The 72,089-nt window shown below is 38.0% G+C and overlaps 4 protein-coding genes and 1 non-coding gene across 6 annotated transcripts; 3 read left to right on the plus strand and 2 right to left on the minus strand.

The window, feature by feature from the left end:
• The first annotated feature begins 7,892 nt into the window (after positions 1–7,892).
• LOC136226459 (actin-97-like) lies at positions 7,893–10,549 on the plus strand. Its single transcript, XM_066014952.1, has 5 exons — positions 7,893–8,066; positions 8,665–8,734; positions 8,938–9,331; positions 9,447–10,060; positions 10,149–10,549. Exons 2-5 carry the CDS (start codon positions 8,675–8,677, stop codon positions 10,212–10,214), a joined length of 1,134 nt encoding a protein of 377 aa, XP_065871024.1. The 5' UTR covers positions 7,893–8,066; positions 8,665–8,674; the 3' UTR covers positions 10,215–10,549.
• Positions 10,550–27,354: 16,805 nt separating this feature from the next.
• On the plus strand, positions 27,355–30,262 carry LOC136226460 (actin). 2 transcript variants are annotated; one of them, XM_066014954.1, is made up of 5 exons: positions 27,355–27,508; positions 28,209–28,278; positions 28,533–28,926; positions 29,094–29,707; positions 29,871–30,262. In XM_066014954.1, the coding sequence occupies exons 2-5, from the start codon at positions 28,219–28,221 to the stop codon at positions 29,934–29,936; spliced, it is 1,134 nt and encodes a 377-aa protein (XP_065871026.1). In that variant the 5' UTR covers positions 27,355–27,508; positions 28,209–28,218; the 3' UTR covers positions 29,937–30,262. The 2 variants fall into 2 exon arrangements, with proteins under 2 accessions (XP_065871026.1, XP_065871027.1); XM_066014955.1 differs by lacking the exon at positions 27,355–27,508 and adding an exon at positions 27,547–27,659.
• Positions 30,263–31,902: 1,640 nt separating this feature from the next.
• On the minus strand, positions 31,903–34,002 carry LOC136227552 (ENTH domain-containing protein C794.11c-like). Its single transcript, XM_066016252.1, has 4 exons — positions 33,828–34,002; positions 33,622–33,747; positions 32,467–32,628; positions 31,903–32,382 (listed from the first exon to the last, which is right to left on the minus strand). The coding sequence occupies exons 1-4, from the start codon at positions 33,932–33,934 to the stop codon at positions 32,049–32,051; spliced, it is 729 nt and encodes a 242-aa protein (XP_065872324.1). The 5' UTR covers positions 33,935–34,002; the 3' UTR covers positions 31,903–32,048.
• A 1,917-nt stretch (positions 34,003–35,919) lies between these two features.
• LOC136226687 (uncharacterized) lies at positions 35,920–41,189 on the minus strand. The gene is made up of 10 exons (XM_066015312.1): positions 41,016–41,189; positions 40,836–40,884; positions 39,764–39,870; positions 39,208–39,253; positions 38,302–38,436; positions 38,086–38,175; positions 37,854–37,985; positions 37,664–37,747; positions 37,454–37,518; positions 35,920–36,516 (listed from the first exon to the last, which is right to left on the minus strand). The coding sequence occupies exons 1-10, from the start codon at positions 41,126–41,128 to the stop codon at positions 36,330–36,332; spliced, it is 1,008 nt and encodes a 335-aa protein (XP_065871384.1). The 5' UTR covers positions 41,129–41,189; the 3' UTR covers positions 35,920–36,329.
• A 77-nt stretch (positions 41,190–41,266) lies between these two features.
• Positions 41,267–41,339, plus strand: TRNAK-CUU (transfer RNA lysine (anticodon CUU)). Its single transcript has one exon. It is a non-coding gene; the product is annotated as a tRNA-Lys (tRNA).
• The last annotated feature ends 30,750 nt before the right edge of the window (positions 41,340–72,089 follow it).

A 72,089-nucleotide genomic window follows, 5' to 3' on the forward strand; every position in this document is an offset into this window, starting at 1 on the left:
TCAAATAGGTCATGGTGAGTTATGTGATATCCATTTGAAGTATTTCTTGATTATTTACCTTCTATTTAGATTTTTTTTATCATCTTTGTCATCTCCTCTAAATCACCAAATTGCAAGCTAGATATTAGCTTATAGTGTCAATCACTAAATCTCAATTCAACTCCCGAAATAGAAAACCATATTTCTCTATGGAGAGATACAACATGCTCAATCTCCCTAATTAACAACGTATGGACAACAAACCCACCAGAGAATGTGACATTATCCAAATCCATAAGATGTCGGAAACATGTACTTTTGAAAGCATTTATTTACGAGGGTGTCAATTTACTTTGTAAGTCCATCATCGTTCCAATATCACATCTTACAGTTATTGTGCCTTTTGAACCCAATCTCCAATGATATTTGAATTTTACACCACTATCCGCTTTTAGCTTGACAACTAAACTCTGTAAAAATGAAAATAGTTTGTATTTCAGACAATATAAGTGAATTTCAAACAACATAATTACATTTCAGACAATATAATTAAATTCAGACAAAACAGAAACTATTCACATTTAACTTATGGTGTCGCATTTATCTAAATGCGAAAGCAAACTATTCGCATTTATCCTAAAAATGCGATTCACGAACTAAATGCGATTTGTGCTCGATATATTGGGTATCATATTTGGCTTTATGTGACTCCATTTGTTGAAAAAGGGTTTGTATATTATCATAGTGATCACATTTGGATATATGTGAATCTCGTTTACTGAAAAGGGATTTGCATATTACCACGATAATCGCATTTGGATATATGCGACTGCTAGTTAAGGGTTTATGGGTTTATCCATTCCATTTTATGAAATGCGACACGAAATCATAATATGTGAACAATCATAAAACAACTTTATCGTTAAGATGACAAGTTCTAAACCATAAATCACACATATACAACCCAAATGAGTTCAAAAAATCATCATTATAACCATTAAACACTAAATAGTAATCCTAACCAAACATAACACATTCAATCCATGCAAAATCCTATAACATATCCGAAATAAACAATAAAAAGCAAATACAAATAGAGGAGACTTACCTTTGATTTTTTTATTCTGAAGTTGTTTCTTTCCAGATTTCCCCATCTTTCGATGTTCATTTTAAGTCTTCGCAAATCACCGAAAATGTGAAATTGAAATGAGAATGGTTTGGAGAGAAATGAGGATGTTGTGGGTATTCTAGAAGTGGAAGAGTCTAGTTTGGTAGTATATATCTAAATGGGTTTCCTCATAGGGCCAATTTTATAAATTTCCCTGTTAATTGAAGATGAACTTTTTTCATTAAGAAAACATGTGTAATTTCAAGTTTTATTGTATAGTCAAAACGACGGAGGTTAGAATGTGATCAGAATATGAAATTATACATGAAAAAACTCATCATTTTCTAATAAGGCTTGAACTTGCATCATATGATAAAATTAGGCTTAATATTGCATTATTTTGTACGTGGAGACTATATCCACTCTCCACTCTCCCCTATTAACTATACTACTAATTTGTACCTTATTCCTTTTGGGTTTTTAACTTGACGTTTTAGTTAAATTCATCCACAATGATATATATATGCATTATTGAAATTGACATGCATCATTAGAGATGTAAACGGGGTGGGCGAGGATTATACATTCTCCATTCCCGTTATCTGATCTATCGATGATTCTCCATCCCCGAATTCTAAATGGAAAACTTTTTGTCACCGCAGAAATTCCCCATTTCATTTTGTTTTTAAGGGTTAATTACAAATAGATACCATATGGTTATACGGATTTGCAGATGGGTATCTATGTTATTTTTCTTTACAAACGCAACCATGTGGTTGCAAAATTTTACATTTTTTTTCACTTTGCCAAATTTGACCGATAACAACCTCAAAATAAATTTTTTTAAGAATTAAAGTTGTTTAGCATCATATTTACTATGGAACCATATTTTAAATTTTTCAAAATCATCATTTTTTCGAGTTTTCTCTCTTTAAACATTAACATTATCTCTCATAAAAACATCACATAATGACCTTAAACCTAAAAAGTTGAAGAATTAAAATTATTTAAAATATCATTTAACGTTTGAAAATTTTCATTTCAAGGTCGTTATCGATCAAATTCTGACAAAGTGAACCAAAATGCATAATTTTGCAAACCACAAGGTTGTGTTTGCAAAATTCTACAAACTACAGGGTTGCGTTTGCAAAAAAAAAAAAACCCCTCATAAATACCCATATGCAAATCGGTGAAACCACATGACATCTGTATGTAATTACACTCTTTTTTTAATTTATATAAAAAAATTGTTCTATTTTTTAGCACTTGACATATTATAACAACAAAGAATAACATTGAGTTCGAGTCGAGTGGCGGAAAAAAAAAAAATTAACCTCACTTAATAACTTTAAAAAGAATCACAAAAAAATATATAAAAATAAATAAAAAGTATTAATATGCATTTCTATGGAGGCAATATCAGAGATGAGTATGAGGATCCCCACTAGACTGGGTGCGGGGACAGGGAATTTCCGCCCCGTTTGTAACCCTATGTATCATAAATTCAATTACATATTGATATGTATAATTTCTGAATTAGTTTGATTAAAAAAGGTTTAATACATTAGGTGTCCTTGAACTTGGTTTAAAGAGTTAATTGTTCTTTTGAACTTATAGAGTGTCTTGTTAGCCACTAAATCTGTTTAAAGTGATTTATTTGCTACCTGAATTTATTTAAAATGACCTATTAACCCTTTGAACTTGCTTATAGTGGTCTATTGATGTCTTAAACTGATTTAAAATGATATACATTTCAATATGTTCAAATCTTCATTTGTTTTGCCACATAAATTTAAAGAGTTAATCATGTCACTTTAAACAAATTCAGAGTCAATTTTTTTACAAGTTTAAGTGCTCTTAACATATTAAGTCATTTAAGAAACAGTAAATTACAAATTAATGGAGACGTGGATGCCAGTTGTCTGGATGCTAAAGAGGTGTTTCTTGAGCCTTGTGAGCGCAATGATGACCCGTAATTCATTATTGCGCTTTAAGCTTCTTCAGTTATGTATGGATAAGTCTAATGTTTGAGGGGTTCAAATGGCGTTCCTTTAGCTAGAGCGCCGTGCGCAACCTTCAGGTTGAGGCACTTGACTTGGGAGGCCAAGTGATGGAGCCTTGATAGGAAATTTTTTAGTGGTTCTGTCGATCTCTCCTGCAGGCTGTTTAGGTCCGAGCTGATTTTTCTTACCTTAGCTGTTGTTGCTGCTGTTGTGAAGCGGAATAGAAAGAGGTATTGGAGCATGTCAAAAGAGTCGATGGACTCTGGGGCTAAACCTCTGTACCATTCCTACACCCTTGCGGACAGAGTGGTGAGAAAAATTTTACACATGATATCCTCGTCTTTGGAATACAAGTTCATGGTACTCATAAATGAAGCCATATGATCGTTGGGTCTTCTGTGCCAGGATAGAAAAGCTTGGCCTGAGAGTTTTCTAATCTTTTGGAAAATGGATGTCAATGATGCGGTGCACTAGGGAGGTTTTGTTTGATGTTACATCCCCTAATTACCCCGCCTAAAGCTTTGAATATTTGATTCTAATAACCTCCACTTCATGTGGAGCCATAGTTATCATTGTTGGGGTCATTAGAGACAATGTGTGTTGCTGGATAGGAGCCGAAGGTTGCGGGACCGCTATGAGAGGGACCATGGAGTGTCACTAAGAGAGTGACTTCCACATGGAGTATTGAGGTCGGTTCCATCAATACTTGGGACGTTGAGGTCGGGTCTGTTGTTGTGGAGTCGCTTGTGCTTTGAGGAAATCCTAAATCCTGACATTTTCCTCTTGTGAGGCTCGCTGCTGCTTTATGATTTTCATCTGTGTCGCAGTTTGGACCGTCTGGGTAGCCTAGAAACTATTGATTACATTGATGAGTTGTGTGAACGTACCAATTGCCTCTTTGTCAGATTCGACTTCCATGAACAAAGGGGTGAGATTCTGGGGCATTCCGATAGGACTTAATAAGGTTTCTTCACATTCAGAGCCAGATGCCCCACCGGGTGTGGCCAACATTTTCTTTACAAAGGTGGGAGTTTCTTGACGATCTCTCATAATTTGTTTCCGAATGGATTTTTGTAACAGAAAAAAAAATGAAAATCGTTTGTTAGTACAAGCTTACCCCACTAAATAATGGAGACATGAGATTTCCAAGATTACTCTGTTATCGATCACCCCTCATGTATCGAGAGAGAATATTAAAATTTAAGGAATATAACTAGCAATGTTATAACTAGCAATGAGAGAATATAACTAGCAATGTTATAAAACTCGGACCAGACCATCCGGTTCGACTAGTTGAACTGGAACCCAGCCAAGTCTCCAATCCGAGTTGAACTGGTTTGTTGCATATGCAACAAACCGGACAAAACCGGAATCAAGCCAGAAACCAGTGGTTGAACCGGTAACTAGGATGATCCCGGTTTTTGAAAAAAAACTTTGACACGCTTAAAATGTATAAGGGCCGACTATGGATTCCTTATTATTTTATGTCAATGTTTCACTTCCTGTGAAGCTTTATTTATAAAGCTGACTTTGTATTGGTTTTGCATCTACTTCCGATGTGGGATACTTTTGTATCTCCAATTCTCGAGAGCAAGTGTCATGCACTCTGTCCTCATTAACTTTAATATTTTTTTTTTTTAATTCTTAATTTTTTTATTCTCTAGAACATTATTATATATTAATATTATAAGCAACCATTTTCTTTTTCTTTTTTGAAAAATCAGCAACTCTTTTAAGTGTTAACAAATATCCTATGTTCCTTAAAAAAAAAAACAAATATCCTATGTTACAAAATATTTATTTGAAAAAAATTTAATTTTTTATCTGTGTATGTAATGGATTATATATAATTTAAAAAACAATTGTAAATTAATTATATATATTAATATATATATATATATATATATATATATATATATATATATATATTATTTATTTATTACGTCATCCGGTCCGGTTAATTTGAGTCATCCGATCCGACCAAGTGACTCGTGACCCAGCTATCAATCCGGTTTACTGTCCGGTTCGGTTCTGATAACATTGATAACTAGAGAGAAGTTCTGCACCTTACTAATGGAGTTGGCTGACTTTATATAGAACTTTGAGACAGATTGGGCCTTTATAGTAGGAGCTGCTTGGTTAACGGACCTTGCTTCATGTCTTATAGGTTCGGCCCATATGTCTTATCAAAAATTACATTTTATTTTGAATTAAATTGATTCTGTAAACTAAATTTATGGACAAAATCGACACTGAGTTAGAGGAATTTTGAATGATACAGTGATCCAGCAGAGAGAGTGAAAGACATGATCATGAAAGAAGTATGATCTCTGATCTCTTGATCTGTTTTTAATGGTATAAAAGAACATTAATTTGTAAAGCTTACAAGGTCAATGGATGTGATAATTGAATTTAATTATCATCATTAAGGTAACTTATAGCCATATAAATAAATATAATAAGTAAAGGACAGCTATGGATTACAATTTAGAATTATATTACTCTGGAAGGAATATTATGCTCCAGCTACTTCTAATTCCAGAAAAAGTGCATGTTTAATTAGATTTATTTATTTTCATTCTTTCAGTTGCCAATCCATATTAAAATTTAATATATATATATATATATATATAAAACAAGTTTAAGAGGCCAGTTTATCACCGTAGGTAAATTTAAGAGGTCAATAAATCATTTTAAACAAACTAAGCCGACTAATAGATCACTTTAACCCAATTTAATGAGCTAACAAAATACCATTTAAATTTAAGGAACCAACCGATTTTTTTTACCAACTTCAGGGGTTTTTAATATATTAATTAGGGCTGTAAATGAGTTGAGCCGCTCATGAACAGTTCGGTGGTCGACTCGATAAAAGCTCGGTTCGACTCGGCTTGATTTGTAAACGAGCCCCTCGTGAGCATGATTTACTGGCTCGATTCGTAAACGAGCCGAGGTTGAGCGGACCAAAGCTCGGCTCAAAAACTCGCAAGCAGCTCGATTAGAACATTTATAAACAAATTTTAGTTTTGTAGAAAACTATATAGTTTTGTGTATTTCATTTGTTATTTTTTTTTTTGGTAAAAAAGGAAACACAAAGAACAGCAGCAAAGGAAAAAAAACATTATTTTATTTGTTATTAGATGAGTTCGTTCACAAATATAATGAATGAGTAATAGATGAACTATTTGTAAGTATCTTATGTATTTATTCACAAACTTTGCTTATGATCATGTTTATGTACACAATTAAAAAGTTATTTGCGAGTAAACTTCATAAATATAATTAACGATTTACTCACAAACAATTCATGGTTAGATAATTTTCTTAATGAACCAAATTCAAATTGGATTTTGGACTCGAAACAAGCTCAAAGCTCGGCTCGAACTCGTTTATTTTCTAATGAGCTGAGTCGAGCTTGAGCAAGTCAAAGCTCGGCTCGGGCTCGAGCTCGTTAATTTTATAGCGAGCAGAGCTTGAGCATGCCAAAGCTTGACTCGGCTCGGCTCGATTACAGGATAAGAATCATACTTAACCCCTAACATTTTTGGCGGATTGCAGATTTGACCGTAACCTACGAAATGATCCAAATTTAACCCTAAGATCAGTTTTGGTCATACATTACTGAAAATTTGAAAATGTTGGTTTGCCCGTTCTTAATTGACACATTAGATCTTCCAACTAAATTTGTGATTAACTTGTATGTGACATACTTAGTTGTTAGCTTTTTAAGATTTTTTTTAACAGTGTTAGTGACGCATTAAATATCTTACACCTAATTGAAGTTTGGTATAAAAAAAAAGACGTGAAAAGAGAGAAAAATAAAACGGTAAAAATGTAAAAAACCGCGAGAATGATAAAAATGTGAAAAAAGGGAAAAGTAAAACAGTAAAATGTAAAAAATGTAAAAACGAAAAACATAAAAAAAAAAAAGTAAAAATTGAAAAAGAAGTGAAAAAAATATTTTTTTTTGTTTTTATCGTATTCATTTGTTTCATTTATCGTTTTTCTATTTTAACAATTTTTTCTTTCATATATTTTTTTGTTTTGAAAGTTTTTTAATATTTTTTTTTATCGTTTTTATGTTTTTTTTCGTTTTCTTTTTTTCTGTTTTTATTTTTTTTTTCTATTTTCTTCCATTTCACGTTATCTCATTTTTACATTTTTTTCCATATGATATAAACAAACATCATAAAATGTTTCCTTATCGTAGCTAAAGATCGGAAAATATTTTTCAATAAATTTTTTCCTTTACCTAATATTTTTCCAGCAAACAAACGATGTAACTGTTTTTTTGTTGTTGCTAATTTGAATTATTTATGATATTTTGTGTATGTTTAAATTTGCGATTTATTTGTTGATTCTTAATGGGTCCAGATACCCACAAATTACATGAGATCCATTTTCTCGAAGAGATGGCTCGTGATTGAAGCTCTTTATCGTGCTTGCATGAAGGAAAGTACCTAGCTTGGCCAGTTGAGAGTGTGATTCGATATTCGTTAGAGAGACGATACATGTAATATAAAAAAATAAACAAGTAAAATTACGAGAATAATATTACCTTGTAATCTAAATTACTAGATAGAGTTTATTATATATAAATTAACATTTATCCTTGAATTTTGTTTTTATTCTATTTTTTTTTAATTTCCTTTCGTAAAAGAAAGTAATATTATTTTATAAATAGTAAAAAGGAAAATAAAATAGATATTGATAGAAAATAATTGAAAGGGAAAAAGGAAATCTAAAAAAGGAAGAAACAATGCTAAAAAGGTGGGAATGAAGTTTGAAAACCAAGTGTTGAAGCTAATGACGCGTTCCTCAGTGTTGCCTATTTTATTAATCTAACTGCCCTCCCATTCCATTCCATATAATCACTCTTTCTATTTTCCTTTTACGAAGGAAAGCTCCCCATTTCACATTCCCTGCGGATCAGCTCTCTTTCTCTCCATTGCTATTTCTTCCCATTATTAATCAAGGTATTTCTTTCTCTCTTTCTCTTTGCTCGTCATTCGATCTCATTCGACAAGGAAATTCTCCTCAAGGCATTGTTTATTCAAACTTCCTCTTTATTTCAATTGCAATTTCAATTTCGATCGTATCCGTGCAACATCCTTGCATGATCATCGCAAAATAACATATAAACAGAAATTTACAGCCCCGCTTTTGATTTCTGGTTTTTGTCGATAGGATAGGTTTTAGTTTGGTTGAGGAGAATGTGAACATCAAAACTGATTGTTCTAGATAAATGATTGGCTAAATTGCATGATCAGTCTAATTTCCGTTGCATTTGGATAGATTTTTCTCTTTTTTCTTTTTCTGTTTTCACTTGATGTTAATTGTAGCAGTCTAACCGGATTAAATTTTTACTTAATGCGTGATCTGTATGTGGAAAATTTGTTATTATACCTTTGTGGTCTAGGGAATTTGATTTTTCTTTTGAGGAGCCATTAATTTTACGTCTTAATGTTCCAACTGTGGAGATTAATATGGAGAAAATTATGTAGCGAGCTTTGTTCTGCTCTATGGAAATTTTATGAACTCTTTAGATTGATGACCTCAGTTCGCTATTTGCAGGCAGTAAAAAATGGCTGATGGTGAGGACATTCAACCACTCGTCTGTGACAATGGAACTGGAATGGTCAAGGTATGTAATTAATGTGTTCTAATATGGTTGGCAAATTTTAAAACATTAATTAAAACCTTGGAGGATCCAAGGAGAGGGTTGATGTTTTCTAAGAGCAACAAAATCCTCCTTTTAGAAAATGGATCTAACTCAGATTTAGTTTTACATGGGATTACATTTCATTTTAAATTTCTATACGATTTTAAAGGAAGTCAATTTGTTAGGCTGGATTTGCTGGAGATGATGCTCCTCGTGCTGTATTTCCCAGCATTGTTGGTCGTCCCCGTCATACTGGTGTGATGGTTGGCATGGGCCAGAAAGATGCATATGTTGGTGATGAGGCTCAGTCTAAGAGAGGTATCTTGACTCTGAAATACCCGATTGAGCATGGTATTGTGAGCAACTGGGATGACATGGAAAAGATTTGGCATCATACATTCTATAATGAGCTTCGTGTGGCCCCTGAAGAGCACCCTATACTTCTAACTGAGGCTCCTCTGAATCCTAAGGCTAATCGTGAGAAGATGACCCAAATTATGTTTGAAACTTTCAACACCCCTGCTATGTATGTTGCTATTCAGGCTGTGCTATCCTTGTATGCCAGCGGTCGTACTACTGGTAAGCAGCCAAATGATCACTTGAGGATGTAATTTGGAAAATATGTTGTTTGATGTAAAAACAGTATATAATTCTTTGATATATGTCATTTAGCATGAGTATTGTTGTGGTGCAGGTATTGTGTTGGATTCTGGTGATGGTGTCAGCCACACAGTCCCCATCTACGAAGGGTATGCCCTTCCACACGCCATCCTTCGTCTTGACTTGGCTGGTCGTGACCTGACTGACCACTTGATGAAGATCCTTACTGAGCGTGGATATTCTTTCACCACATCAGCTGAACGGGAAATTGTCAGGGACATGAAGGAAAAGTTGGCTTACATTGCTCTTGACTTCGAGCAGGAGCTAGAGACCTCCAAAACCAACTCTTCTGTTGAGAAGAGCTTTGAATTGCCTGATGGTCAGGTGATCACCATTGGAGCTGAGAGGTTCCGCTGCCCAGAGGTCCTCTTCCAGCCATCCATGATAGGAATGGAAGCTGCAGGTATTCATGAGACTACATACAACTCCATCATGAAGTGTGATGTGGATATCAGGAAAGACTTGTACGGTAACATTGTACTTAGTGGTGGAACAACCATGTTCCCTGGTATTGCTGACAGAATGAGCAAGGAAATCTCTGCTCTAGCCCCAAGCAGCATGAAGATCAAGGTGGTTGCACCACCGGAGAGGAAGTACAGTGTCTGGATTGGTGGCTCCATTTTAGCCTCTCTCAGCACTTTCCAGCAGGTTGGTTCAATTTAATTTATAGAACACAATGTTTATTAGTAGGAGTTGAGTTTCCTTTTAACACTGAATTAATTCTCTGTTGATGCAGATGTGGATTGCTAAGGCGGAATACGACGAATCTGGACCATCAATTGTGCATAGGAAGTGCTTCTAAAAATTTTGAACAACGCAATTCTATCAACGAAATAGAGGGGGGATATTATTTCATGGAATTAGGTGGTTAGCTTGTCATAACCCTTTTGTTTCTTCTTTTTCTTTTTGTTTCTTTTTGCTGTTTATTATGTTATTGGAGTGAATGATTTTGAGAGGGTGAGAGGTTAATTGCCAATTGTTTCTTTCATTGTCATTATTCCGAGAAGTTTTTGAATTTTAAACATTTGGATCTTCAGCTACATGCCTTGTTGCTTAATAATTTAGCAGTAGCAGGATCAGATATGTATCTTTTTTCCTGTTATGTTTATACATTCTTTTATTTTCTTTCCATCAAAATTCATTCAAGAAGCATCCTAATCATGCCCGTTTCAAATTCACTATATCATTTTCCCAAAACATCAATCGAAGTACTATAAATCGTACAATTTTCTTAAGGAAATCCATGAGTTCGAAACCTAGGATTCCGAGTAACAAAATTTAAATTTACGTAGAAAAGCCATCTAAACATGTAACTCCGTTTTTTATGGTATTTGTTTTAAATTTGACACTACAAGCAGAATTGATCACGAATACTTCCATTTCTGATACTTAATTCCAAAAAAAATAAATATGTATTTCTCATTAAAAATTTTGTTTTATCCATTGACCCCGGATATTTGGTTCTGATTCCGCTAATGAGTGATGTGCTCTTATTCTTCGACTAATTGCTAAAAGGCAACTTGTTTAGATTACAATATTCAAACTGTAACCACTAAAGAAATAAAGATATCTTCAACAAATTTGAATTTCTTTGACTTTCAAATTTAAACAATTTGTAAGGAAAGACAGCTTTTTAAAGATTCAAACTCATATCTATATATTTTGTGAAACTAAGAGCAACTCTAACGGGTGTTGCAAGTTGTTGCTTGCAACACCCAACTACTAGAGTGCATGTAATCTTTTTGTTGCCAATTTAGGAAAGTTGTTTACAGAGGTAACTTAAAGTTGGTTTTGAAATAAATTGGAGAAAAAAGAATTTGATTTTCACGCATGCATTGAAGAGCCACAAAAGGGCGCGTGCACTATATTCTTTGTATGTGGCGTGTGTAAAATTTATGAAGTGGTAGACAACCACTTTTATTTGCAGCAGGATATAGTTTTTGTTTATTTTTTTTCCATTTTGTTAAATGGTGGACCCTACCAAATAGTTTAAGAACAAAGAAATATACTGGGTATTTTCTTTTTGTGTTTCCAGAGGTGATGTGGCACTCAGTTATAACATATGAGTTATAACCACTACACCTGCTCTAAGGGGCTAGCCAAGGTTGGAGTTCCAACTGGCCCTCAAAATTCAGTTCAAAATAATGTTTGAATTCGGATAATGAGTGAGAGAAAGAGAGGCTAATATAGGAGCGAAAGTTATCAGGCTAGTGTTGTATTCGTATTGTGTCAATTATCAAATTAGCATCAAATGAGTCAACCTAATCCAATTAAAAAAAAAAATTATATATCATATATGTATCAACCTAATCGGGTTAGTGTTAATTTCATGTTTTCGACTCCGATATAATTTTACTATATCTATGTTAATAGTGATATTTAAAAATATAGGAGGATATGGTAATTTTTCTCAATATTTTATTTCGCTTTGGATTACCAAGTTAACAATGATCATTTAAAAGTCCATTAATATCATGAAGTCATATGTAATTTTAGTATCTCTATAACGATTACATTTAAAAATATAGAAGGTTCGAGCCATGTTTTGTAAATAACAAATATAATTTTATTACTATTATTAATTAAGCTAACAAGTAAAAACATGAGAGAATATGACAATAATTTTAAATATTCGTGTTATTTTTGTGTTAGCAGGTCAATCATAATCCAACCCTTTGTTTTATCATTTCATGTCAATCCAAAAATGACCACATTATCATGGGCTTGTTTCAACTAATATCACCTACTTTTAACTAATTTCCATTTACAGTCCACAATTCAATTCATACTTCAACAATCAACATAATTATGAGCACATACTTTTTCCGACCCTTATCATGAGACTATATTACCTACGCATAGTTATTGTACGTAGTTTTCTACATCACGTCTTACGAGAGTACGAGTCAGGATCCGAACCACGACTTCGAGCTATAAAATTGTATTTTTTTCAAAGTGGTAGTCAATCGGCTACACCTGTCGCCGACCGGCGATCAGTCTTTTATTCCAAAACTCTATCGTTTTTACACGAATAAACAGTTGAAATTTCCTCTGCCATGTCAGTAGCTGATCGGCTACAGGCGTCGTCGGTCGGCTACAAGAATGGTTTCCAGCAGTTTAATTTCGAATCTTGGGCAGTTTTTTTTAATATATTTTGGCTTGACAAGAGGAAAAAAAATGAGAGAGGAGAGGATTGATAATTGTTTTATAGTAATCAAACACAAAATCAAACACCAGAAGTGTGTTGATCAGCGAAATTGCACTTTGAGAACTTCATCTTTGTTCTTCAGTCATTTTCTAAATACTGTAATTATCAAAACATAGTTTTCTGGTTCTTATTTTGTAACAATAGTTACAAACTCCATTCCAAATATATTTGGAGTGAGTTACTTGTATTTCAGGTTGTATTTCAACCTGCTGAAGTCAGGTTCGGACTGATGTTCGGGTATTCTGTTCGTCCGTGCACGGAATTCTACTGTATCACAAACTGGATAACAACCCAAAACGTAATTTCTAAAGGGTTTTAGAAGCCTTCCTGTTATTTGCAATTTGTATATTTTGATTCTACATCATTATGGTTTCTGAGTAAAAAAAGTTGGACCCACTTCTTATTTTATTACTACAATATTTTTATCCCTAAAATAAAATGTGATTGTCTTCTTCCTTTCTTAATTTTTTTTCTCCAACTCCTCTCTCTTTCTATCCCTTTCTCTCTCTGTTGATTATCAATGTATACAACTACACCAACTCTTTCTATCCCTTTCTCAACATCCACTCTTTCTATCCCTTTCTCTCTCTTGATTATCAATGTATATAACTACACCCACGTAACAACAATGTCTATTTTCTGCTGCTGTTGTTACTACTCTGCTGCTACTATTTCTACTTAGGGAATTTCGAGCTTTAAGATCTTGCAATTCAATCTCCGCAGTATGGACTAAACCTAATCTGAAAAATTCCCAAACTTTTGATTTTCTATTTCGGTTATTCCCATTGAGGAATTTGGAATTCTGATTTGAGTCTTAGGGCTTGAGTGTGTCAATAATTGATTTTGAATTATTGGGTTTGAGACTGCTGCTTCTGCTGCATCGTTCTACAGATTTTGACCTTGACAAAGATATGCTTTTCCGGTTTGAATTATCTGAACTGATGGAGTATCCTAACCGGAGAATTTGGCCTTTGAAGAAAATATCATTGGCGGAACAATTTCTGATGTTGATGATACATGTTAACATATCAGTCCAGCTCTTTTCACAGTTTCACATCAGCAAGTTACAGTTTCACTTCTTAGTAATTTCTGTTACAACAAACTCTGGTATTGATAGTTGTAGTTTGTTAGCAATTGGTTATTTTTCTTTGTAACTGTTTTACAGATTAATAGCCTAGGTTAGTTAGATATAAAAGGCAAACACCCATGTACATGGTCGTTCAATGATTTTCTATGAATCATATTATTCTTCTTAAGATTTCCGCTTAAAGTTCATATGGTATCAGAGCTTTCAGGTTGAAAATTAAATCTGGTTAAGTTCATTCTAATGGCAAGAGGAAGGAGAACCAACAGATATCGTGAATTACGATCGTCTTCTTCATCTGAAGAAGAAAATGAAGCCCCAAGAAGACATTCAAACTCCAATTCAGAGAATCCAGGATTGGTATTGATCAACATCGCTCTGACAAGCAACAATTATCTGTCATGGAGCAATGCGATGACTAGGGTTCTAACTGCAAAAGGAAAACTCTCGTATGTTCTTGAAGATGGGGAAATTCCAATTTCTGGCACAGTTGCTTACCAGAAATGGCAAAAGAATGACTGTCTGGTATCATCTTGGATCGTGAATACAATATCCAAAGATATAGCAGACAGTTTCTTATACATTGCTTCTGCAAGGGAGCTTTGGAAAGACCTGGAAAGGCGTTTTGGGGATAGCAATGGCCCTATGCTTTACAAGATCAAAAGAGAAATAAGTGCTTTCAATCAAGGTAATTACTCTCTGATGATTTACTTTAACAAATTGAAAAGATACTGGGATGAATTATCATTGTTGAGACCCTTGCCAAGATGTCATTGTGAAGCTGGTAGACAATGTGCTTGTAATGCATTTCAAAGACTTGCAGATCTGGCAGAGGAAGACAAATTAATTCAGTTCTTGATGGGTTTAACTGACCATTATGAGCATGTGCGTAGTCAAATTCTTTTAATGGATCCCCTACCTGATATTAATAAGGCTTACTCAATGGTTTTACGCATTGAAAAACAGAATGAAGTGGTGGTTGATCAACAGATTGAAATTGCTAATTTTAGCAAAAATGGAAGCAAGAATACTGAGAATAAGGGCAAAGGGAAGAAGGATGAGTTCTGCGATCATTGTGAACAACAAGGTCACACCAAAGCAACTTGTTTCAAACTTGTAGGATATCCAGAATGGTGGAAAGATTCTAAGGCTAAAAACAAGAAAGTAACTGGTAGAGCCTACAATGCTCAAACCTCTGTTTCAGGAGGATCTGGAAAGAATGACAAAGGCAATGAGTCTGAAGATGAAATAGATCATGGCCAGTTCAAACAAATGGCTAAAATGGTGCAAGAAATGTACAAGCAGATGAGAGGAAAAGACTGTCTAAACAACATGGACACAACACCTTTCAGTAATACTGATTTCACTGCTTTTGCTGGTTTTTCAGGTAAACAACTCTCTTGTTTAACCAAAGATAGCATTGTGACAAATTATTGGATAATTGATAGTGGGGCTACTTCCCACATGTGTCCAGATAAAAAATACTTTTCTACCTTGAATAAAGTCACAAAGTGTCAAAGTGTGACTTTGCCAGATGGATCTTCACAAAATATAAGTCATACTGGAGATATTTTCCTCCATGAATCCTTAATACTCACCAATGTGTTGCACATTCCAGGATTCCAATACAATTTGTTGTCAGTGGGGCAGTTATTGTCACAATCAAAGATTGAAATCATTTTTCATAGTGATTGTTGTTGTTTGCAGGAATCTGATACGCAAAAATTAATTGTTGTTGCTTGGTTGATTGATGGACTATTTTTACTGGACAGTTCTTCTTTTACTTCGCAAATGTTAGACAAATTCTCACAAACACATATTAGTAGAGCTTTAGCTGTAACTCAATTGTCAAACTCTGTGGATATATGGCATTTACGTCTTGGACATGCCTCTTTTGATTCTTTAAGTCATATTGAGTCCATAGATTTGCAATGTAATTCAGAGAAGTGTGAAACTTGCCCTTGTGCAAGACTCCATAGATTTCCTTTTTCTCGAAGTGAAATAAAAACTACTTCTAAATTTCATCTGTTACACATTGATGTTTGGGGACCATACAGAGTTCAGGCAATTTCAGGTGCTCAATTTTTTCTCACATTGGTTGATGATTACACTAGAGTAACTTGGGTCATTTTGTTAAAACATAAAAGTCAAGTTTTCAAGGCCATAGAGACTTTTCTGTTAATGGTTCAGACTCAATATAATGTCTCTGTCAAGATTATTAAGAGTGATAACGGAGCAGAATTTGTGAACAACCAATGTTATGAACTTTTCCGATCAAAAGGCATCGTTCATCAAAGAAGCTGTAGTTATACACCACAACAAAATGGCATTGTGGAAAGAAAACATAGGCATCTTCTAGAAGTGGCAAGAGCAATTTCAATTCATGCTGGCTTACCAGATACTTTTTGGGGAGAGGCAGTCTTGATGGCTGCATCAATTATTAATGCACTACCTAGTAGAAAATTGGGTTGGGAAAGTCCTTACTACAGGTTTCATGGTATTCAGCCAGACTATGACACTTATCACATTTTTGGAAGTTTATGTTATTACAAAGATCACACAGTTTCTAATAAACTTCATTCAAGAGCTGAGAAAGGTATTTTTCGTGGATTTACTCCAGGAAAGAAAGGTTTCAAGATTTACAATCTGAGTTCTCACACTATACACACCTCAAGGGATGTTCAATTCTTTGAGGATCATTTCCCTTATAAAGACTCCAATGAAGACTTATTGAACATGAATCTTTCACCGGAACAAAATCTTTTCTCCAGTCCCTCTCATATTGAATCCAGTCCCTCTCATATTGAAGAACCAAGCTTAATCCCTACACAACCTGCATTGCGCCAATCCACTAGACAAAGACAAACTCCCTTTTGGATGCAGGATTTCACCAACTCCTGTTCTCTGACCCCTAGTACAAATTTAGCAGTAATGACGGCTGTGATTACAGACTTCTCACCTGATCATAAAGCATTTGTTGCCAATCTCCTACAGCATAAAGAGCCTAAGAACTATGTTGAAGCAGCAGCTCAGCCAGCATGGGTGGATGCAATGCAAATAGAGCTGGATGCTCTAGAAAGAAACAATACCTGGATCATCACTGAACTACCACAAGGAAAAAAACCATTAGCTTCTATGTGGGTATTTAGAATCAAATACAAACCTGACGGTCAAGTTGACAGATTCAAGGCCCGTCTAGTAGCAAAAGGTTTTAACCAGGTGCACGGGATCGATTTTCATGAATCTTTCAGTCCTGTTGCAAGAACTGTGACTGTAAGATTGTTTCTTGCTATTGGTGTTATGCAGGGGTGGAATATCCACCAAATAGATGTGAACAATGCCTACTTACATGGCAAGGTAGATGAGGAATTATACTTGCTTCCACCACAGGGCTACACAAAAACAAAACCAGGACAAGTCTGCAAACTTGTTAAATCCCTATATGGATTAAAACAAGCAGGTAGGCAGTGGCATATTGAGTTTTTTAACTCCGCCTGTGAGGGTCACTTGGTGGCCTTTACAGCCGGTCCCAAGCCCGGACAAAGAAGGAGGGTTGCGGTAGGTTTGTGGCGGCCAGCGTAAAACTTAGTCACATCTTATGACATGAACCATAATATAAATACTGTTGGGGCGTTCCCTACTCAGCGACGCGCTGCACTTCCTAGACCCGGGTTTAGTGATAAATGTGCAAGGGTTGCTAGGTCGTCGCCCCGAAGCGGCGCACCACCCCAGGACCCGGGGGTGGTGTCAAATATGCAAGGGTTGCGGGTAAATAAGCTAGTCCACGGTAATGGTAGGGGTAGGGGTAAGGGTAGTAGGTTACGCTTTGGGACATGGAACATAGGTTCTTTGACAGGAAGATTAGCTGAAATTGTAGATGTTATGAAGAGGAGGAGAATAAATATATTATGCCTACAAGAAACCAAGTGGGTTGGAGCTAAGGCTAGAGAGATAGCTCCTTGGGGTTATAAGCTTTGGTACTCAGGAAAGGATAAGGGTAGAAATGGAGTAGGTATTCTTATTGATAGGGAGTATATTGATGAGGTAGTAGCGGTGTCTAGGAAGAGCGATAGAATTATGAGTGTTAAGCTAGTGATAGGGGATGAGGTTGTGAATGTCATTAGTGCATATGCGCCACAAATAGGATTAGATGTGTCTATAAGACAAGCTTTTTGGGATGACTTAGAGGAAGTGGTGCAACAGGTTCCTAGGGATGAAAAAATAGTACTAGGGGGTGATCTCAATGGACACGTGGGTTCTAGGCGAGATGGGTTTGAGAGTGTTCATGGAGGGTATGGTTTTGGAGATAAGAATGAAGCAGGAAATGATATTTTGGAATTCGCATCAGCCTATGACTTGAGTATCATGAACACATGGTTTATGAAGAGAACATCCCACTTAGTGACTTATCGGAGTGGCGGTAATGCGAGCCAAATTGACTTCTTCTTAGTAAGGAGTGCTTGGAGAAAGAGTTATATTGATTGTAAGGTGATCCCTGGTGCGAGTACGACAACCCAACATAGAGTAGTGGTGCTAGATTTTCGAAGTAGGAAATGTATAAGAAAACAAACACCTCAAGTAGAGACTAAGATTAAGTGGTGGAAATTGCAAGGGGAGAATCAACAAAAATTTGTGGATGAGATGACCAAAAAAGATATTTGGACTTGCAATATGGATTCAGATATAGATTCGATATGGAATAAGATGGAGCATAGTATAAGGGAAGTAGCGAAGGAAGTTCTAGGGGAATCTAAAGGTAGCATGCCACCGAGTAAGGACACATCTTGGTGGACAGAAGAAGTACGACAAGCAGTAAAGAGTAAGAGAGAATCCTATAAACTATTGGGGAAATGTAGGAGTGACGAGAACTACGAAAAATACAAAGAGGCTAAAAGGGAAGTAAAGAAGGTCATACGAGATGCTAGAGCAAAGGTGAATCGGGATCTGTATACAAGATTGGATACGAAAGAAGGGGAAAGAGACATATATAGAATTGCTCGGATGAGAGATAGGAAGACGCGAGATCTCGGAAAAGTTAAATGTGTGAAGGATGTGGACCGGAAAGTCCTAGTTGGAGATAAGGATATCAAGGAACGATGGAGGTCCTATTTTGATGACTTATTTAATGGAGATCGCCAACAAGATGTTGGAGATATAAGTATCCATCACGATATGATAAATCATGAATGCCTGCGGAGAATTCAAAAGGGTGAAGTCAAAATGGCATTAAGTAAGATGAAGTTGAAGAAAGCAGTAGGACCTGATGGCATCCCTATTGAGATTTGGAGATGTTTGGGAGAAAGAGGAATCGAATGGTTGACGACGTTCTTCAACAAAATTTGGAGAAACAATAAGATGCCATCAGAATGGAGGAAAAGTACCTTAATCCCTTTGTATAAGAACAAAGGCAATGTCCAAGATTGTGCCAACTATCGGGGAATCAAATTAATGAGTCACACTATGAAACTTTGGGAGCGAGTGATTGAACAAAGGCTAAGGAGGACGGTGAAGATCTCGGAAAACCAGTTTGGCTTTATGCCGGGAAGATCAACTATGGAAGCCATCCATCTAATGAGACAATTAATGGAGCACTATCGAAATAAGAAGAAAGACTTGCATATGGTTTTCATTGACTTGGAGAAAGCATATGATAAGGTACCAAGGGAAGTACTTTGGTGGGCCTTGATAAGGAAAGGCATTTTGCGGAAATATATTGACATCATAAAGGACATGTATAAGGGAGTATGCACGAGTGTACGTACTAGTGTTGGGAAGACTGAAGAGTTTCCTATTACGATTGGAGTGCATCAAGGTTCCGCACTAAGCCCATTTCTTTTTGCCATCGTTATGGATGAACTAACAAGTTCACTTCAAGATGGTATACCATGGTGCATGCTGTTTGCAGATGATATTGTGTTGGTTGAGGAGACGAAAGAAGGAGTGGAGATGAAGTTGGAACTATGGAGGCAAACTCTAGAATCTAGAGGCTTTAAGTTGAGTCGAAGTAAGACAGAATATTTGGAGTGTAAGTTTAGCGGCCGTAGGAGTAGGGAGGCAGGGACAATCATCCTAGATGGGAGAGTTGTTCAGGCCTCGGATTGCTTCCGGTATTTAGGATCTATTATCCAAACGGATGGAGAAGTAGATGGAGATGTTGCTCATAGGATTAAAGCTGGTTGGTCGAAGTGGAAGAGTGCTACGGGTTTCCTTTGTGATCCCGGCATGCCTAATAGATTGAAGGGAAAATTCTACCGGACGGCAATTAGACCAGCATTGTTATATGGTACGGAGTGTTGGGCAGTGAAACACTGCCACATCCATAAGATGTCGGTGATGGAGATGCGTATGTTGAGATGGATGTGTGGTCACACGAGAAAGGACCGAGTGCGTAATGAAATAATTAGGACAAAAGTAGGGGTCACATCTATTGAGAATAAAATGAGAGAAAACCGACTAAGGTGGTTTGGCCATGTGAGACGTAGAGCGCTTGATGCACCGGTTAGGAGAACCGAAGAGTGGCAAAGAGATGTAGTGGTGAGGGGTAGGGGAAGACCTAAGCAAACTTGGAGGAGGGTGATCGAGAGTGATATGAGTTTATTGGGAATTGAGGAAAATATGGTAGTGGATAGGACGGAGTGGAGGGAGCGAATCTGTGTCACTGACACGACTTGATTTTCACGGTTTTATATGATGGTTCATGTTAGCCGACCCCGAATCATTTCGGGACTAAGGCTTTGTTGTTGTTGTTGTTGTAGATCTAGTTTTGATCATTGCATGTTCATCAAGAAGAATCAAGATATTTTCACAGCACTGATCATCTATGTTGACGACATCCTAATCACAAGCTCATGTGATGAACATATTGAAGCTGTTAAGAACCATCTGCATAGCTTGTTCACTATCAAAGACATGGGAACTGTTAAATACTTTCTTGGCATTGAAATTTCTAGATCATCTGAGGGTCTTCTATTGTCCCAAGTGAAATACATAAGTGATATGTTGAAGATGCTGGCTTACAAAATGCAAAAATTGCACAAAGTCCTTTCCCATCAGGAGTAATCCTAACAGAACCTGGAGAAATTTTAACTGACCCTGAGAAGTATAGAAGAATCATAGGCAGACTACTATATCTAGGCTTTTCAATGCCTGACCTTGCATATTATACACAACAACTCAGTCAATTCATGCAGAAACCTTGCGTGCATCACTTTGAAACTGCAGCACATGTACTGAGGTACCTCAAAGGGACCCTACACTATGGTCTTCTTTATCCTCACAAAAACAATTCACAAATTATGGCTTATTGCGACTCAGATTGGGGAGGTTGCAAGACAATAAGAAAATCCTTGACAGGTTACTGCGTTTTTCTAGGGTCTTCCCTCATTTCATGAAAGACTAAGAAACAAACAGTTGTCAGTCGATCCTCTGCGGAGGCAGAATATAGAAGCTTAGCATCCACTTGTTGCGAGCTCAAGTGGATCACATATCTGCTGAAAGATTTTGATCTATTCTACAAATTGCCGATTACAGTCTCTTGTGACAGTCAAGCTGCAATTGCAATAGCTAAAAATCCTGTTTTCCATGAAACCACAAAACATGTTGAGATAGATTGTCACTATGCAAGGCAATGTGTTGAACAAGGACTTATCTCTTTGAAACATGTATCAACCCATCACCAATTGGCTGACATTTTCACAAAATCCCTCAGTCATACCCAAATGGCCACTTCCTTATCCAAGATGAATCTTCTTCCATTACCACTTGCTTCATCTTGAGGGGGAATGTTAACATATCAGTCCAGCTCTTTTCACAGTTTCACATCAGCAAGTTACAGTTTCACTTCTTAGTAATTTCTGTTACAACAAACTCTGGTATTGATAGTTGTAGTTTGTTAGCAATTGGTTATTTTTCTTTGTAACTGTTTTACAGATTAATAGCCTAGGTTAGTTAGATATAAAAGACAAACACCCATGTACATGGTCGTTCAATGATTTTCTATGAATCATATTATTCTTCTTAAGATTTCCGCTTAAAGTTCATAATACAGGCGCACCAGAGAGGAAATCTTCTTGGCGGGTTTCATTTTGTTGAAATCTGGTTTCTCGTCTTTATTCAAGTGGGCTGGTAAATCGTAAAGTGATAATGCTTCTTCTTTTTCGAAGTCGTTGGCGGCTCCCAAATCAGGAGATGTAGATCGTTTTTGGAGTTTGTGTTCAGTGGAAACTGTCTTATTTTCATTTCTGCTATGTGAGATGTAGAAGAAGATGAAGATATTTAAATAAGAGAAGGAGACGTAAATTTGAAAACAAAAAAAAAAGAATAGAAGTTCCTAAATTTGGTGTGATTATAAAAACTAGAGAGAGAAAGGGAAAGTGAGAAAGTGAAAGAGAAAAGTCTTGGAAAATGAAAGAAGAAGGTGAGGACATTTTAGTAATTTTATAAGAATAAGGGTATTTTAGTAATTAAATAAAATGTGGGTCCCACTTTTTAAAATGTGTAGTTTGAAATATGGTGATGTAGCGCGTTGATTTTGAGTTGACCGGTCACAATTATCGGTTGTACACTTTAGTGGGAGGTCACCAAAAGGTTGTACACTTTTATGTGCAAAATTGAAGATTGTACACCAAAGTGTGAAAGAAGATAAACATTGTACACCACATATGTAATTTACCCCTCAATGTTCCGTAGCTAATGTTTATTTATATTGCAGGTTTAATAGTTTTATTTGGGTTATATTTGATGTATAGGGCTATTTGTGTCATTTGATTAAAATGTAATCTATTTTATATTTCTGTTTTTATTTATTTATTGCTTTCCCACGATAACGATAATATAAACAGATATTGATTTAGATTATAAATGGCATTCTAACAAAAGATAATTCTACGGGTCTATTAATCAAATCCTTGGACCGTTTTAATTCATGGACGAGAATCTGAAGAGATGACATAGTGTGATCCCGTATGTCATCTAATATATGTTCTCGGAAATTAATCATGGGTGGCGACTCTCAATATGATAAATTAGTTCGAAAACATGATAAAAACAGACTTATAAGCAATAAAGACATACACCAGAAGGAACACATCACATGTCGCCCTCAAAAACGTTAAGTGATGGTGTAATGTCAGACACGAAACCCCTTTTGCTGAAATTAAACTCTAAAAATGGATAGTTGGGTTCGGCGAAAGCTTACAATGGCACACAAAAGTTAAGGTATTATTCATTATAGAGAATCATTTCACTTCCATCAAGAAGCTAGTTTTCTATTAGAGTATCCCTAGTGGGTGCAATCTTCTCGTTACTTTCTTCCATTTAGTAATAACCACCCACTAGAGACTTTGTAACTTTCTTTGGTTTGTTAATATAATTGGTAACAAACTTTTTGCAAGACATTTAAAAATATAAAAGCCTCATATGAGGAGGTGAGATACACACACCAAATTTATTTACATACATATAAAGGTGGGACACACGGAACAAAAATGTATCACAATAAAAAAAAGGGTAAATTCCAAAAAAAACCCTTGTGGTTTGATGTTGTTCCAAAAAAACCCTTGTGGTTTGTTATTACAAAAAAAAAGACTGTGGTTTGCGCCGTTACCCGAAAAACGGAAATGGGCTTAACACCGTTAATTTGCTGACGTGGCACAGGGGTAGAGTTGGAAATTCGAATTTTTTTTAATTTTTTTTCTCTCTCCTCTTCTCCTCCTCCTTCTTCTTCTTCCTTCTTCTTCCCCCTCCTTCTTCCTTCTTCTTCCTCTCCTCCTCTTCTTCCTCATCCTTCTTCTTTTTTTTCTTCCATTCTTTTTTTTTAATTTCCGATTTCCGAAGAAATCTGGAAATTTTCGAAATCTGGAATCCAGATTTCGGAAATTTCCAGATTTCAGAGAAATCTGGAAATCCGAAAGCAAGAACATATTCTGAAGCGAAGAACATATTCTGAAGCGAATACGAACATACTGCGGAATTAGAATCCACGTCGGCTCCGGTTAGTCAACGGAAAACGAAATGGCGCCAACAGGTAACCATTAGTACGGCTGTGGACACGAAATAACATACGCTTCAAACTAAAACAAAATATCTTTAAGTAAATGGTTACTGATAAATGCTTAATCACACAAACCATTTTTGTTTTGGTTTTCAATCTAGACGATAATCACAATTTTGCGCACTAAGTTTTTCTTCTTTCCCTCTGCTTCCATGGCCTCTGCACCTCTCTCCTCTCTCTGCTTCTATCGAATAGATTTTGCTTCTCTCAGTTTCAGCTATGGTGTTTCAGAATCTTTGGGGTTTGCTTCCGGTTCCCTTGGATTTAGCTCATTAAAGAAGAACCGAGGAGTCAGGGTTTCTATTTGTAGAGCTGCTTCTGTTATGTTTCGTGATCTTGATGCTGATGATTTCAGGCATCCTCTTGATAAACAGGTGAGATTTGATTAACTTTGCACTTTGCTTTTTGCGTTTATGATTATGATTGATTAAGCTTCTTTTAGTTCAAGATATTGTAAGTAGATATGGTAAGTATTATTACTTCTTTTCTCGCAAATTACCTATTCTTGCTGCATTTCTGAATTACTCACTTTTTGAAATTTATTAAGATTTACTTTCTGTTTTGCCAGAACACACTGCTGCTGAGGGCAATTCCGGAAATCTTCCAAGAACACGCTCGAAGAAATCTTCCAGATTTCCGGAAATCTGGAAAAATTCCAGATTTCTGGAAAATTTCTGAAACTTAAAAAAAAAAAGAAAAAAAAAGGTAGAAGAAGAAGGAAGAAGAAGAAGGAGAGAAGAAGAAGAATGAGGGGGAAGAAGAATAAGGAAGAAGGAGAAGAAGAAGGAAGAAGGAGGAGGAGGAGGAGGAGAAGAAGGAGGAGGAAGGAGAAGAAGAGAAGAGAGAAAAAATAAAAATAAAAAAAAATAAAAAAAATTTGAATTTCCAACTCTACCCCTGTGCCACGTCAGCAAATTAACACCGTTAAGTCCATTTTCGTTTTTCGGGTAACGGCGCAAACCACATTCCTTTTTTTTTTGTAATAACAAACCACAAGGGTTTTTTTTTGGAATTTACCCTAAAAAAACATGTAGGACCCTGATCAAGTTTTACTATTTGTGTCGGACAAATTTCATTTTCAACTCTTTTTGTTTAATTTAATTTTTTATTTTACCCTCTCAAAATTACTAAGTGACAAACACTCTAATGGAATATAATTTTAAGAGTAATCTATATCTAGATGGTATAAAGAGTTTGTAACTAGCATTAGACATGATAATACAAAGGTTGGTAGCTAAGAGGTTCAATCAAGTCTATGTCATATTTTTTTGGGAAAATTATAAAAATGGGTCAAATGTGAGGCCCATTTACATATTTAACACATTTACTCATCCTACTACATATCTAGACTGATTTTGTGTGACTTTCCCATAATACCCTCAATATTTACGCGCGTCTGTCTTCATCCCGTCTGACTTCGCATATTCGACCATATGCGAAGCTTGCGATGCTAATGTTTGGATTTACTTAATGAATTTAGTTCGCATATGCGAAACCTGCGAAGTTGAAGTTTGGTTTGCTTGATGAATTTAGTTCGCATATTCGAAGCCTGCGAAGCTGAAGTTTGGTTTGCTTGATGAATTTAGTTCGCATATGCGAAGCCTAGATATGTTTTGAAGCTAATTCGCGAAGTGGTATATAACAAAAAATGGCAAACAACAACGGATTCTAACATTAAAATCATAACATTATCAAAATTTACAACAAGATTGCCACAATAACAACATTCAAATCATAACATTATCAAAATTTACAACAAGATTGCCACAATGAACTCTACTAACGAATCATTTCAAAGTGAACCTAACTAATCCGGTACCAATCTTGAAACGGATGAGTAATCTTGGTGTGCACCATGTGACACATCCATCCCAAAAGGTCTGGACTTCCATTTCTCATCCCAGAAGGTCTGTACTTCCAGACCTTTTGGGATGGACGTGTCCCACGGTGCACACCAAGATTACTCATCCGATTTAAAATTGGTATCGGATTAGTTAGGTTCACTTTGAAGATTGGCACCATGGGATGGACGTGTCCCATGGTGCACCCCAAGATTGACACAACCTCTCCTAACCAACCACTTTAGGAGTGAATGTGTCAATCTTGGGGAAGTTCATCCCTATACAGGAAGGAAAATCATCTCCCATGCAGCCCATTACGCCGCTTTCCAGAAAGGGATGTTACGTATTCAACCATCTACAGAAAAATTTAATCGTGTTAGGCAGGGAAAAAGACGATTTTGGCTTCGCGAAATGAAGATTAGTGAAGCATGCGAATGTAAATGTGCAGGGAAAGAGGTGATTTTACTTCGCATATCGATGCTTTCGCGAAGTCTGCGAGGTCTGAAACGTGAGGATCTATTCGCAGACTTCGCGAACTAATCGATTCGCGAGGTAGATCCATACGTTTCAGACTCTTTCTCTTTGCAGATCTTCGCGAAATCATCGATTCACGAAGTAGATCATCACTTTCCCAGGCTCGTTCTCTTCGCAAAGTTTCGCGAAACCATAGATTGCGAAGTGAGTTCATGAAAAAACGCAGAAAAAAACAGATACTTACATTTTTCACCCCTTTCACCCCCAAAAGCGACAATAACAATATGATAACATGAGAAGAACGAAGGAAATAACGTAGAAAAACCATTTCTTTGATGGTAACAAGAAGAAAGAAACCAAGCAACGAACAGGAAGATGAAAAATCATGGCTTCGTTTTTTAGGGTTGGGAAGTTGCAGAATCAAGAGATGAAGAGAGGAAAAAGAGAAATTCATTGTGATTTTGACGAAATGGTGCAGATTTCGTGCAATTTAAAAGAAGAAAGGAAGATCAAAAGTCTTGAAATCATTAATGCAGAAGCAACTTTTCGCGTAACCAAGGAGATAGGGGGAGCGGTCGTTCGCGAGTGGTGGGAAGTGGGAAGGTAGGGGTATTATGGGAAAGTCACACAAAATCAGTCTAGATATGTAGTAGGATGAGTAAATGAGTTAAATATGTAAATGAGCCTCCCATTTGACCCAGTTTTGTAATTTTTCCTATTTTTTTGTTTTTCTTTTTTCAAGTTTTTAATATATCTTATGTTTTCCAAATTTTTTTATATAAATACTGTAAAATATTTTCTTTATCAAAGTTAAACACCGAAAAATAATTTATTTTTCAACAATATTTTTCCTTCACCTGTTAATTTTTAAATGACCATATTTTTTCATGCAGAAAATAATGTGACTGTTTTTTTTTTTTTTTTTTGCTAATTTGAGTTATTCAGCTTTTAAATTTTGATTTTTTTGTTAAATTTATGAAAAATTTATTGTAGGTTTAAATTTGCTATTCATTTGTTGATTCTCAACGGGTGAAGATACTTACAAATTAAATGAGATGAGAGTGTGATTCAGAATACATATATTCATTGTTATTCTTATCTACCCACCCACGTAGAGTTACATTTATCTTTAAATTTTGTTTTTATTCTATTTTTAATAAGTAATATTATTCCTTTAAAAAAGAAAGTAATATTATTTTATACATAATTAATAAATAGTAAAAGAAAAATAAAATAATTTTGAAAGAAAATAATTGAAAGAGAAAAAGGAAATCTAAAAAAGGAAGAAAGAAAGCGAAAATGTGGGAATGAAGTGTTGAAGCCAATGACGCGTTCCTCTCCTGCTTCCATATAATCACTCTTTCTGTTTTCCTTTTACAAAGGAAGGCTCCCCATTTCACAACCCCTCTCTTTCTCTCCATTCCCATTATTAATCAAGGTATTTCTTTCTCTCTTTCTCTTTGCTCGCGATTCGATCTCATTCCGTTAGGAAATTCTCCTCAAGGCATTGTTAATTCAAACTTCCTCTGTATTTCAATTGCAATTTCAATTTCGATTGCATTACTTGCATGATCATCGCAAAAGGATAAGTACGTTGTAGAAACATTAATTTGGCACGACTGCTGCATTTTAAATTGAGAGATTTTCTTAATTTAATTTGATTGTTCTACATAATTGGTTAGCTGAATTACGTGATCAGTGAAATTTCCGTTTTAGTTCGATAGAACAGCCCCGCTTTTGATTTCTGGTTTTTGTCGATAGGATAGGTTTTAGATTGGTTGAGGAAAATGTGAAGATCAAAACTGATTGTTCTAGATAAATGATTGGCTAAATTGCATGATCAGTGAAATTTCCATTGCATTTGGATAGATTTTTCTCTTTTTTTTTCACTTGATGTTAATTGTAGCAGTCTAACCGGATTTAATTTTTACTTAATGCGTGATTTGTATGTGGAAAACTTGTTATTATACCTTTGTGGTCTAGGGAATTTAATTTTTCTTTTGAGGAGCCATTAATTTTACGTCTTAATTTTCCAATTGTGGAGATTAATCTGGAGAAAATTATGTAGCGAGCTTTGTTTTGCTCTATGGAAATTTTATGAACTCTTTAGATTGATGACCTCAGTTCGCTATTTGCAGGCAGTAAAAAATGGCTGATGGTGAGGACATTCAACCACTCGTCTGTGATAATGGAACTGGAATGGTCAAGGTATGTAATTAAATGTGTTCTATTATGGTTGACAAAATTTTAAAACATTAATTAAAACGTTGGAGGATCCAAGGAGGAGGTTGATGTTTTCTAAGAGCAACAAAATCCTCCTTTTAGAAAATGGATCTAACTCAGATTTAGTTTTACATGGGATTGCTCTGTACGTGATAGTTTATAGATAGTGCTGGTAGTTGGGTGGCTTCTTTATTTCATTTTAAATTTCTATACGATTTTAAAGGAAGTCAATTTGTTAGGCTGGATTTGCTGGAGATGATGCTCCTCGTGCTGTATTCCCTAGCATTGTCGGTCGTCCCCGTCACACTGGTGTGATGGTTGGCATGGGCCAAAAAGATGCATATGTTGGTGATGAGGCTCAGTCCAAGAGAGGTATTTTGACTCTGAAATACCCAATAGAGCACGGCATTGTGAGCAATTGGGATGACATGGAAAAAATTTGGCATCATACATTCTACAATGAGCTTCGTGTTGCCCCAGAAGAACACCCTATACTTCTAACTGAGGCTCCTCTGAACCCTAAGGCTAATCGTGAGAAGATGACCCAAATCATGTTTGAAACCTTCAATACTCCTGCTATGTATGTTGCTATTCAAGCTGTTCTCTCCTTGTATGCCAGTGGTCGTACAACTGGTAAGCAGTCATATTAATTACTCGCTTTAGTGAGGATGTGTTTTGAAAACAAAAGCGTTGTTCAATGTGCAAAAGATATCAAAATTCTCATCCTTTGATATCTGCCCGAGATGACTTAATGTCTGCTTAGTTGCTTGATTATCTTATCAATGTTTTCTGGTGTGCAGGTATTGTGTTGGACTCTGGTGATGGTGTCAGCCACACAGTCCCCATCTATGAAGGGTATGCCCTTCCACACGCCATCCTCCGTCTTGACCTGGCTGGCCGTGACCTTACTGACCACTTGATGAAGATCCTTACTGAGCGTGGATATTCTTTCACCACATCAGCTGAACGAGAAATTGTAAGAGACATGAAGGAAAAGCTGTCTTATATTGCTCTGGACTTCGAGCAGGAGCTAGAGACCTCCAAAACAAGCTCATCTGTTGAGAAGAGCTTTGAATTGCCTGATGGTCAGGTGATCACCATTGGAGCTGAGCGGTTCCGTTGCCCAGAGGTCCTCTTCCAACCGTCCATGATCGGAATGGAAGCTGCAGGCATTCATGAGACCACATACAACTCCATCATGAAGTGTGATGTGGATATCAGGAAAGACTTGTACGGTAATATTGTACTTAGTGGTGGAACAACCATGTTCCCTGGTATTGCTGACAGAATGAGCAAGGAAATCTCTGCTCTAGCCCCAAGCAGCATGAAGATCAAGGTGGTTGCACCACCGGAGAGGAAGTACAGTGTCTGGATTGGTGGCTCCATTCTAGCATCTCTCAGCACTTTCCAGCAGGTTGGTTACAACATGTTTGCCATGATATTAGTTTCTTGCATTTATATCATATATAATCTTATAGAACATACAAATAACATAACACGATTTTGACATGGTAACCGAAATTGTCACCCTTACTTTTAATGCTGAATTCTTAGTGGGATTTGTCTTTTGAATGCAGATGTGGATTGCAAAGGCAGAATATGATGAATCTGGGCCATCAATTGTGCATAGGAAATGCTTCTAAATGTTTGAACATTAGGTTTTTGTCATCGAAAGGAGGAGGGAAAGGTTTATATATTTTTTTGAATTCTTGGAAGGAAGTTGTTAGCTTGTTAACCCTTTTCATTATTCTATTTTTGTTTGAGTGATGATTTTGAAATGGCGAGGAGTTAATTGCCAAATATGGTCCAATTCTTTCATTACTATTTTTCCGAGAAGTTTTGATTATTAAAATGTATTTTTCATCTTTAACTGTTTACCCTTGTTGCTTTATAATTTACCATTATGATTCGATTACTATGTACAATAAATCAAGAAAATCAATGAATTTAGGTTTATATGTTTGATAAATGTTCATATTTCATAATGAGCTTTCTTTTCTACTTCTGTTTCCTGTAATCCTTGTGAAGAAAATATACTGATTTGTTGCAATTTCAAGCGGGTGATGAGGAGGAACTGGTTTCTTCCTAAAAAACCTTCAGATTCACAGAGAAATTGGAAGTGAGTAGCACCCACGACGAGTTCCTCTCTGGAAGTTCTGCCTCACACCTATATTTAATCACAACTAATCCAACGGCTCGCATTGCTTCTAGATAGGGATGTAAACGTGGCGGGGATTACATTACATTCCCCATCCCTATTGGAGATTTCCCATCTCCGAATTCTAAATGGGAAGTTTTTTCTCGTCTCCACCCCGCAGGGAAAAGCATTATGTACCTTTGGAACTCTCAGGACCCAGACTAATGTCTTTAGTATTTGAAACCAACTCTGCTAATGACTTTGCATTTATATCAACAATGACTGTTTGCACGATCTCATATCATAAGCACCTATTGTTGAATAGGATAAATTCCTCTACTCCGAAATCCTTCATCACAAACTAGAATTCTATGTGTTCACAATATGAAAACCATCTATTTAATAAAATTTATTACCTTGAAGTATGAACTATTTAGGTTTTGCTTTAAATGCAGTGTCTTTCTTACTATAATGATGGTATATCTTGAGATAATGTTTGCGTTTGAAGCTCCTTAGTTGTTGGTCTGGCTTGGTACTACATCTAGACTACTAGTAAGGGCGGCCCGGTGCACTACGCGTCCCCGCTGAGTGAGGGTCCAGGGAGGGGTCCCACCACAAGAGTAAAAAAAAAGGGCGGCCCGGTCGCACTACGCGTCCCCACTGAGCGAGGGTCCGGGGAGGGGTCCCACCACAAGAGTAAATACTAAAAATTAGCAGTCTCGATTTCTTGCTCAAAGATACCTAGATTTTTCAAGGAAGTGTTTTTTAAGTTTGTTGCCGAGGAAGCTGAAGTTGGGGTTCCTCTGCTTGGAAGGAAGTGTTGTTGAAGTTTGTTGCTCAGGCTCTTCCAATTTTCTCTATGAGTACTGAGATCTACTTGTCATGAACTCCAGAAGATGACGATCTCTTTCTGGTGGGGGGCACAAAATACTCTGTCTTAGGGAGGATCAAAGAGGTTAGGGTTTTGGGGATCTCCATGATTATAATGTTTCTCTTTTAGGGTTGAAAATTTATCACTAAACCACATAGTTTAGTTAGTCGGATGTTTAAAGTTACATAGTATCTTATAGATACTTTCTTATCTTCTGACTTGGGCACTAATCCTAGTTATTCTTGGAGGAGTTTGTGGTGTTATAAGCCTATCCTTTTTAGAGGTTTGCATTGGCGAATTGGAGATGGTTTGAAGGATGTTGGCTAGTGAGCCTAACTTCATAGTTCAGTCACCTTGTGTCACTGGGTATGAAGATATTAAGGTGTTAGATCTCTTGTTATGGGACCGTGGTAAGATTGACTCTATATTATTACAAAATGAAGGTTGTTTTAAAATGATTGTCCGCATTTATAGTCGAGTTGCTCATCATATATGGCATTTCACTCGTGATGGCATTTACACTTCAAAATCTGGTTATAAGGTTTTGGATAGTATCCAATGAGAATAGTTGGAAGGTCTCATGGAGATTATCTCCTAAGTTAAAAAGGTTTCTCTCATTATATATTTTATTTCCAGGTATAATAAGAATCTAGACATTGTCATCTAAGAAAACAAAAATTACAATAACACAGTATTTTAAACTATCAATCAATCATAAAATTAATTAAACTGCGGCTCTTGAAGTAATTAGAAAGAAAGGAGGGCAGATTTAGTATGATTATCAGTGAAGCAGAAGGGATGATCTTCAAGTGCTATATATTCCTCTTCAGGTGCTGAGCTCAACAATTCATACATTTGTGCTGTATATTCCTCTTCATCATTATCATTATCATTAGAGCTTGAACACTTCCAAAACTTATTAGATTCTTGAAAGTTTCCATGATCTGAGAAGCTACCAAATCCTTCAATTCCTCGTGTCAATTTTCGAGCTTTCGCTCTCTCTTCTCTAAGAAACAGCTCGCTTTCAAGCAGTTTTAGTATTCTTGCACACAGGTTTTTAACACTCAACCCCCAGTTGAATCTGTGTATATATATCTGAATTAGTTACATGTATAACGTAGGAATAACAAGTTAATGTAATGTAATAAAGTAGACTACAAATTACCCTGTCTCGTCCACGAATTGAAAGGCTTGTATCTGTTGAATGACTTCTTTATCAGTGAGAAACTCATCAGCAACTCTTAATGGTCCATGGGTCAGGAGGTGTTCTAATAGAATTAGTGATTTGTATGAAACTCTCCATGTTTTTCTTTCAAATTTTGTAAACCTGAATCAAATACCAACAAACACTAAACTTGTAAAATATTTTCTTGCTGAACTGCTAAGCTATATTCATGTAATTCACCCCATCATCTTTCCTATGAAGCTACGACACGGGTACTCATACAGATCCGGTATGGTAAGTACATGCTACAATATAAGTCATTGTAAACTATAAATAACATTCATAATTAATAAGTCACTAATTTATACAAAAGAAACTTTTAATACTTCGTTTCGTTCGAGTTTGATTTTCTTTTAGTATTATAAGGGTTATATATAATTTTTATATAAACCCCTCTGATTTTGTAAATTATCAAAACAATCTTTATATTCTACTTAATTCATTTAGAAAACGTGTTCCCAAAGTGTCTAAATATTTTTAAAAAATGAACACTTATTTTGGAGTGTCAGTTGTGTGTCCCAACTGTTAGAGTTTTTGACACTATTTAACCTCCTATAAGTATATGTGTTTCCTAGATTCTTTCCTTACGAAATAGCATACATTCTAGGTTTAAATCTCAATATATCGATTCGGTCCTAAAAGGTGGCGTTGGATGGAAGGCTTGAGCAAGAATTGACATTAAAGGATAGTGACATCAGAAATAGAGAGGATTCGACTAAGCTATATTCTAGTAAAATGTGTTTCCAATATATATAACCGCATATTAAAATTGTGAGACCTAAGGAATAAAATTAGGACAAAACGAACAATATTTAAATGGTATTCGGTCAAACTTGTTAATTAGTACCAAAACTATGTTCCATGTACGACATGTTGACTTCAAGGGACGAATCAGGTGAAAGTCAATGGTAACAACTTGACCATAAATACTATGAAGATATTGTTCACCTTGACCCGCATCTCATTTCTTAGGCCTCGTGACATTAATTAAAATACATCTACATATACTGAAAATACATGTTACTAATATAGTTGTCACTTTATCTCCCTTTGCAATTTGGGTTATGAATATCCAAAAAGAAAAAGGGTAGGAACCTTTTGTGTAGAATGTCGACAATCCTGCAATAATCATCAACTTCAAAAGCAGCTCTAGAAATGAGAGCCATAGAATTAGGTGTATCTGCTGCCCATAAATCACCATTTGTAGCTTCTTCTGTCAATCTTTAATTAACACCCAAAACAGAATTAGCTAAGTATATATTCAAATTCAACCATAAAATAATGAACAACTTATTACTTACAGTTGAGCTGGTGTAACATCTGTAAGAGCCAACCGAGCAGTCTTGATCTTGTCCTTGAAAAAGAAAGAAGCTTGCCTCTTTAATTCATTCAACAATGGCTTATCCATTTTCCTCTTAACTTCTCTCTAATACTTCCTTTCTAACATGCAATTCTTTCTTATATTTGGACAGCTACTCCATTATACCAACTGCTCTATATAAAGGGCTTCATTTGCTTATGTAATGTCTCCAATATAATATAATATACTGAATATTACTAATTTCGTGGTCTAAGTGGTTAAGATTCTTTATTTATTAGTTTAACAATTCAATCAGAGTTGGAATTCTCGAGATTAAAATACAGCCAACAACTTTACTTTTTTGAAAAAATCTATCAACCTCCAATCTGGATTAATTTGAAAGTAGGACTGTAATCGAGCCGAGCCGAGTTTTGTTCTGCTTAGGCTTAGGCTTGGCTCAGCCGAAAATTGACGGGTTCAAATTCAATATTCTGTTCATGAGCTGCTTACGAGTTTGTTCACAAGTTTTGCTCGCGAACAACTCGTTAATTCAATTCATTAATTTTGCACGCAAACAACTCATTAATTATGTTCGTTAATTATATTGATTTGAAATTTCTTTAACACAAAACTATGTGGTTTTGAAACCTATAAAACTATAGACTTGTTTGGTTTACCTGCTGTTTGATGTTTGCAGGTGGAAAAAACTGCTCTTGTAAAAAGCAGAGATTCTCGTCTTTGGTAAAAAAAAAAATTACTTTTTATATATAAAAGGCAAACAAGACGTGGCTAATTAAACACTTAAAACTCTCATTTTTAAAGTGAAAAGACAAACAGAAGGAGAAAAAGCCGTAAACAAACACCTTCTAAAATTTACATATGATTACGTTGTTTTATATTTTTCTCTTTATAGAAATGTTATTATTAAAAAAAAAATTGAACCAAGCTTGCTCACAAGCGTGTTCATGAATATTATAATTGAACTTGCTTATGAGCTTGTTTATGAACCTATAATTGAGTCTCCTCACGAGCTTACGAGCCGAGTTTCATTGTACTCAAGATCGGCTCATTTATAAATCAAGCCAAATATGATCGAGTTTTTACTGAACGGCTCGGCTCATTTACATCCCCAGATAAGATAGGGGATAAATTAGAAGAAAAACTATTAAACTTTGAGTTGGGAATTTTAGCATTATACAAGTGGAAAAAGCATGGACGTTTTGGTAATCAAAGAATGTTAAAGTGGACTTGATTGCAGTTTTGGACCAAATATTTGATGACATATATTACTTAAAAATTCAGTTTGATGTGCATAATGGGATGCGAATTAGGTAATTGGCAATTCAGTTAGGAGTAGGTAATCTGTGATCCTAACGAAAATAAATAAATAAATTTTAGGATTTTAGGTTCACCTTAATTGATCTATATCTTCTTGGGTGGTGTGTGTTGGATTAAGGGTGACAAATAAGTAGATCTATATCTATATATCATAGACAACGAAGTACAAGGAAAAGGCTATACAAGGAAAAGGCTATAAAAGTTATAAAAAAAAAACTGTTCATTTGAGGTTCCAATTAATATTCCAAAAACTCAAACCAAAAACATAATTTTATTTTCATATACTTTTCAATTTAATATAGGTTTATAATTTCATCCTCTAAATAAATCTCAATTCATTGATCTTCTCTCCAGGTTGTGTTCTCTTTCCTCCATCGTGTTGATAGCAGGTGGTTAACTAAGAATATCAAAATAGATTATCATATCATAATCGTATTATGTGATCTGTATATTTAACATGATTATCATGATACAAAAATGATAACCATATCAAACCGATCATGTCAGAAATTAACAACCCCCAAAAGGAGACTAAGGTAGGGAAACGAGAGGAAATAAGCTCGTCATTTTAGAAACTCATCTATTTCTATAAAAAAAAATCCCTTTTATCTAACACAAGATTAAATGGATATGGAGGCACATGGATATGATCCATATGAGTTTTGCATTAAATGGTTGAAGCCAACTTGAAATGATGCAAATCCAGAGCACAAATGTAATCTTATCTGGCCTAATAGCCTACCAAAAACATTAACTGCAAGTCTGTAAAACTGATATTTTCTTTATATTATAACAAAATAATCAAACACCAAACTTCCATAACACAACAACAAAGCCTTATTGTCATAATAACAATGATTTCTAAAAGTGGCTAATCTTAAAATGGCCTCTAATCTTTCTTGCTCATATTACATAATTCTTGGAAGAGGCCAAACTTTTCCAAGTCAATGAAAGGTGAATTGTAGAAAATCACCACGAGCAATGAAATTGCACTCTAAACTCAATTTCAAGGCTTGCATTTTGATCTTAAAAAATCACAAGTTAGCTCCTTAAAAGGTCCGTATACCTAAAGATTGAAGTCATTAGTAGATTCCTTCATCCAGAGTTGGATGTGTTCAGAAAAGTATCCAGACTTCTCATAAATAACTTTCATCATCATCGCTTTTTATTTCTGGAGTTGCCAGATTCTGGTCCTATATCCCACAGACATGAGCAGAAGCTCCCAAAGCATGTTCGGAATGCTTAATAGATTCACCTTTGATCCAGGAATTTCACACCAGTTCACTGAGATTTCGATCATAGGGATGCCTAACCATTTGCATAGAAAAACAATCTCCACATCGAAGCACCATCTGCGGCGGGGAAAAAGAAGTAGAAACAATTTCATTTTATGATATTGAAATTTGAATTATTAGAAAATCTTTTTTTAAGTTCTGGACTCCATTCAAAATTAAGATAATATTATAATTTATAAATGCATAAAAAAGCATACATTATATGAATAAATAAAATAACTAGCTAAGCATATATGATTATAGAAATGAACTTAAATTAAAGTTCCATGTTTCATGTTTCATGTTTTTTAGATCCACAATCGTCAGTTCATGAACCGTGGTAAGGCCAAGAATTACTCATAAGTTTGCCAGCGTTGCCTCTTGGATTAGTGGCACATTTACAGTTCATATCCACATGCCAAAACCCATTTCTGTATGCATACTTGATTTGATATTTGATAGAGAACGGTCTAGCCATTAGTAGGAATGTTCTGGAAGGGGTGAGCCGTAGGGAATGAGCTGTTTGGCAGATGTTGGTTATTTGGGAGATGAGCTGGAGGGTAGTTTGGGTAATAGGTTGAGTATAAGTAGGGATTAGTTGTTATGTTTTAGGTATGGAATATTTTGGTTAATTTGTGTTTGGCTGCCTTTGAGCAGAGGCTCTGCATCTTTGGATCAGAGAGGGGGTCTGTAGGTTGTTCCTCAGATTCATTTATCGTTTACTGTTCTCCATTTCTATTGTATTGCTTATTCTATCAATACGAATACACATTATCATATCCATTTGGGTTCGTTTCTTATTAATATTGCTAGCCAGAGACATAAAATACTGATGATGTGTACACATACATTTTGGTTATAACTCAATAATTGGCCAAAATTGCTACAAATGTTATAAGTTGGGCTAAAATTAAAAAAGATCGACAAAATTTGAATTTTTTTATTTTAATCATTAGGTCCAATTGAATGAGGAAAGATATCTGATATCAATATTATTAAGAATTTTTAGATTTACCTTTTGAGTCGGATGTTTGTGAAAAGCTTTCTTGCTGCAGCCCTTGTAAACATCTTAAAGCCACACTGTAAGGTGGGAGAGAGGATGGGGTGATGAAGAACAAATGAGAACTTATTCACATCAATTCAGTATATAGATTAAACAAAAGTTGCAAGCACAATCAAGCATATGCTCAGTGCAGGTATCAAAAAATTAAAAGTAGAAACTTACTTGTGTATCACGAATTCCAGGACCACAAGTTAAGAGAACCACGAAATGAAAGCCCTTCATTAGTACATTGCGATGCCACTTTCTCTGACACACAAAGGGCAATGGACCAACCATGAGAAGTAAATAAAATTGACAGGTAAAAAGTGGAAATACATATTAATGAATGAATAAAACAGCAGCAAGACCGAACTGATGCCAAAGCCTTCTCCTCAAGATGAGCACGAGAACCAAATGCAGCAATTGGGATATCAGATATTCTAAAATTTGAATCTGAAGCTGATGAATTTCCTAAGTTATACTTCTCCTTGGCAACTGCATGAATCTGACAGGAAAAGCTCATACAGTCAAAAGTAAATGTGTTAATGTTTGGACTTAAAGTTTTCTCTGAACTATTATTACATCTGTGCTCAATAAGACCAAACCTTATTTTCAAGCTTCTCAAGGTCATTAACCTTTGTTGCACCATCAGCATCCAGCATTAGAAGTAATTCTCCACGAGAATGAAGCATGCCCTGTTTTACAATGCTTTCACAAAGGTAAAGCGCTTCAATGGGACTCATCATGCATGAGAATTAAGGGGGAGGAAGTCTTTTCATTGTAAGTATGTACATCGATTAAACAGTTCGGATTAGACTCACTTTTCGAATAGCTTCTCCCTTTCCATGATTTTTTCCAAGAAGGATAATCCTTACGTTGTCCACTGTATATTTTTTCACATAATTAAATGCTACTCTCTTAGTCCCATCAGAACTTCCATCATCAACAATTACCACCTGATAAAAAAAAAACTCATCCACTTACAATACAAAGGTTTCCAAAATGGCATGCAAAAGTACATCCTTAATTGTAAACAACAGTATACAATGCACCAGAAAAATGAGAATCATTTAACTTTCAGGCTTAGATATTCATATCTACATAAGCACACATCATCTGCTTCCAAATTATAATATCACAGTAATCCTAGATCAATCTTTGGCTGATAATTACTTCAGACATGTCAAGATGTGTTACAAATATGAGCTATGTTTTCAAGGATTTCCAAATAAAACTCAACCACAAAAGAATTATCCAAGGAGGCACAACTTAAAAAGATAAAGCAGGAAGCAAGACCAAATACATGAGGATTCCCCATTCTATGTTAAAGCAAAATAAGAACAAGAGCAAACAGATTCCAACCTTCAAGGGGGCAAAAAATTAAAAGCAAGTCAGAAAGTAATCAATCACCAAAACAAGGTTTTATTGTCAACTATAATCCAATATCATGTTAGAGGGCACTAAAAGTTGCCTATTGAAATAGCCAGATTGAAACCAATTAGACTTTCTGATGAAGCACACAAATTTGCTCTCATCATTTCAAGGTTTTACACACCTCCCTCTCCTCTCTCTCCCCTTCATAACAGTTGAAACAACAGACCAGAAAAAACTATATCAATCAACACACATAAGGACTTTTTTTTGCTTGAAATTTTATTGCAACCATTTATCACTGGGCATAGAAGTTAAAGCAAGTCATCTACGAAATTAGAATAATAAAATTATACCTCATAAGTAAATGATTTATCCTTTGCTGCACGTCGTTGAAGATAACTACAAAGTGAAGACATAAGCATCATCACTATCGTAATTCTTTTTTTTTTTCATCAGACACCTAACAAATTAAAAACTGTAGAGGCAACTATTCCCAGATGCCTCACCCACCATATGCCCCCATCTTCTTTATGTATCATAAATAATAAGTAGACAAGCTTCAAAGTTAGAACAGCATATGAAAGATCTAGTAACAAAAATTTGAGCATGCGCGTTTAAAGCTTGATGCTATAAATTAGGTACCTTGTCAAATTTGATTCTATCTGAGGATTGTGTAGCTTCATATCATTTTATTTCTTGAACATGATATAAATACATGATATGATAATCGGTGAGTAAAATCAAAATATTCACAGCTTTTCATTATTCTTTCTTCTTTCTTTCTCTTCTTTTTATTATTAGGCAATGCAATGTAAGTTGCTATAACACTCCAATATCTTCTACTTGACATACCATAATGGGGAGAAAAGAAAAAAAAAACAACATACTAAATAACATGCTGAAACTTACTTCATGGTTTCATCAAGAGCTCCTGGAAGCCTATTTTCCTCATTAAATGCAGGAATTATCAAAGACATATACTTTTGTGCCGGCTCACTCACATGAGGGCATGGAACCTTGTAAAAGGTAGAAAGATAATAATCAGGTATACTAAAACTCCTTCAAAAATCAGTTTTCTACAATACAAATTAACAGTAGTACTTCATATCAGTAATTGACATCAACATACGTATGGAGGAAATTAATTTATCACTTGTTGACACCAAAAAAGCTATTAACTTCCTCAATACATACGGAGGAAATTACTTTAGCACCTCCTCAAAACCGAAAACTATAATGCAATCCAAGTTGTATGACAACTATCCATTAAATAAAATATAGTAGCAGGCTACTATTATAGTGCAACAGTTGAAACTGTTAGGCAGTAAGTCCAACATAGCCCAAATTAATCTTGTTAGTCAAATTACCTCCCATACTTCTAATTTTTTTGGCTGATTCAGCCAACTTGTCGCTCAACTTAAGATTTTACAATTGTCAAAGTTCTGCTAAATTGGGTAAATGACAAAAGTATAGTCATATTATGCCAAAATGATCGTTTTAGGTTAAATTGGACTTGACTACAAGTTCAGGGTCAAATTTGCAAACAAGAGCCAATTTCATGTAAAATCTTCACTTGAAAGAATCATTGCTCAACATGGGGAACTTAGCTAATTGCGTAATCAGGATGAAGGACCTACTTGACAGTAAAACGTAGTATAAACTGACTGAGGATAGAGAACTACCAAGGCTTAAGGTAGTTGGAGAAAGCTACAATTCAATTCAGTGGTATGCATATTTTAATTAAAGCCAATCTAAACCATAGATTTCCACTTCAATAAATCAGTGAACAGGTGCAATTTCCCCCAAATAATGATATAGATTTTCAAACCAGAAGCTTTTACTACGTGAATTTATTAAACAATTCCAATGCCAAAATTTTGTATTAGACTTTATTATAAATAAGCAATCCAGTACCAATATCTAATGTTAGGTCAAACAAACTCACGTCAATTCATATATGGAGAAAATAAAATCTAATTACTTGTTTGAGTGAATTGGGATCCTCGAAGGTAGCAGGAGCATCAACATGCCTACCAAAAAGAGCAATTGATGAGCATAAATGACACAGCCCGTCGATTGAACAGAAGACGACAATGGTGATCGAATTCGAGGGGAAAAACATTGGAAGTAGTGAATTTGTAAAGAGAAAAAGAACGAATACCTGTTATTGTTTCTTCTCCTGTAGGCTTCAAAGAAGATCGGGGAGAATACTAGAGAAGCCGCAACCGTAGCTAGGCCTACCAAATACGAAGCTACCCTCCAGAAAAGTTCCATATTCTTGGTTTCTGCTCTTGCTTCTGTTTCTGTTGCTTCACCTCTACATCAATATGTTAAACCTCCTATTTGATTTTATACAGTCGAAACCTCTTTTTTATATTTAACAAAGACAAATTAAGTCAGTTGTACAAGTAAGCCCGTCTAGCTCAGTTGGTAGAGCGCAAGGCTCTTAACCTTGTGGTCGTGGGTTCGAGCCCCACGGTGGGCGCATTTTTTTCACTTTGATTAATTCATTTTTCTGATTTTCTTTGCTTTGGTCGAGGGTTCGAACCCACGGTAGGCGCACTTTTTCTCACTTTGATTTGTTCATTTTTCTGATTTTCTTTGCCTTCTTTTTTAACCTTTAAATTGGCAACAAGCTTTCAATATCATATTAGATTTATTTAAAAATAATAATAATAATAATCATAAAGCTATAGGTAGATATTGGTGCCCGCTATGGTTACTTTGTTTTTTACAAAGTACTGTTATTTAGTGCTCATATTCACCATTGGACGATGGAGCATAAAATTAATCCAATGGTGAATATGAGCACCAAGTAACGGTACTTTGTAAAAAACAAAGTAATTATAACGGGCACCGATAGATACTATATACCATTACTTTGTTTATATTTATCATAATTAATAACAAAACCAAATTGAATTATAAATAAAAGTCCTTACAATATTTAGCATTAAGGGTCTCATATATACTCATCCTATTTTTAATAGACTTAAAAAAAAATCATTAAAATATTTTAATCAATTTTATTGTAATCAAATATTAAATGTAATGATAAATTTAATTTGATTTGGTTTTCTTTTAGTAGTTTTTTTATTTTTTCACTCTAAACAATATAATAAAATTATTTGGCTAAAATTGACAAAAAAAAAAAATGCTTACAACTAGTTCGGAAGATCTAGCTACTATAATCAACAGCAAACCATAAACAATTACGAGTAACAGCAACAAATATTACATATAAATAGCGGAAATATAAACTCTTACGGGACGTTTGGTATTCTATTGGGATAGGGATAGGGATAAAGGTTCAGATGGGGATAAGGATAAATGGTTGGGATAAGGATAAAAATATGATAGTCGAGAATTATTATTCAATGTTTGACATGTGGGATAGGGATGAGGATAAAATAGTACATTTTACTATTTTAACCTTATTTAAACTACATAACATTAATTTGAGGGATAAGATGGACTTTTCCATCCTATTAAAATCGCAGGAGCTTATCCCACCTCCTTATACCACCCCCTTCTGGGTATAGGATTTGAGGGATAAGAAGCTTATCCCTCATGCTTTCTTGGTTTACCCAGAATTTGGGTTTGGGTTCTTCCTTCTCTGCGGAGCTCTGGGGCATTCTCTCTGGGATCCAGCTGGCGATTAGGCTGGGTGTTAAGAGGCTTCCTTCTCATGCCATGGGTCTTCATAGCCGCAACTAGACCTGGCAATTATCGTGTTCGAGTCGTGTTCGTGTCGTGTCATTTCGGGTTCGTGTCAAAAAGAGTAAACCCAAACCCAACCCAAAAACTTTCGTGTCAAAGTCGTGTTAACCTGTTCGAGTTAGTGTCGATTTCGTGTCGTGTTTTTGGGTTACATGTAATTTTTTATGCATATATATTAATAATAACTCTTAAAAATATAAGAAAATATGGTACCGTTTTTAAACATTTTATATCATTTTAGATTGGTATGTTAACACTAATTATCGAAAAGTTCGATAATATCATGTTATAGGGTCATATAATGTGTTTATAACAATTTAGGAAATTCAAATTAATATTTACAATTAATAATTATAATTTTATTATCTTTATTAATAAAGTGACATAAAAAAACACGAGAGAATATAACAATAATTTTCAATATTCGTGTCATTTCGTGTCGTTTTCGGGTTCACATATCAACACTAACCCAACCCAAAAATTTGCGTGTCAGTTTCGTGTCAACCCAAAAATGACCTATTACCTGTTAAGCTCAACACTAACACTAAAAATCCGTGTCGTGTTCGTGTCGTGTAATCGGGTCGTGTGTCATTTTGCCACCTCTACCGCAACCTTATTAAAGCTATTAAGAGGCTTAGTCCCTCATTTGATATCCTTGAGCTCATCCACATTTTCCGGGAGCAGAACCGTGTTGCAGATCACTTGGCGGCGGCAGGCCATGAGAAGGTGTTAGGTGTTTCTACCCTTACCATTCCCCCTATCGCTCTTTCTCCTCTTCTTTTAGAGGATAGGATTGGGGTTAGCTTTCCTAGGCTAATCCCGGTGTAGTTGCTTGCTTTGCTTTGCTTTCCTTTCCTTTTCTACCAAAAAAAAAAGAAACTTATCCCTCATCCGTCTCACTCTTCTATCTTCCAAACAAACACGGGATAACTTATCTCGTGTTTTTTATGCCTATCCCACTTCCTATATCCCTCCTAACAAACATCCCGTTAAAAGAATTACTAAATATATTTTTTTTAAAGGATAAGCATTATTTTCGAAAATGTATATTTAGAAAGAAATAATTTACAAACTTTAATATCTTATCCGATATTTAGGTGGGAAATATTTCAACTTTTAAATTAATAAATGTGTATCTCATTTTATTTTTTAACTAATAATAACAATGTATAATAGTCCTTTTATAGGAAAAGGTGATAATTGCTCATTAGTTTCTATTATTTTATTTCTTTTAACCATAACCTAACCTTTAATACAATCTTATTCGGTTATAATTTATTTTATTTTTTTTAAAAAAACCATGCATTAAATAGAATCGGAATACAATGCTTGAACAATGAAATCTGAAGGACTAGTATGTCATTCCATCAATCCTGACATAGAATAGGATACACTTGCAAATTCATGGGCAACACTATTCACAGAACGACTAGCAAAAATGATACTAACATCATTAAAAGAATGAATCAACCTATTACAATTATCAAGAACAATATCGTAATAAGACCTGAAGGTATGTTGATTATGATCTAAAACCACCACCTCAGCATCGGTTTCAACAAGACAGTCGTACATACCCTTTCTGTTGAGCCAACTTAGAGCGTCCCGAATACTCATAGCTTCCTCTATACGAGGCAAGAAACCGCACTGCACAAGTTTGTAAAAAGCTCCACAAAACTTATTTGTTGCAGTCCCATAGCACCGTCCCTAAACCCAACAGACTTGATCCCGAAATAATAGAGGCATCCACATTTAGTTTAAAGCGAGCCGGAGGAGGCTGTAACCCGCGAATCGCACCTCGAGCAGCTCCTTGTTGGTCCCGTATAACGTGACAATGTTAGTTCCAAGGGGGGGATAGGAACTATTTAAAATTTTGTCCGTTAAGGCTGACTTCTTTTCTTTAAGAAAAGGTTTACACAGCAGCGCTAAGTAGTTTTCAGACACAAGCTTAGTCAACTGGTGACTAAGTTTGTTTCTTTCCTTGAGTCAGGAGATAGCACTTAAGTCTATTCCTGAACTCAGCTTCTTAGTGCACTCAACTCAGTGTGAGTTCGTTACTTAGTCAGTTTTATAGCAAGCAATATATATAAAGGAGTTTAAGGTTAGAAATATGTTACTCAGCAGACATATCCTGGTTCGGCCTCTCCGCCTACGTCCAGTCCCCGGAACTCGTTCCGAGCTTTTTGAATCCTCTACTGAGCTCTTTAAAGGCAGAGCACGAAACCTTTTACAATAGAAGCTGAGTATACAAGAGTACCTTCCTCTATAACTCTACTCACTCCTATAACTACCGCTGAGTACTATAACCGAGTACTCAGCTTCTCCTTTCCATTCTTCTAGAAATGATAAAGTGTTTGTCCTAAACAACAATTGCTAAGACACTTTAGATGAATGAAATCACTCTAGACTTTTACACAATGATTGGAAATTGGTGTAAGATTTTGCTTTGCTTTTCTCACAGAACTTCAAGTATGAATTTGGTCAGTGTTTCGACTAATTGAAGATCTACTTCGAATGAAGCAATTGAGAGGCCTTTATATAGTGACACTTCAAGCACCGGTAATTTCGAATTTCGAAATAACCGTTGGAGACTAACGTCTTCCTGTCGTTGTCACTCAGGACGTGCTCAGTGTCGTTGGCCAATGAGATTCTTGCATCTTCTGTCTACGGCAGTGCTCAGCAGCTTTTCGTCAGATAAACAGAATGTTTCGATATTTATGGCAAAGTCTTCCAGATAGCTTCCTGCGCCTTCTGAACTTTACCCAAAGTAGAAATACTTTGTCTATAAGTTGGTTCTGTTCTGCCGCTGACCTGACTGCATTGTCGCTTAACTCGGCAGCTTCCTCTTGAAGCTTTTGTTAGAAGGCTTCTCGATCCTTCTTCATGCTGAGTCGTCGTTTCACTTGATACGACTGCGTTTTATCTTCTTGGGCCGTGAGGTCTTGATCTGTTGACTTGGGCTTGACTTACACGTATTGGCCTTTAGGCTTTTTATCTTAATGTCTTATAAATCAATAAACTCAACATTGAACAAACACATTAGTGTCAGTAAATCAAAGCATTTAAATTTAATGTGTTAGAATATTTTTTATCATTTACTTAAATAATTTTATCAAATCAAAATCGTGTGGAAAGGTGTTTCAACAAACTCCCCCATTTTGATGTTGGCAAAAATATTCAGTGAAGAACTCAGTGTTGAGCTCCCCCATGATAGTTGACCTTATATTACTCAAGATACTCCCCCGTAAGGGTTGAGCTACTGACTTAGTTTTACTTTAAACATTTCAAGGTTTAATCAAGTAAGTCTAAGGTCAGTTTTCAGAAATAGGTCAGCTCATGGAACATGTTCTTTTTAACTCAGTTTATGCGGAAGATTTAGATATCAGAGAGCGCTGAGTATATCTTTGTTCAATGTGTTTTAGTTAAGAAGACATATAAAGGAGATCAACTTATAGATCAACACAGCAGACAATCATAAAGCAATGTAGAAAATTAACATAGTTGATTTAATAAAGATATGTTAACTATTCAGCACAAAACATAAGTAAGCATCACATAAATTTAGTCAGTTTTGAAAAAGGTAGATGCATGCATAGTTTTGTATTAAGGGTCAGCACAACAAAATACATAAGGGAAAGACTACAACTTTAACAAAACTAAATCTAGCAATCCTAGTCAAGCTATTTTTTCTCGTAGTTAATTTGGACATCATGCTCTTTAGCTTTTCCATTTCCCTTGGATTTCTGCTGACTTCCTGATGCTTCTCCTGATTGTTGAGTTCTTTGAGCTTGTTCTTTCTCCCACGTTTTGTCAGCATCGGGAGAAGGAGGAATGATGGTAGCACGAGTTAATCTTGCAGAGAATGCCTTAAGCCTGCGCGTGCTTTCATTTATGCCATAAAAAACAGGAACACCATCATCCAAGACAGAACGTGGAACCCTGATAGCCGAGGCACTGAGCATACTCAGGATGTATTCTCGAGACTTCCCAACCCAGGTTATACTGTCAGTCAGCATGGTATAGGCTTGATGAAACATCTTTAGCAAAGCCGAGTCATAATACTGACGTTGAACATTTGAGTGGCGTACATGGTTGAAAGTGACTTGAGAGTACCTCATAATTTCATTCGTCTTGCGTTGGTCAGTTTCCATCTCTTCTTTACTCAAGTTGAGTGGACGGACAGCCTCACTAATTTGCTCAATGGAGCATTAGGAGGAGGAAGAGAGTTGCTCGTTGGTTCTGGCTTGCTCAGTGTGAAGCTGGTTGAAGAGTTGATGAACTTCAGCAGAAGTTGCATACATTGTGTTCACAGCTGACAGATTATGAAGTTGACCCTGAAGAGAGTTCATGTGATTAACCATTGTCAGCTGGAGTTCGGCCAGCTTTGTTATTGATTCATGTCTGGGCTGTTGAGACTGAAGTGAAGTCATGACACTCAGAAGATCCTTAAGACCTTTGATTTCTATGAGAAGCTGAGTGACAGACGAAAGTTGAGTTAGCTCAACAGGAACTGACCCAGCGGCGTCGGCGTTGGTTTGATGGATGTCCTGGAGTAGAGCTTGAGCTGAGTCAATGATTCTTCGACCAGACTCAGAGGCATTCAGATAAGAGTAGGATCCATCATTATTTGGCTCAGTTGCTGGAGTACGAGTAGAACCGGATGGTGGAGGTGTTTGGTTCTGCTCAATATTAGAAGTGCCAGCATGATCAGCGGCTGGTCTTGAGTTGATATTGCCAGCAAGAGGTGATTGGTTGATATTCTGCACTTGTGTTTGTGGAAGAGGATAATCGGCAGAATTATCTACTTGCTCAGAGTCAGGCTGAAGCTGACTAGTTTGAGGAGGTTGAAGTGTTTCAGCACTGACCTGAGCAGGTATTTCCTTAGCTAGCTCAGTATGTTGAGGAGCAGGAACTTCGAGTACTTGCTCGATATCACCTTGGCTTAGAGGAGCAGTTGAGTCGACATGTTCCTTAGGCTGAGAAACAGAGGCTTGCTTTTCCTGTTGCTCTGGTGGAGACTCAGTGGGATTTGAGAAGAACTTAAACTGCATATCTGAAAGGTCAGTGATCGGATCCCGCAGAGGTGAGTCACCCATAAGGTCAATAACAGGGGATTTATGTGCCTTTTTCTTAAGTCTCCTTAATCTCTTAGTCTTTTGAGGAGAGGGGTCAGCAGGAATGGACTCAATTGAGTCAGTAGGTGAAGTTGCCCCTTGATCAGTGTGATCTTTTACTGTTGGCTCAGCTTCTTCTTCAACCTGCTCAGTGTAGGTTGTTTCATGTTGGTCAACATCTGATGGCTCATGTTGTTCAACATTTGCTGTCTCCTCAGCACTAAACTGACCACCCAATTCTTCTTGATCTTGGTCAGTGGTATTTTTCTCAAGAACAATGCCCTGACTTCTCGCAAAATGAGAGTCTTCAGAGATAACTACTCCAAGTGGGGGTACATCAATGTGACTTAACCCAGAAGAGATTTTCTTCTTCTTCCTAAGTGGTTTCTTCTTCTTCCTCAGGCTCAGCTTGCCTTTTGAGGTTTTCTGCTGACTTAGGCTCAGCCTGTCCTTGTGCCACTTGAGGCTTTGTTCCTCTGGATACAAACCGAACCTTCTTCGGTGGAGAAACATTATCTTTTGAAGAGGTCTGAACAGCTTTCCTCTTTCTGTCCTACTTGTCAGCTTGATCTTTCCTCACTTTCTTTCCCTTTCTGGTCAGCATCCCCTCTGTTTCCTGAACAACAGCCCCTTTTCCTTTCTTGGGCACAATTGGTTGATCATAGACCAGACCAAACAATGCAGCTGCAGTAATTTCTGTACCCCAGGTGTGGATTTCCTCAACCAAGCTCACCCGGTGATCCTTGAGGATTCTGGTAATAATGGAGCCTAACCTAAGGGTTCCAGTACTTCTTTGAAACCCACCGATTATAAAGATTGGCAGTTGAGCGGCTGGTAGGTCAGTATATGCCAAATGAAGCATTGCTCGAAGTTCGACGCTGAGGAAGTAGCGTTGATCTTGAGGAAGAGAAAGTTTGTCAGGATATAATGGGCCATCTTTTGATTCTGACCCATGGAAGTGTTGGATATCTCTCCTATGTGACCGGCTGGCTTACAGAACTCAACGGTGTAGTTAGTTTTATCTTGGTGACCTGATATTCTGAGTTGAGCTCCTTCGTTTTTCAGCTTGAGCAGTAAGGCAAGGTAAGCAAGGTTGATGAAGACATCCTTCCCTCAAACTTTGGTGACCATGTAGTCCCGGTTATCATCAGCGGCTCTTAGGTTAGCGTAGAATTCCTTTACTAACTCAGGATAGGTAGCTTCTGAGTAGTCAGTGTTACGCAAAGGAATAATTCGTATGCTTAGTAGCCCAGCTTAAGATAACCACTCAGCGTGTATATCTACTCAGCATGTAATAGTTATTGATTTAGCACAAATCATTTAGCATGGTAATTCACTCAGCATGCATATATCACATATTATACTTGGAATTTATTGAAGAGGATTAAACATACCAATGGCTTCTTTAAGTATGTTGAATTGCTCACGAGCCAGTGGCTTTGTGAAGATATCAGCAAGCTACTCATCCATTGGGACATAGGTCAGCTTGATCTCTCCCTTGAGTACATGATCTCTGATGAAGTGATGTCTTATGCTGACGTGCTTCATCCTGCTGTGCTGGATTGGGTTCTTTGATAAGTCAATGGCACTTTTGTTGTCATATTTGACTTCAATTGTTTTAGTCTGAACACCATAATCTTCTAGTTGTTGCTTAATCCAAAAGACTTGAGCAACACAGCTTCCAGCAGCAATGTACTCAGCTTCAGTGGTTGACAGGGCTACTGACGCCTGCTTCTTACTGAACCAGGACACAAGACAGCTTCCAAGGAAGTGGCATCCTTCTGAGGTGCTTTTTCGTTCAAGCTTGTCTCGTCCGTAGTCAGCGTCAGTGCATCCAATGAGTGTGAAATCATGAGTATTGGGATACCATAAACCTGCATTCACTGAGCCTTGCAAATATGTAAGGATTCTTTTTACAGCTATGTAATGAGATTCCTTAGGGTTAGATTGATATCTAGCACAATAACATACTGAGAACTGAATGTCCGATCTACTAGCAGTTAAGTAGAGTAGAGAACCGATCATACCTCGGTACAATTTGCTGTTGTAGACACCGAGTCGGAGGACCTGTGACGAAAACCTGTAACAAGACGGTTGAAGCGGTTGGTTCCGGGAGTTTTAAAGCAAAAAATATAATAAAAAAACAAGAGGTCAGTAAGAGTTGCGGTCGTCGAGTGGACGGCTCGCGAGTGCTCAGCGACGTGCTGCGAGCGCCTAGCGGCAGTTGGCGCGCGTCCGACGACAGTTGGACACGCGCCCGACAGCGCGGGGCGCACGCCCGACGGCCGCTGGGCGCGCATGCCTGACAGCCGTTGGGCAAGCGCCCAACGACGTGGGGCGAACGCCCAACATCGTTGGGCGGACGCCCAACGGTCGTTGGGCGAACGCCCAACGTAAGTTGCGCGCGCGCCCAACATCAGTTGGGCGTGTGCCCAACATATGTTGGGCGTTCGCCCAACTGATTTTGGGCGTAGCCCGACACCCGCCGGGCTACGCCCAAATTTTTTTGGGATCCGTGCCTATAAAAGGCACGGATCCCCATGCATTGAAGGGGAGGAGGATTTTTGGGAGAGCTTCTCACTCTAAAACATTTTTTAGAGAGAGAAAGTTATTTTTTGGAAAAAAACATTTTTTTTCCTAAAAATTCCGAATTTCCTAAAAGTTAAAATTTTACTGAAAACACAAAAAACACCGAAAAATCACGATTCGTGGAATCAACCGACTTCAACTGTCAATACCGAACTTGAGGTATTATCCGAGGACTAGACTCGTGTTATTTATTTTAATTATTTTATTTATTTATTTTTATTTTTAGTCTTTATTTTTATTTATTTATTTATCACGTTTATTTATTCTCCCGTATTTATTTAATTCTCGTCCCGTATTAAATAAACGTTCGTTTTAGTTTTGAAATAAAAACCTCGTTTTAATATCCCAATACGAACCGTGATCCGATTCAAAGGTAGTTCGGGATTAAAAAACGTTGTAATTATAAGTTTTTTGAAAATGTTTCTAAATAACGTTTTGAAATAAAACATCGTTTTAGGAATCTCCGTTATAGACTATGATCCAATTTTGGTAGTTCGTGGACCCAAAACGATAGAATATATCTAATCTAAAGCTTTTGAATAAATGTGGAAACTGTTGGACTAATTCTGTAATTTTCCGTTTTCTGTCACTAAAGGCTGTTTACCGACGGATTTTCCGTCGGTAAAGCTACTGAAATGTCAAAAATGCTGTTTTGATCCCTCTTTCTCAACTTTTAGACTTTTGGTCCTTGTATATATATGTGTATAATTATGTAATGTATTTATGAAAATTATTTTGGGTTATATAACTATTAATTACATATTATTTATCTATCTACTTTATATTTTAAACTTAATTTACATCAATTTAGTTTTGTAAAGTAACATATTTGTACATATAGTTTTTGGGTTTATTTGAGTTATATTAGCCATTATTTAGGGTGAGGGTTATTTTCTATATATTTATTATGTAAAACTATTTTGGGATGAATTTAACTTTCTTATTTATGGATTTTATTCTCTATTTTTACATTGTTTCTTAAATCAAAATCAAAGTGTATTTTAATTAGTATTATCTCTATTTTCACTTATATATATGTACTATTATTTTTTTCCTACCATATATTTAACCTACATATATTATTACTATTTTTACCATTCTTGTATATATGTATAAATATGTATATTTATTCTCCTTTTAGGTTTTCTATATGTATATATTCTATAAATATATTTGGGTTGATTTAGACTAAATTTCTTAATTGTTGTGATTAGAGGTTAATTGAGTGAAAAAAGGGAAAACAAACCACAAAAAGAGAGTTTAATTTGTTTATTTAAACTAAAAGTTTTTCTAGATATTCCTAAAGAGTCAATAAAAGGCTTTTTCTATCATTTCAAACCACTTCCTAAACATCATGTTTTTAAACCTTAATTCGTTCCAACGACGGATTAAGCGAACCTTGTAATTAAAATCGTTTCTTTTCATTGTAAATAATGAAGTTTTGAATCGTTTTCCTAACTAAACAGTTTTGTACAAAATGAATGGACTTGTATGCTTAATCACGTTTTTGGTTAAAACTTCTTGTTCAAACGTTTTCAAACGCTCGAGTCGTTCCAACGGCGATTCGAGTCGATGTCATGTAAATTAACGGGGTTTTGAAACGTACCTAAATCGTTCCAACGGTGATTAAGGTACGAACCATGTAAATAAAACTCGTTTTTCGGGGAGTGAGATTAGCTTAGAGTTAGTATATAGTCTAAAGCATAAAATCACACTGTGAATAAATCAATTCTCTCTTCTCCCCCTCTCTCTCCTGTATACTGTAAATTTATGCAAAATGGGTGATTCTTTACTAAAATGGCTTTCAATAACATGCTCAAAACGGTTTTCAAAGCGAGAAAGAAAAGGTTTCAAATGAATTTTAAACTTAAAGAAATATGTGATTAGTCTGTTATCGCCTAACACGCTGAGTAGGAGGCCGGTGGTTCATAACCGGGCGATGTCGGGGTGCCTAGTAGCCTTTCTCTGGAAAGGAGCTAGCCTTCTTGGCTCGTACCTAAGTTTCCCGAACCCTCACCGGTCTCTCGCAAGGGATCGGTGTTCATTTTCCCATTCATGGGTGGCGACTCTTCCATAATCCGAGCTCCGGTCCTGCCGAGCAGCTTGATTCCACGATTGGTTGCTTTTGCTGCCAATCACCGCTTACGTTGCCATGAGGTGTCCACCCCCCGGTCCGCCCGGGCGAGGCCGTTCGGCACCTTGTCTAACAAGTGGCGACTCTGCTGGGGAAGCGAGAAATTTGATTCCGGAAGGCGTGTATTAAGCCCTTAACGGGGACGGATCGTATTATTTCTTTTCGTATGCATTCATAAGCATTATTGCAAACCTTTTGGGTAATTTTCGCGAAACCTCTAGCGAGAGTCCATTCGTCGCTCGAAAGAGGCTAGTGTAAGTTTCCCTTTGCAGTAAGGCGCCAAAGGGTCCCCATCCATTCGTTAGGGGCGAATTTGTGCGGTCCTATGAGGTCCCGCGATCAGCCGTGTCAGCATATAGTAGCCTTAGAAGTTGCCATAGGATTACCCGTTACTATTTTTGATGTGATAAATGAATCAGTTCGTGTTTTCAAATTGCCATGATACGTGTCTAATCCTAAAATATGTAAAGAAAATGAAACGATACGTTAATATATACTCTTAAACCGATATACAAACTACCCCAAAACATCGAAACAATTCGAACTAAAGACGACTTAGTCATCTCATATGAATGAACTTGTGCGACCCGCCTGGTCCCTTTCCGTGTCCCGAAGAAGGCACATGTTCAGGAAATACATTATGACGTAAGCACGTATTAGTACAAATCATTTTGATGTTAAGGATAGTTATATCTCGATTCAAAAGATTATATTAACGATAGCCGTTATTCACATTCTTTAAATACGTTGGGATAAAGCGAAATTATGACGAAACGAAAACAAAGAACATTTCTATTTTGAACGACCCCGTTGTAACGTAAAGAGTTTTGCAAACATGGCCCGTCCCTTCCGAATAAAAGACAAGCTCTTACGTTATGCCTTGCGTTGTTCTAAAGGGAAATGGACGTATCCGCAAAAAGTGACTAAGAAAATAAAAGAAAAGCAAAAATAAACAAACGACCAAAATCATTCTATATCTACGATATATATCCATCCCGAGGGTAGTTAAAGAAAATGAACCAATGTCGTTAAATACGTGCCTCGAGCCGGTATGTACACTATTTAAAATCATAAAGCCGAATTAAGCTAAACTGCATAATTGCGCCATATGGACGAGACTGTGGGTTTGACTAATGGCTCGATCATTTCGACCGTTACCAAAACTACAAGAAGTATGGCCCGATCTGCATGTTTGCTTAACTCGTGCCTAAATGAAAAAGAACGGTAATATCCCTGCTTCGAATAAGCATGCGATTAAACGAAACGTTGATTTTCTATAACCACGTTAGGATGATATATCCCGTAAATTAGAAGAAATAAAAAGTTGTTAATAGCCGAAAGATTATCGTACGCTTGAATAAAACTCACCGTCTTTTCACGTAGCTAAAATGAGCAAGCAGATTCTTGACGCTAAAAACAAACACGTTACGCGATGAGTCCATTCCTTAAAATAAAAAGTGATTTAATCACTAAATAAACACGTGGTTACGTCTCTCGATAGATCCAAAAAGATCCCGTTGTAATCCAAAAATCGAGACACGAACCCACGCGAATAAAAGGGAACGAGCCATTGTCAATAACGAACGATTGAACCAAAAGAATAACTCGTACCATGTCTAAATCCGAGATACGCTCAAAAGGGAATCAAAACCTGAACTAATGCATCTCGCGAAATGACAAAAGACGAGTTATTCGAAAGAACAATCCATTTGGTCGATATCTTAGTCACTGAACATTGATACGTCAAAACGAACTGTACTGTCTGATGGATGATTTATTTTTCCGCAATAATCATCGGCATCACGCGTCCCTTGGATCGCAATGTGAGCCCCAAACCAAAATCCTAGGGAAGAGACTTGGACCATCGAGTGTGTGGAGGAATAAGGGTGGAAGAGAGATGTTGTGATACGTGTAATTAGACTGACGTTTATTCTTCTTATCTTACATATCCGTAAATAAATAAACGCACACACCACGAATCATGCATATAAAATCATGCATACATACTAATGGATGACCGTTCATGCAGACTTCATCATTAAGCGGTTGTGGTTTCGCGAGAGTAACCGGCTAGTCAGGCAGTTTGATCAGCTACAAATTGACAATTCCGAATCGGCAGTTGTGGCTTCTGAATCACCTTCGTCCGAGTATACTCAGTCTTCTGCCAGTATGTCTGCGACCGACGAAAAAGTGGCCGAATTAGAAAATTCTGTGAACAACATTAATGATCAGTTGGCCGTAATTTTGGCCCAGTTAGTTGAGCTGGCGTTGAAGGATAACAAGAGTGGTAGTAAGCGCGCTGAGAATGAAGTGAACACTGGTCCCCGCTTTGGGAACGAGGATGACTATCAGGATTATATCCAGAAATAGCTTGAGAAAGAGAAGGCTAAGGAAGAGGAGTGGAAGCAGCACATCGCTCAGGAGGTGCAGGATCTGCGTGGGGGAAGTTCTGGGAGTCAAGACTTTTATAATTTGAAGAACTGCGTATCGGCAACTGCTTTGCCTTTGAAATTCCGGCTCCCGGACATGAAGAAGTTTGATGGAACCGGGGATCCCATGGCTCACATGAATCAGTATGTTGCAGTAATGAAGCACACGATCCTAACTGAGGATCAAGTCCTGGGACTATTCAATACCTATCTAAAGGGAGCTGCCCTTGTATGGTTTCATGCGTTGCTGCTGGTGACGAAGAGAGATTAGAAAGAGTTGGCAAAGTCATTCATCGCCCAATATAGTTTCAACACTATTCTTGAGGTTACTTTGAAGGAGCTGGAGAGCACTAAGCAACAACTGGTGAGTCTTTTTCCGATTTTGTGAGGCGATGGAGAGCCAAGGCGGCAGTTATAAAGCAGAAGCCGCTTGAGCAGGATCAGATCCGAATGGTAATTGGCAACACGTTGCCATATATTAAGAATGAGCTGCGGTATATGCCTTTTACCGATTTCAATCAGATGTATAGCTGCGCCTTGACAGTTGAGGGGGACGGAGAGCCAAAGAAAGCTTATACCAAGTGGACAAAGTCTAGATATAGTGCCGGAGGGCCAAGCGCGAGTACAGAATCGGCCGCAGTAAAAGTGTTTGATCTTAATGCTATCGAGAAGAGGCAGTTCGCCAAGTTTGATCAGACCTACGCAAAAGTTTTCGAACGATTACAGAAAAAGGGGTTGTTGAAAGCCCTCACTCCTTATAACAAGGCACCGCCTGCTCCGCAGATACAAGCTAGGGGATACTGCGAGTTCCACAGTAATTATGGGCACACTATTGAGAACTGTGAGAGACTGAAGCACGAGATTCAGGATTTGATTGAGGAAAAGAAGATAGCTGATCCTTCGTCAGCGAACCCTTCCACTAGGCGTAATCCATTGCCTAACCATAGGGTAAGCATGATCGGGTCTGGGCTCGGAGCAAGATTAGTCATGGAATCCTTCGAGGAAAATGAAGAGGAGTTGTTGGACTCCGATGACAAGAGTAATGTTGGAAATGGTTTATATGTGTCCTTCCTTGGCAAGGAGCAAAAGGGTGAACCGATGGATGAAGGGTTAGATGGTGGAGCACCGTATGATGAAGATAGTGCTGAAGAGACCGGGGAAGGGTCGTCTCAAACTATTGTGCCAGAGTTGAGTCTATTCAGTGGAGGAGAGAATCCCGATGTGGACTTGCGTGAGTATATGCATGATATGTTTGTTGAATCCTTCGGGGTGGACGAGATTGTTCAGTGGTTCCACCATTCGTTAATTGGCGAGCCTTTGGGATGGTTCCACTCGTTGCCTGACTCCTGCAAGCATGATTGGGAACAGTTGTCCGATTTATTCCTAGAGAAGTACAAAAAAGCCAAAGATAAGACTGCGGAGTGTTTTGCGCTCCAAATTGGGCCTATTAAGCGTCTGTTGCCAGCTGTCAGTAAATACAACGGCAACAAAGATCCAATGGAGCACCTTCACTTCTACTTGTCAGCCATGGGGCCGTTGGGTTTTAAAGAAGAAGAGATCACGAGTTTGTTTTGTAATTCACTGATGGGTGAGCCGTTGATGTGGTATATGTCGCTCCCGATGCATGTCAAGAGCGATTAGGCGGCAATGACGAAGAGGTTTATTAAAGAGTATAAAGTATGGATGCTTGCGGAACAAACCCCAGACTCACCCTCTTATGAAACACCTGAAGCGGTGTTAGCAATGCCTAGGTATGGTGGATATCGGGATCCTATTGAGCATGCGAAGTTATTCCGCAACCATATATATGACGCTGGGTTCCCTCAATGTGAATTACATGAACATTTCCCGGAAACTCTCATGGGAGAAGCCTTGTTGTGGCACCAAGGCCTATCAGAGGAAGAAATGGGTCATTGGATACCTCTTAGGGATGCGTTTGTGTCGAGGTATGAGATGTATGTTCCATGGACGGGATCCCCAGAAGATCTGGATAGGATCAGGCAATTCCCAGAGGAACCGTTTGTGGATTACGCTAGGAGGTGGAGGTATCGCTACGAGCAGTGTCATGAAATGATGAGTGATAAGGTGCAGCTCATGTGCATACAGAGAGGCGCTATTCTGATGGCGGCAAGAAGGATGAGCAGAGTGTCCCTCAGGGATTATGAGGAGTTGATAGGCTGGGCCATGTATGGATCAGCGGATCCCTTTTATTTGAACTCAAACGTCCCTCATGTAATGGATCTGATGGTTGTGGACATTTGGGAGAGTTCCTCGGAGGAGGAAGATGCCGATCGGAGAATTCCTATCAATATTTGGGATGAATCTGATGACGAGCCGGAGATCGCCGTCATGACAAGATCAGGTCGGGTGGCCGAAGGGAAGGCACCCATGGTTGAGACAGAAATAGGGGAAGGATCGGCTCCCAAGCCAGATGACCAGGTCCTCGAGCAGTTGAAGAAAACATAAGCTAAGTCTACGGTGTGGGAAGTCCTATGTCATTCCAAGTACCACCGTGAGAATCTGATGAAGGATCTGTAAAATTTGGTCATTTCTACCGATACTGAGCCGACAGCGTTAGTAGGGGCGATTATGGCCCGGAAGAAGGCTGAAATCACTTTCACCGAAGAAGATCTCCCAAAAGAGGGGAAGGCTCACAACAAACCTTTATACATCCGAGCTGAAATTAATGGGAAGAAAACCAGCTGTGTAATGGTTGATGATGGATCAGCCATTAACGTTTGCCCGCTGAAACTCTTGTCCAAATTGGGAGTAGAAAGGGGAGATCTGACTACCTCGGAAACCGTGATCAGGGCTTATGATGATAGCCGTAGGCACATCGAAGGAGTTTTTAAAGCCAAGCTGAAGGTAGGGCCGCATGAGGAAGAAACTGAGTTCACTGTGCTGGATATACCAGTGACCTTTGATGTGTTGTTGGGACGCCCATAGTTCCATAAGCTAGGAGGTGTGCCCTCCATGCTCCACCAAATGATCAAATTCCCCTTCGGGGAGGAGATAGTGACGATCAGAGCTGAGAAATTGAGTTCAGTGGCGGCGTTGGGAATTGAGCCTCAGCTTTTCTCCGGATTCCAAGTTTCTGGGATCTACGAGTCTAGCATGACCGCCGATGTGGTGAAGATGATGAAAGGGGGTTTCATCCCCGGTATGGGCTTGGGAGCACACCATCAAGGGTTGCCAGAATTTCCAGACTTCAAGAGTCAGAAAACCCGGAGGGGTTTGGGATATGAGCTGGGAGGTCCGTCCAACACAGGTGGTGAGGGACATGTGGGCCTAAAGAAGTATTTTGTGAATGAGGGGCACGGGAAGGTTTATTCTGGGACTCCTGAGTCATGGACTAACGCCGAAGGAAAGATTCTGCCAGGTTTTGAGATCTTCAATGATGTCACCAGCTGGGGCAAAGGAGAGGCGAGCTGCTTCGTCGAAGAGATCATGATGCTAGATCTAAATGCCGAGGAGAAGGTGATCACAATGGAAGCAACTGTGGGAGCGGTGGATGAGCCCAACACCTCCGAGCCTTATGAGAAACCCGAGAACCCTGTTGATGACAATTGTATTACTGCTTTATTTAAATCCGATGATGTACTCGCCAACACTATCAATGAAATGAATTCTGATTTTGCTTACTTGCTTGATGTTGATTCTGATCATTCCATACATTCTCATTCATATAACATGCCTACATTTGAAATCAATACAATAGAAATGTCAACTTTCAATCTTGGCACGGATGAAAATCCTAAACTTATACAAATTGCTCAAGAATTAACTACTGAAGAGAGGAAAGAATTTGAGAGAATAATTAAAAAATACGAAATAGTGTTTGCTTGGACATACGAAAACATGCCAGGAATCGATCAATCAATCGTAACTCACCGTATTCCAACATACCCCGATGATAAGCCCGTGAAATAGAAACTCCGACGCATGAGGCCGGAATGAGCAGATAAGATCAGAGAGGAAGTGAAGAAACAGTTAGAAGCAGGGTTCATCGAAGTAATCGACTATCCCCCTTGGGTCGCAAATGTAGTGCCAATCGTGAAGAAGGACGGCAAAGTGAGAATGTGCGTCGATTATAGAGATCTTAACAAGGCGTGCCCCAAAGATGAATTCGCATTGCCTCACATCGACGTATTAATCGACAGTGCAGCATCGAGCGTCTTGCACACAAATGTGGATGGCTTCATGGGCTACATGCAAGTTCAGATGGCAGAAAAGCACAAGGCAAAGACCTCGTTCACAACTGAGTAGGGAACGTACTGCTATAGGGTAATGCCGTTTGGTTTGAAAAATGCCGGGGCAACTTATCAACGGATGGCTACGGCACTGTTCCATGATATGATACACAAAGAGGTGGAAGTTTATGTGGACGACATGATGGTCAAGTCGGACACGAGAGAGGGGCATTTCGCTGCACTTGAGAAGTTTTTGGCCCGAATTGCAGAATTCAAGCTAAGGTTGAACCCGAAGAAGTGCTTCTTTGGCGTTTCATCAAGAAAGATCTTAGGCTATGTGATAAGTAACAAGGGGATTGAGGTGGGTCCCGACAAGGTAAAGGCCATATAGGAAATGCCAGCACCAAAGAATGAGAAAGAAGTGAGAGGATTCCTGGGGCAGGTTCAGTATATCAGTCGGTTCATATCACGACTCACTGCGATCTGTGAGCCTATCTTTAAGCTGCTACGGAAAGATCAACCCACGGTTTGGAATGATAAGTGCCAGCAAGCATTGGAGAGTGTCCGGAACTACCTGTCTAATCCACCGGTTTTAAGACCACCTAAACTTGGAAAACCGCTGCTCCTCTATGTAGCCATCGAGGAACGATCTATTGGAGCAATGCTGGCACAAGAAGGGGACACCGGTGTGGAGCACGCGGTGTATTATCTGAGTAAGAAGTTCCTGGAATACGAGCTTAAGTATAACATGATCGAAAAGACGTGCGTAGCAGTAGTATGGCTAACAAAGAAACTGCGACACTATTTTCAATCTTACAAAGTGATCATTATTTCCCGGATGGATCCCGTGAAGTATTTGTACCGAACTCCGTCTCTAATAGGGAAGCTAGCCCGATGGTTGTTACTCTTGTCCGAATTTGACATCGAATATGTAACAAAGAAGGTTGTTAAGGGGAGAGCCGTAGCAGAATTTCTGGCCAATCAGCCTCTGAACGCAGAAGAGGAGGAGATAAACTATGATTTCCCCGATGAGCACTTGAACGCAATAGAAGTCATACCGTGGAAAATGTTCTTCGATGGAGCAGTTAACTCAAATGGAGCCGGGGTAGGAGTGCTACTTATCTCACTAGAAGGAGAAAGGGTCCCAATGGAAAAGAAGTTATCCTTCTCTCTAACCAATAATATGGCCGAGTATGAAGCGTGCATCTACGGGTTAGAGTCGTTAGCAGCACTGGGAGCATCATACGTTGAAATCTGGGGCGACTCAAAATGATTATCGAACAAGCACAGGGAAACTGGGAAGTAAGGGAAGAAAGGTTGCGTCCATACCTAGACCAGTTGGAGGGATTGGCGCAGAGATTCAGCGAGTGTCGTTTTTATCATATTCCTCGAGCACAGAATCAGGCAGCGGATGCTTTGGCCACTTTGGTGTCGGTATGGGATAATCCCCGGAATCTTGCCTCAAAGCCTTTGGTATTGAGGAGGTCTCACAAACCATGCTACGAAGATGTAATGCTGTTGGGGGCAGATGAAAAGCCTTGGTATTTTGATATCGTAAACTTCATGAAAAGTGGAACATACCCGGCAGAATCAGAATTTAGGGATGAGGCTGTGATCAGAAGGTTAGCTCAGCAATTTGTCATCCACAATGACTTGCTTTACAAAAGACACACCGATGGTTTACAATTGAGGTGCTTGGATGAGGGGAGAAGCCTGTGAGGCAATGGAGTCAGTACACTTAGGAATTTGTGGAGCCCATATGGGAGGAGCAGTATTGGCAAAGAAAATCGTGAGGCAAGGCTTCTATTGGCTCACCATGGAAAGAGATTGTAACGAATATGCGAAGAAATGCCATGATTGTCAAATCCACGTCCATCGCAACCTCAGGGGGGTCCGCTGGAGTCAATAACGTCGATAAATAGCGGGCGCGACCCCCTGCATGGTCCCACACACCTCGAGGGGCAAATCGGCGAGTCAAATCGCGACGAATGTCCGACAAGAGCATGGTCCTCACCGCAAACATCGAGGCAGGAATCTCGCCAGGTGTCCAATACGAGGCGCTAATCCCGGTGATACCCCGATCGCCCAAGTACCATGCCCGCACACAGGGACCTGTAAGTACGCACTGCTGCCCCTGGATGCGGGTAACCAGTGGCGGAGCCAGCACCGAATGTTCAGAGGGGCTTTAATGTATGTAAGAAAAAAAATTGGCCGAAAATGTTGTTTATTGTACGAGTTGGACAAAAAAATCAAAATATATCGCCAAATTTATAAATATTAATCTTCAATTCAATTATTAAATCATAGAAAATATGAATTTCTTTTAAACCAACTGATATGCAATTGGTGCAGAATAAGGAACAAAATATCTTTATTTTATAATAATGTTTAAAATTGACCCAACTTGTTAATATTATGGGTAAAATTACTCTTGACTGCTAAAGTTATGGGTAAAATTACACCATTTTAGATGTTAGAGGTAAAATTGCTCCTGACAGTAAACGTTAATGGTATTTTTACATTTTATTCCAAAATATATTAAAAAGAATGATTTATTAAGTTCAATATAATTTAAATTATAATTAACGTAAATAATTTTTTGAATCTTAATTTTTATATAAATTTCTCTATAATTTTTATTTTAGTATTGAAAACTAAATAGTGTATAACTCATTTAAACATCAAAGTAATTGATTTATAAATTATATATATAAGTAGGATAGTGGACACTTTTATATTCAAACAAATTAAAAGTTAAAAAAAAAAAAAAAAACAGTAAACCTTTAACTCTTGGAAATTGTATTTATATGGTAAAAAGTAAATATGCTCCAAATTCCAACTAAAGTAGAACGGCAAAATTAATTAAATGAAAATCAAAACCTCCTTCTTCTTCCCTAATCTTTCTTCTCCACCATTTTTCTTCTGAAACTTACTCTCTCTTTTTGTTTATTTCCCTTACCCAAAAATTAAAATTAATCACAATAAAAACACAAGATACCTTCTGCGATTGAAGCAACGCCATGGCCGGAGGGGCTCCAGCCATGGCGGCTTCTGGCGGAGCCAGATAGAAAAACCCCTCTCTGGGGTTTTCCGGCGGAGCCGGAGGGTCGGCCGACCCTCCCCGCCCCCTCTGGCTCCGCCCCTGCGGGTAACGTAAGCGAAATCGGGACCAAAGTCGAGGTCGTCCCATCTAAATCGAATCTGAAAAAAAAGAAAAGAGAAGAGCCAGGTGTGATCGAACGAAAATCGAGAATAATTAGAAAGTATTCACCTGTCCTAAGGTCCGCGAGTCGATCCATGCTAAGAATCGCACCACTGTCCGCCCCTCCTCGGCCTCCAACTTAAAATCACTCCACCGCGCCATGAGTGGAAGCCTAACCACACGCGACCGGCTCCTGCGGGTGCACGGAAGAATCCGCCTCTCGTAGGCCCAAACCTGCTGTTAGACGAGGTGCCGCGGCCTAATCTCCCGGGCGGACCGGGGGGTGGACACCTCATGGCAACGTAAGCGGTGATTGGCGCCGAAAGCAACCAATCGTGGAATCAAGCTGCTCGGCAGGACCGGAGCTCGGAGTATGGAAGAGTCGCCACCCACGAATGGGAAAATGAACACCGATCCCTTGCGGGAGACCGGTGAGAGTTCGGGAAACTTAGGTACGAGCCGAGAAGGCTAGCTCCTTTCCGGAGAAAGGCTACTAGGCACCCCGACATCGCCCGGTTATGAACCACCGGCCTCCTACTCAGCGTGTTAGGCGATAACGGACTAATCGCATATCTCTTTAAGTTTAAAATTCATTTGAAACCTTTTCTTTCTCATTTTGAAAACTGTTTTGAGCATATATTATTGAAAGCCATTTTGGTAAAGAATCACCCATTTTGCATAAATTTAAAATACATAGGAGAGAGAGGGGGAGAAGAAAGAATTGATTTATTCACGGTGTGATTTTATGCCTTAGTTGGTACACTAGTTCTAAGCTAAACTCATTCCCCAAAACGAGTTTATTTACATGGTTCGTACCTTAATCGCCGTTGGAACGATTTAGGTACGTTTCAAAACCCCGTTTAATGACATTCACTCGAATCGCTGTTGGAACGACTCGAGCGTTTGAAAATGTTGAGATAAAAGCTTTAACAGGAAAACGTGATTAAGCATACAAGTCAATTTATTTTGTTCAAAAACCATTTAGAAAAACGATTCAAAAACTCTATTATTTACAATTAAAAGCAATTTTAATTACAAGGTTCGCTTAATCCGTCGTTGGAACGAATTAAGGTTTTAAAACGTGATGTTTTAAGAAATGGTTTAAAAATGTCAAGAAAACGTTATTTACACTTAGGAATATCTAGAAAACTTTAAGTTTAAATAAGCAAATTAAACTCTCTTTTTGTGATTTTACTTTTCCCTTTTCACTCAATTAACCTTTACTTGAACATATTCACAAGAATGAACCACTTAAATCCCAAAAATTCACCAAATAAAACAAATTGGAAATATAAACATATAAAGATCAAAAAGTGAAATGAATATAGGTATATATATATATATATATATATATATATATATATTTTCATCTAAAATAAGGATATATCTATAGATTAAAAATAAGTGAAAGATACTAAATATATGTATAATAAGGATAATGAAAGATACTAAATATAATACACTTTTATCCTAATAAAAAAATGTAAAACCATGAACAAAGTTCATTAAGAATAAGAAAATAAAACTTATATCCCAAAATAACTATTATAATAAATATATAGGAAATAACACTCCCAAATATTCGTTAAACATCAAAATAATATCTAATTATCCTCAAAACATCTACTAATTAATTATCCCAAAATGCCCAAGTAAATAACCTTCTAAAATAATACCCAATATAGTTTAAATGAATTAAAACGAAAATATATACATATAATTTTATTAAATCAAATTGATGAAAGAAAAGATGTATAAACACATTAAATAAACATATATACAAAGTATTTAAAAATAGCTTGAAAGTATGTATTTCATAAATATACATATATATATAAAGGACCAAAAGCCTAAAAGTTGAGATGGAGGGATCAAAACAGCATTTTTTACGTTTCAGCAGATTTACCGACAGAAAATCCGTAGGTAAACAGCAATCAGTGACAGAAAAAGAAGAATTACAGAAACAGTCCACAACTTTTCAGATTTATTCAAACACCTTAAATTAGATCTATTCTATTGTTTTGGAACTCCGAACTACCAAAAATGGATCATAGTCTATAACGAAGGTTCTTAAACGATGTTTTTTTATTTAAAACGTTATTTTGAAAAAATTTCTAAAACTTATAATTACAATGTTTTTAATACCCGAACTACCTTTGAATCGGATCACGGTTCGTATTGGGATATTAAAACGAGGTTTTTATTTTAAAAACAAAACCGAACGTTTATCTAATACGAGACGAAAATTAAATAAATACGAAAAATTAAATAAAACGTGATAAATAAATAAATAACTAAATAAATAAAATTATAACATAAAAATAAATAAATAAAGGAAATAAATTAAATAAAATAAAACGAGTCTAGTCCTCGGATAATACCTCAAGTTCGGTATTGACGGTCGAAGTCGGTTGATTCCACAAATCGTGATTTTCCGGTTTTTTTTGTGTTTTTCGTCTTTTTAGTAAAAAAATTTAACTTTTGAAAAATTCAGACTTTTTGAGAAAAAAAAATATTTTCTCAAAAAAAATTCACTTTCTCTCTCTAAAAATGTCTAGAGTGAGAAAGCTCTCCAAAAATTCCCCCTCTCAAATGCATGGAGATTCGTGCCTTATATAGGCATGGATCTCTGGAAACTTTGGGCGACGCCCGATTAAAATTGGGCGTCGCCCGAAGTAGGTTGGGCTATCACCCAACACTAGTTGGGCGAACGCCCAACTTTCGTTGGGCGTTCGCTCAACTACGTTGGGCGTCCGCCCAACAAAAGTTGGGCGTTCGCCCAACCACGTTGGGCGTCCGCCCAACGAAGGTTGGGCGTTCGCCCACCGCTGTTGGGCGTTCGTCCAACGCCCGTTGTGCGTTCGCCCAAGATCGAGGGGCGCTCGCCTAGAGGCTGCCGGGCGCGTGCGCCCAGCGGCCGTCGGGCGTACGCTCCGCGCTTTCGGGCGCGCGTGCCCAGCGGCCGTCGGGCGTGCACCCCGCGCTGTCGGGCGTGCGTCCAACTGTCGTCGGGCACGCGACGACTGCCGCTAGGCGCTCGCACCACGTTGCTGAGCACTCGCGAGCCGTCCACTCGGCGATCGCGACTCCTACTGACCTCTCGTTTTCGTTTTTTTTTATACATTTTTTTCGCGTTAAAACTCCCGGAACCAACCGCTCAACCGTCTTGTTTCAGGTTTTCGTCACAGGTCCTCTAACTCGGTGTCTACAGTTGCCCCTACTTTTCTATTTTGACAGTGATGTGTGTGTTTTGGAAAACGTTTTTTGCTAACGCAACACATGCAATGTAAATATATTAAAGTAAAAGACACGTAAAGAGTGGGAGGAGAAATACCTGATCTCCATGTCGCAAGTTCCCTCTTCGTCTTCAATCTTTACCTTGGCTGTCCTGTCATTGCCTTTGAATCAGCTATCGACGGATGCTCCTTCTAGGGACCCTAGTTTATAAATCGACTGCATGTAAAATGGCTCAATAGCAACCCTGGTCCACGACCGTGGGTAAAACGGCTCAAAAGCAACCCTGGTCTCTAAATCGACCGCAGGCAAAATGGCTCAAAAGCAACCCTGGTCTCTAAATCGACCGTAGGCAAAATGGCTCAATAGCAACCCTGGTCCACGACCGCGGGTAAAATGGCTCAAAAGCAACCCTGGTCTCTAAATCGACCGCAGGCAAAATGGCTCAAAAGCAACCCTGGTCCACGACCGCGGGTAAAATGGCTCAAAAGCAACCCTGGTCTCTAAATCGACCGCAGGCAAAATGGCTCAAAAGCAACCCTGGTCCACGACCGCGGGTAAAATGGCTCAAAAGCAACCCTGGTCTCTAAATCGACCGCAGGCAAAATGGCTCAAAAGCAACCCTGGTCCACGACCGCGGGTAAAATGGCTCAAAAGCAACCCTGGTCTCTAAATCGACCGTGGGTAAAAAGGCTCAATAGCAACCCTGGCCTCTAAATCGACCGCAAGTGTGTAGTGATGCATATGGATGGGTGAATGTAGCCTAGTTTATGGATGCGTGTAACCACCTATGTGTGTGTGTGCAGGTGACCGTGCGTGCGTTTGAATGTGCATAAGTGAGACCTGTGCGTTTCGCTTTATGCGGATGTATGGACATGTGTGTATGCAAACTATGTATGTGTGGATGAGATGGTCGAATAGATTCCCTTTTCATAGGCTGGAGGATTTCGGTAGCTTTAGATCGAGAAATGATGCTTCAGGCCATCCCCAAAGTGTGCAAGGATGAGGGTGAGGATAAGTTTGAAACCAAGGGTTGTAAGGATGAGGATTTGGTTTTGATGATCTTGTGTCAAGGGGAGGTATGTAGTGATGCATATAGATGGGCGGATGTAGCCTAATCTATGGATGCATGTAAACACTTATATGTGCGTATGCAGGTGACCGTGCGTATGTTTGAATGTGCATACATGTGGCCTATGTGTTTTGCTTTATATGGATGTATGGACATGTGGGAATGCAAACTATGTACATGTGGATGAGATGCTCGGATGGATTCCCTTTTCATAGGCTTGGAGGATTTTCGTAGCTTCAGATCGAGAAATGATGTTTCGGGCCGTCCCCAAGGAGTGCGAGGATGAGGGCGAGGTTAAGTTTGAAACCAAGGGTTGTAAGGATGAGGATTTGGTCTTGATGAGCTCGTGTCAAAGGGGCTCTCGCTTTTAACCAGAGTTTGACGTATTCATTTTTTCCCTAATTTTTGCCTGAGCTGCCCTTTTCGGGTTTTCAACTCAACGGGATCTCTCCGATATTCTCTATCTCTCCTTTTGCATGAACTGCCCCTAGGGGGTTTCAATTCATCTTTTCTATATCTCACTGATTTTCTCTATCTCTCCTTTTGCTTGGATCGCCTCTTTTGAGGTTTTCAATCCAACCTTTTTGTTCAATTTTTCTTCTCCTTTTCTTTCTTTCTTGATTGTGAATGATACCGGATAACACAGGGGGTTTATATCCACGGGCCATTTCTATGCTAATCATTTGACGATTAGTTCATGCCCGATGCCTTCGTTAATGGAGAAGCTTCCGGAGTGAGATGGACGTTGATCTGATTATAGGGTCGTGCCCCCGATTAAAGTTACCGTCTTGGTGTAGGTTAGAAGTTGATGCGGGCGTATGCCCCTGCCAACTCGAGGTGAGATTTCATGTGCGCCAAACTAGGGATACTGCCATTGGGAGTAGCTATGGAAGAGAGACGCTTTGGTCGAAATTTGACCCTTGAGTGGACAACATATGAGCAGAGGAAGCAGACTTCATGGAGCATGAGAGAGAGGAATAGTCTTTTTTTTTTAGTTTTTCCTTTTTTATAGATTTTGGATCGGTTTATGGGTGTTGGGGTGATTTCAGTTGAGATGGGGTGTCTATTGATGCGGGTGTTGTCATTACAAATGCAACCGTCTAGCTTAAATAAAGCACCTGGCAAAGATACATTGAATTGTTTACTGCTCAGTTTATTAACCACTGTCACCAAAGCATGCCCTTTCGGGTTTTCACACTTCAGTTATTTTAACTCTCTCCTTTTACCCCGGAATTTTCAAATAAGCGCCCCGTGGAGTTTTCACTTATTGGGGTGTCCCTTATTGTTGCATAGGCCGCCCTTTGCGGATTTTCAACCTATCGGGATTTTCTTTTTTTCTTTTTTTTTTTAATTTTCATGAGAAGGATCCTTCGGTTCCCTCGAGATTGATTAAAGTTCTGAACTTTGTCGCCGCCTTCGGCTTCACTTGACTACGCATTTGATCTTTCTTCGTTACAGTGAGCTTCTTTCGTACATTTGATTACACATTTGTTGGACAATGTCAACCGCTCTTGCCACCTTGACGCCTCTTGGCTGATCACGTCAGCTTTTGATTTATTTTCTTTTACTTCCGATTGACTTGACTTTGCCCCTGGGCCTTTTTAGCATCATTTTTTCTTTTTTTTTCTTCTTTCCTTGTTTAACTTTGAGTCATCATAGGTCTAAACCCTTTTGTTGATCGAAATACTTTATCGCTGATAGGTTAGTTGCCCCTGCCTCGTTCTGAATGGTGCACTCCTGTACTTGTGTCCCCCTTTGGGGGGGAGAAATCTTTGTCGGTGCCTCAGTGTAAGTATGGCTCTGAGGGCTTGTTGCTTGCTCCATATTTTCTTTTCTTTTTCTCTCTTTTGGACTTTGTTGATTGTCGCTCAATCTTCTTTCTGGCAAAAGCCGGTGAGAACCCTTCGTTTGATGGGTCTATGCCCGACTTATCATCGTAGAGTCAGGGAATCGTTTCTCATGATTTATTTTGCTTTTTTTTTACTCTCTTAATTTTCTCTCTTCAGTGGTTAAGTACTGAGCAATAAGTATATTCTAGAGCTTACGTCTGTGCCATGATAGAAGCAGGAATATCTCAATTGAGTAGATATCAAATGTAAGTACGTATGTTTAGGATAAATTTGCGGAAACGAAATTTCATTGAATTCAAAAGGAGGTTAATAACATCTTGTGGAATAGAAGATAAAATAAAAGACAAGGATAAAGACTACAAGTGCACTCCTCTCTCTCATGCTACTTCAAGAAGCTTCAGATTCTCCCACTTCATAAGTGTCCTCAATCTCGGGAACTTCTTCTTTAGATTATCCTGATCCGTTGTAGACTTCGCCATTCAAGGAACAAGTCGAAGGCTTCATCTGTTGAGAAGGATCTGGATCACTTATCTTTCCAGCTTCGATGAGATCTTGGATTTCATGCTTCAACCTCATGCAAGTGCTTGTTTCGTGACCATATTTCTGGTGGAAGTGGCAGTAGCCCCTGCGTTTGACTAATTCAGTGGTTTGACCTCCCGTGGCTGGTAGAGGGTGAAGTATGTCATGCATTCGTAGACCCTCCAACACTTCAAACAAGGGTTGAGTGAAAGTGGAGAATTCCCTTCCCTCCCTTCTATACTGAGTGGGCGACGGAGGGCGAACAACCCTGGTAATCTCATGTCCCCGATGGTGTGGATCTTGTTGTGTTCATGAAATATGGTGTGAGACTACCCTTGGTGGAGTGAATGTTTATGGATTAACTTGTGACGCGAGCTGGAACATAGGTTTCTCCACAACAGCTTTTGGGATCTCCGCAACTAGTGACTCGCTCAGGACCTCCCTGACCAACCTTTTCAGCTCTATCTTGAATTCATCTGAAGCAAGGATATCGGGAAGAACTCGCTCGATTTCTTCTCTGAGATTGAAATCTCCTATCATCTCTTGGGAATTTTCAACCCCCTCATGCTTAGTATTCTCCGGATCATTAAGAGCACGTTTAAACTCATCAGAAAAGATGTATTTGGCTAAAGCCTCTTGCACACGGCTCTCAAGATTGTGGTTTGAATTGCTGGACTGGGCCATGGGTTGGGTTTCTAACAAGGAAAGAGAAAGGATCGGTGAGTGGAGTTTTTTAGGCATTATGAATTTTGATGATGCAATGCACGTGCGATGCGAATGCTAAAGCTATCTACTTGTGCCTCCTATAGATGGATGTATGATTTATGCATGATTCGTGGTCTGCGCTTTATTTCTTACAACATAAACACGATTTGACTGGAGCTAAACCCCTTCTTTTTTCTTTTTCTTTTTTTTACCAGAGTCGTCGGTAGCACTTCGGTCGTCTGTGCTAACTTACCTGTTTGGAAGTGCGAATGCCTGAAACCATTTCAACTGTTATGCACACATTAGTATGAACCCTACGAGTTTACCTCGTAATGCTTCACAAGCTATATAATGTTAAATGATGCTTGACACGACTGAGACTTGTGAGATTGAGACGACCCTCCTGATGAGTAAAATTCCCTAGGACGCTAGGTAGATGAGAGTGTTCCCCGATGATATCCGTGACGTGTAGATACATTCGAGGGGTAGCGACATGAGTGGGAGGAATGACATACTTGGTACATCGACATGACTCACGATCTAAAAAAAACAACATAAGCGACTATGTATGAGGTGTATGTTAGGGATTGTCATCATCGGTTGTAATGACGTACTTCGAAGATACGGGGCGTTACACGGGCTGATGTGACGCTCATGGTATGTCCGAGACCTAAACAGACCATGATGGAGACGTGCGGGGCATGTGTCCATAGTTTACCTGGTAACGATACTGATAGCAGGGAACCGTCTTTCTGGGAAACACAAGTTTCCTGAAACAGGCCGACATAGAGGGTGTGTCCTAAACTAGAAGCAAGCGGAACGAGACCACCACATATGGGGTGTGGGTCAATGGTTAGTTTAAACCCAAGACACAAATACGTAGACGTACCAACGGAACCTTGGCATGTTATGCAGAAAGTGGTGACGCACGGGACATGCCCTAAACAGGTTAAGGCATAAGGGAGACTCGAGTGACATACGTGATGTGCGCCAATTGTCAGCTTCTCCTGGAAAGCAACTATTACGATGATGGGTATTATTTGACGGGATAATGCACACGGAATACCTGATACTCGAGGTTCGAATAGGATGCATATGTCAACACACGAGGTATGTGCCAATTATTAACTCCTACTTGGCTCACTAGTGCCTGGGCAGAGTGGTTTGAAACATGGTGCATTTAGGAAATACGGTGACGTACGTGGTATGCCTTAGAGGTAGCCAAACGGCATGATGGGAGTCCCACTTGATGTGCCCCCACGATTGATTTATACGCAACTCACGAACGATGTGATGGCTTGATTTTGGGATTTCGACCATCGTGGGGGAAATTCAACATGCTAGGTACGAGACACGAATAGGGTACGCATACGACACACGTATTATCTGACCAACTTTGGGTATAGATGAAGCATAGAGATGACTCAAGAGGTACCTTCTAACAACATTGGAAGCGTCAGCTAGACACGATACCGACACGCAGGGTGCGGTTCAAGGATTAACTTAAGCTAGAGACCCAAATACCTCGATGAATTTGCGGACATCGCTGCGTCTGCTAGAATGAGAGGTGTCCTAATCCGATCGAGGTATCAACGAGACGGAAACGACGACTTACCTGGTACGTGTCGAAGGTCAATTTGTTTCATAGCACAAACCCGACGACGATATGTTTTATGAGAATCCCTAAAGATCTTATGTGGATATTTACGACATATTGGGTCCATCACCGATATTTGAGATACCAGCAATGACACACAGGGTAGACATCCATAGTTCGACTGGAACCTATTACTATGAACAACTCGAGGAGCAACGAGGGCGCAAACCAAGACCTTCGAGGTAAGTGCCAAATGTTGGACTTAGCCGCGGTATAAACAACTTGATACTACTGATACGAGCGAGACCCAAATAGTGACACATAGGGCATATGTCTCAGACTCGTAAGTAAGGCAATTCGGAGTTTGGGGCGCATAGACAATAATACCAATGATGTAGGGGGAGCATGTCGAGGATTTGACAATATAAACAAACCGATGTTTGAGGCGTACTCAAGATATAAGTGACAATTTACAAGGCGTACGTCAAGAGTTTGATAGGAACCTCACGACATGAATGACTCAGTGTGTCAAGGTATGAGCGGGATGCTCGAGACGGCCCATAGGGTACGTGCCTAAGGGTATGACTTGGATTCGATGACATGAATCACTCTATATGACAGGTACGTGCCAAAAGTTCAACTTGAACTTGTCGATACAAATGACTCGACATTGGAGATGTAAGCAAGATGCACATGAGGACATATATGAACTTGCCCCAGATTCGACTAGAACTCAATGACATGAGTGACTCGACATTTGACATGCGAATCGGACGTACCGAACCGTGTATGGGGGTGTGTGCCACAAGCTTAACCCTGACTGGATGGTATAAACGACTCAGTCCTTGACATGTGAGTAAGATGCGAGGGATGACATACG

The sequence above is a fragment of the Euphorbia lathyris genome, chromosome 4, assembly GCF_963576675.1.
Source record: "Euphorbia lathyris chromosome 4, ddEupLath1.1, whole genome shotgun sequence".
Lineage (NCBI taxonomy): Eukaryota > Viridiplantae > Streptophyta > Magnoliopsida > Malpighiales > Euphorbiaceae > Euphorbia > Euphorbia lathyris.

Coding starts and splice junctions, on each gene's coding strand:
- LOC136226459 (XM_066014952.1), top strand. CDS start 8,675: ATGGCTGATGGTGAGGACATTCAACCACTCGTCTGTGACAATGGAACT. Junction 8,735..8,937: donor ATGGAACTGGAATGGTCAAG/GTATGTAATTAA, acceptor TCAATTTGTTAG/GCTGGATTTGCTGGAGATGA. Junction 9,332..9,446: donor TGCCAGCGGTCGTACTACTG/GTAAGCAGCCAA, acceptor GTTGTGGTGCAG/GTATTGTGTTGGATTCTGGT.
- LOC136226460 (XM_066014954.1), top strand. CDS start 28,219: ATGGCTGATGGTGAGGACATTCAACCACTCGTCTGTGATAATGGAACT. Junction 28,927..29,093: donor TGCCAGTGGTCGTACAACTG/GTAAGCAGTCAT, acceptor TCTGGTGTGCAG/GTATTGTGTTGGACTCTGGT. Junction 29,708..29,870: donor CTCTCAGCACTTTCCAGCAG/GTTGGTTACAAC, acceptor TTTTGAATGCAG/ATGTGGATTGCAAAGGCAGA.
- LOC136227552 (XM_066016252.1), bottom strand. CDS start 33,934: ATGGATAAGCCATTGTTGAATGAATTAAAGAGGCAAGCTTCTTTCTTT. Junction 33,748..33,827: donor GATGTTACACCAGCTCAACT/GTAAGTAATAAG, acceptor TGTTAATTAAAG/ATTGACAGAAGAAGCTACAA. Junction 32,383..32,466: donor CAATTCGTGGACGAGACAGG/GTAATTTGTAGT, acceptor ATATATACACAG/ATTCAACTGGGGGTTGAGTG.
- LOC136226687 (XM_066015312.1), bottom strand. CDS start 41,128: ATGGAACTTTTCTGGAGGGTAGCTTCGTATTTGGTAGGCCTAGCTACG. Junction 39,871..40,835: donor ATCCCAATTCACTCAAACAA/GTAATTAGATTT, acceptor ACCTTTTACAAG/GTTCCATGCCCTCATGTGAG. Junction 37,519..37,663: donor CTGGAATTCGTGATACACAA/GTAAGTTTCTAC, acceptor CCCACCTTACAG/TGTGGCTTTAAGATGTTTAC.